General features: G+C 39.3%; 4 protein-coding genes across 4 annotated transcripts; 2 read left to right on the plus strand and 2 right to left on the minus strand.

Annotated features, from left to right (window-relative positions):
• The first annotated feature begins 455 nt into the window (after positions 1 to 455).
• LOC132956243 (tetraspanin-8-like) lies at positions 456 to 7,523 on the plus strand. The gene is made up of 9 exons (XM_061029562.1): positions 456 to 711; positions 1,640 to 1,705; positions 2,224 to 2,337; positions 2,434 to 2,508; positions 2,649 to 2,747; positions 4,015 to 4,101; positions 4,913 to 4,972; positions 5,156 to 5,239; positions 5,965 to 7,523. The coding sequence occupies exons 1-9, from the start codon at positions 631 to 633 to the stop codon at positions 6,067 to 6,069; spliced, it is 771 nt and encodes a 256-aa protein (XP_060885545.1). The 5' UTR covers positions 456 to 630; the 3' UTR covers positions 6,070 to 7,523.
• LOC132956242 (tetraspanin-8-like) lies at positions 6,703 to 18,686 on the minus strand. The gene is made up of 9 exons (XM_061029561.1): positions 17,749 to 18,686; positions 14,589 to 14,654; positions 13,819 to 13,935; positions 13,590 to 13,664; positions 13,058 to 13,153; positions 12,812 to 12,904; positions 10,761 to 10,829; positions 9,776 to 9,859; positions 6,703 to 8,824 (listed from the first exon to the last, which is right to left on the minus strand). Exons 1-9 carry the CDS (start codon positions 17,806 to 17,808, stop codon positions 8,690 to 8,692), a joined length of 795 nt encoding a protein of 264 aa, XP_060885544.1. The 5' UTR covers positions 17,809 to 18,686; the 3' UTR covers positions 6,703 to 8,689.
• A 119-nt stretch (positions 18,687 to 18,805) lies between these two features.
• LOC132956240 (tetraspanin-8-like) lies at positions 18,806 to 25,776 on the minus strand. Its single transcript, XM_061029560.1, has 9 exons — positions 25,624 to 25,776; positions 23,583 to 23,648; positions 23,017 to 23,133; positions 22,830 to 22,904; positions 22,436 to 22,531; positions 22,211 to 22,303; positions 21,447 to 21,515; positions 20,403 to 20,486; positions 18,806 to 19,279 (listed from the first exon to the last, which is right to left on the minus strand). The coding sequence occupies exons 1-9, from the start codon at positions 25,681 to 25,683 to the stop codon at positions 19,145 to 19,147; spliced, it is 795 nt and encodes a 264-aa protein (XP_060885543.1). The 5' UTR covers positions 25,684 to 25,776; the 3' UTR covers positions 18,806 to 19,144.
• A 6,019-nt stretch (positions 25,777 to 31,795) lies between these two features.
• pus7l (pseudouridine synthase 7 like) lies at positions 31,796 to 37,620 on the plus strand. Its single transcript, XM_061029944.1, has 10 exons — positions 31,796 to 31,994; positions 32,158 to 32,983; positions 33,107 to 33,266; positions 33,381 to 33,600; positions 34,039 to 34,137; positions 34,684 to 34,768; positions 35,481 to 35,646; positions 35,841 to 35,967; positions 36,852 to 36,905; positions 36,990 to 37,620. Exons 1-10 carry the CDS (start codon positions 31,941 to 31,943, stop codon positions 37,365 to 37,367), a joined length of 2,169 nt encoding a protein of 722 aa, XP_060885927.1. The 5' UTR covers positions 31,796 to 31,940; the 3' UTR covers positions 37,368 to 37,620.
• The last annotated feature ends 34,294 nt before the right edge of the window (positions 37,621 to 71,914 follow it).

Below are 71,914 nucleotides of genomic sequence, written 5' to 3' on the forward strand. Positions count from 1 at the left end.
ATTAAAAAAATTACAATATCCATCCTAACTGATGCTCAGTTATAAGCATTTGGATTTCAGTAGCCTAGATGAACTCCGGCTTTGTAGAAATGAGAAAGAATTTGTTGACAACAGCTTTGTATTGAGAGCTGTATGATGAATACAAGGTTGTTGTTTTTTTTTGAGGGAATTATTTCAGACTCAACACATTTAGATTTGACTGCTTTTCCACTCAGACGAAATGACATTAAAGCCTTTTGTTGGGATGCATTAAATGTATAATCCATCATAAATATGAAAAAAAAAATGCAATTGAATTTATAAAAATGGGCCTTTATCTGTCTATATGAGTTAATATAATCCTGCATTTAATTCTCAATCCCATTAATGCAACCCATACTCTTGAATGAATTATATGAATCACTGCCGTGCATCATCCCTGTGCGCTAACCCTTGTGATTCCGGCAATTCCGAGTGCCACTGAACGCGGCACGGAGCATCCTCATCCCGTACATCACAGTAGTGACGTCCTGTGCGGACAGATAGATGCACAGATAGATGCCCTCGCTGTAAGAATCGTAGCTCTACGGTCTTAATATTTTGCTGTATGTGAAAGATCGTGTTGGAGGTCGGCAGAGAAGCAGCAGCAGCATGCAGCGGAGCGCGGTGGTCGTGGTGGCGGACAAAACGAGCCTGAAAAGGCCGTTTATTTTCGCAAATGCTGTTCATATGGTAGGGGAATTTCTCTGCTTTTAAATTCAACTCATCCTAAGAGCTTTGTCATGTTTTTATCACGTCTTTATTTTGACCTAAATAATCAGTCAGTCAGTCTATTATTAACTCAAATAAGACTCGTGTTGTAGGTTATACGTCTGTCTCTCATACAAACATGCTGCAGCGAGTCCCCTCCCATCACAATATGCACTATGTGCCTACTGCAGTATATATTCTATCATAATGTTTCTAGGTTATAAACAAAGAGAATCATGAAAGAAAAGCAATGAGAGCGACTCTAAAAACAACACAAAAGTGAACACACTGAATATCATTATTATAAGGGATGACCATCATTTTTTTTTTTTTTTTTTTAAATCTTTCCTCATTAAAAAAAAAAATCTGCTTTTTCAATCAAGTCAAAAAAAAAATGTTCTTTTTTTTTTGCTTTCTTAGCTGTGAGTCTAGAGCCGTGTGCAGTAAAAGGTTTCGTTTTGGCTCTTATCACTGTCCTAAAAAAGGGTATTATTCCAGTTGTAGGCTAATCCGGGATAGCATTAGCCCTTAAATGAACCAAAGTGCTCCTCTAAGAGGACGAGTTCTGCAGGCAAAGCTCCAATTTCAACATCTTAAGTAGAAATCCCGACCCATTTCTATTTTGTGAGACTATTCTCTTTATTTAACCTGGACGTCTCATTTATAAAAACAACATAAACAGCACATAGGAAAATCACAACAATTTCAAACAGGCATTCAAATACCCAGTGGCCTTAAAAAAAAAAAAACACACATGCTTCTGTAATCACATTATTTATAGGACCTTACATTTAAGTGATGGTATCTTCTCCCTTAGTTGTCTCTATACCCTTAAAACACTTTGTCTTTGTTTCTGATCTTGCAGTTGTGTGCAAAATGTACCTTATTAATCATGTTCCTATCTCCAAAGGCGCTGTGTTTCTTCATGCTGACCATGACAGTAGCCTGGCACAGAGACCTCATCCAAACGGGCAAAGTAAGACTGACGACATACGCTCCTCTGACCCAAAGAAAAAACTTTCCGTAGTCGAGATTTAGTTGTTTATTTGAGGGCGTCGATAGCTCCCGTTTTGTGATGTTTTTAAAGCAGCAAAAAGAGTTGCTGAGGTAAACAAGAAACAACTGTGGAATTATTAATGCATGGCTGCCATCAATATTTCCTAAAAGCACCAACAGCAGCACTTCTCTGAAAGACCTGAGTTCAAGCCCTTATGTTGACAAGTATTTGCCAGTTACAGCGTCCTTGGGCAAGACATTGAGTTATCTTCAAGTGCCGTTGGGTACCACTCTGCGGCTGACCCTGACCCGCGGGATCCTTTGTAGCCGCGCTATCTCGGGAATGCATCTGTGGGAGCAAAAATCACATTCATATTAAGATGAAGTGGAAATGTCAGATTAATTGTTCTTAAAATGAATCTTTATTTCAGATGGGGTTTTTTTTTCTTCTTCCAGTGAACAGTCCCCTTTAATGCCAGTGTTTTTTTTCCTCCTCAGCTGGTGTCCAGTGCGTCTGTGGTGATCATGTACGTCATGGAGATCGGCTGCCTGCTGCTCTCAGTGCTCGGTGTGTTTGGAGCCTGTAAAGGAAAAAGATGGTGTCTCATACTGGTAAAAAAAAAAAAAACCTGCTTTCATTTTGTGTGTGTTACTGAATAGTATTTGTTGTAGTAAATTATGTTTTTTTTTTTTTTTTTATGTGTGCAGTATGCGGCAGGGATGGCAGCAGCAAGCCAAACAATAATTGTTAGAACAGCACTCAGTTACCAAGACGTTTACGAGGTATAGTACCCCAATGTCTTGCTTTATCAGTATGTCATGTAATCCTGTTGTACAACGTAACTTATGTCTGATTAGCTTTAACAACAGTATGTGTTTATATCACAAAGAATGTGCTCACTGTGTTCTCTGTCTCTGCACAGAAACGTGTGGCCCGTGAGGAGGCAAAGCTGCTCTCCATGATGCCACTGAGTGGAACCAGCAAAGCCAACAGGACGCTGCTGTATAGTATTCAAGAAGAAGTAAGCAGCTGTTTCTTTGTTTCATTATGTTATACAACAGTCTTTATGAAAAAAAAAAAAGGGTATGGATAGGGTAGGATGCTTTTGTTTGCCACATGCTTTGTGTTCATTTGTCCATCTATCTCGGCTTGTTTCTGAAATTAAACATCAGCACAGTTACAACATTCAGGGAGAATGAGTCTGTGCAACATCTATCTCTAGGGATCTCTTAATTCAACTCCTTTTCAATACAAAAAAAAACATCTTTTCCCTAAGTAGAGATCTGCTCTCTGCTCTGTAGGTTGTTCCTTTTTTCACTCTGATGTCAAAATATCTTGAAAAGAATATGAAAAAAATGGACTCTGTCTCGTGTTTCATGGTAAATCTTTTGTCTTTTCCTGTTTTAGGGATATGTGTGTTGTCACAGTTCCCACAATGCTTTAGGGAAAGACAACAGGAAGGATGATGTTGCCAGTATAAGCTTGATAAGCTTGGCCTCTACTTTGAGCCTTGATTTTTCTCTCCAGCCATTTGTTTACATTTTGGCACTTTAGCAACATTAGACGTGCCAAATTAGCCATTAGCCGTTCCTGTTTACAATATACCCGTGGACATAAAGGCAAATATCGCTGAATTTCATAGGAAGTGAACAAAAAATGAAAAATGTCACAATCCTCAAGCAAGTTTTGAGAGTTTTCTATGACGTCTGTATGAATTCCTCGTGGTGTATTTGGTGATATTCTCCGAGAAAGTGTAGGTCAAACTGAAGCTAAAAATAGTGGGATCACGTCTCAGATTTGACTGAGTTATGACTCAGAACATCCCCCTTGGGGAGGCCACGTCACCGTTTGAAAACCTCTGTAACACAACCCGCACTCTTAATGGTATCACAGCCACACAAGGTTGTCCCTGCTGGCTTTCCATACTTTGATGGTTCTTACTGTTTTTCGTTACTCGCAAAGAGTGATCTGCTGAGCTTGCCAATAAAGCAGCTTAGCAGCCCTTTTTGGGACTTTGGGACCAAAGAGTTTGGTGGAGTTTTGCAGTCTAAATTCACGCCTAACACAAAAAGAAACAAATGCACAATTAAATTGGAATGAAAACACCTGCAGTATAGTTAGACTTGGGGTGTGGCCTGGAAAGCAGGTGTGTCCTTCCTTGAAAAGGTAAGGATTAATCAATCATTGATGCAGATTTGTGTCTGTAGTATATATTGTTGTGTTTGTGTTTGTGTTGTTTTGGTTTGATGTTTTATTTGGCCTGTGTCTGTCTGTTTTGTCACCTCCAGTTTGAGTGCTGTGGTCTCATTGAAGGCTACAAAGACTGGGGCTCTTCCATCCCTCCCTCTTGTAACTGTCAATATCCGGGGAAATGCGTAAGTGTCTCCCTTTATATAAAAAGGAGAGAAGACAACTCATTCTGATTTCTGAAGCCACACATTTATCAGGGTTGATTTTATTGGAGAAAGCTCCACACACTGGGTTTTTCTGAAGTGCAAAGTGTCTATGTGGCTATGTAGATACTGTTTAAGCAACTCCATAAAAGCTCCAGTAGCATACCCAACCCAAAATTGGTAGAAATATATTTTGCTCATATAAATGAATATAGAAAATATATAGAATATTACAAATAAAATCATAATATATGATACAATGTTGATCGACACTGGGATAGTAAACAACAAAGTGTGAAAAGATCATCCAAAGAGTGTTTTAAAAGTTGAAAAAAGAAGATCTGGCATTACTGTTTGAACCCAATCAACAATGTCAGATCAACATGTTCTGGTTTGTCCCACCAAATTCAAAGCACCACATTACCGGGGAAACAAAGGAATAGAATTTCTGCAATGTGAAGGGCCAAATGAATGTCTCTTCAGTAACAGGTCAGCACCTCTAGGTGGAACCACAACCTTAATATTGTTAGTTATCTGGGAAGAGGCACTTCACACTTGTAAGTGTTGGTCCATTTGCATAAGACATGCAGAACATAACTTTGTGTTTTAAGAAGGGGTTAAGGGATAACATATTGCTATGTATCAACATTCAGAGTGTATATTCATATATTTAAATGGGCCCTAGAAGTTGTATTTTGATTTCATTAAATTGATGTTGATATATGTCTGTTACTTAGTAAACCGTTTTTTGTTTTAAACTCGTATCATAATGGGACGATTTGCTCCTCCCCAGATCCGACTACGGGGCAGTGCCACCCTCGGGGCTCCAAAGAACCAGTATGTTTATCAAGAGGTACATGAAATGAAGAGTTTTAAGAACAATACAGGTTTACTGGTCAAGTAAGATGTTTCTGTTTACTTTAAATATACTTTGATAGGTGTAGGCTTATCCGTCTTTGTTGAATTAACTTTATCTATTTCCATGTATCTTCTGTTTCCCACCATGATTAAATCAACCTGCTCTTCTTTTTTACAGCCTTGTCTTCCAATTTATGTTTCTGAACTGAAGCTCGCATTCTCATTGGCGATAGGTATACAATTTGGAAGTGCAGTATTTTGGGTAAGCACTCCCCCCGCTCCCCCCTGGCCCCCATATATTTATTTGTGATGTTGGACCTAATACAGCTATGCTTTTGAAAACCAGCTCCATCGTTAACTTGACTTGACTTTCCCCTGCAGGAACTTTCTACTGAGACTAGGAACCTTTGTTAGATTCTGCATTTCCATCGCAGGAACCAATGTCTAAATTTAGGTCTACAAATCACTGTTTGACTCAACAAAGTTGTCTGCTTTTAGGGGGAGTATTCCCCCAGGGTATAGGTACTTTTAGGTGGGGCTTGCAGTGTTGAACATTTTTCACTGGTTGACGGCTTGACGCATTTTGTTTCAGTCACCATTTAAAAAAAATTGCAGTCAAAAACAAATGAGATTGCTTTTTTTTATTGTGCTTGGACACAAAGAACATCGGTGAAGTTAATTTGGCAGCAGGAACTGTTCAGTTTCTACAAAAGTAGTTCCTGGAACTAAAAGTGGAAATGCAACTGTATAAAGCTTTTTATGATCAAATTCAGACTATGGTGTCTTAGCTGACACCAAATACATTGAATAATTCATCTAGTTGTCTTCTACTTATTTGTTACAAATTCATACTTCTTGTAATGAAGTTAACATCTTTCACAAGGACACTAGTAGATATTTGATCCTAAGTAAGCAAAAATCATGTGAAACCGAGCTGTAGGCCTTGATGAACACCAATCAGAGCTAACTCTTGTGCTTGTCTTTTAGGTGGTCTTACTCGTCATGAGCATCAAGCTGATGGGCCAGATTAGACGGAAACAGGAGTTCATGGCTCTCCTCCAATCAAACAGATATGTTCCTGGTGCCTTCTAGTCACCTCGTACGGTTTTTGATACACACTTCCAAGTTATAAGCAAAAAGACCTTATTTGAATTTGCACATATAAACTAATTATGCTGTACACCATAACCTGGCTAATTTGTGCTATAGCAACGTATGTTAATATTATCATTTTATAATACATTATTGCATGTAACTGATATTGAAAATTAATCTACATGCATAGATCCAATTAAAAAAAAGTCTTGTTTTGCCTTACTGCTGTAAAAAGCAATGCAATTTGAAAGAAATGTAATATTTAATAGTCATTACATTTTCACATGCTTTTGTCGAAAAAATGCATATAATCTTAAGAGAGCATTTAGAAAGATGTTTGTTTTCTTTGCTGGAACCTTTCCTGTATTTTGTCATTGGCAGTAAGTGTTGACTTATCGAGCTGATATTTTCCTCAATGAACCTTGAAGTGACAGATACTAATATAATGCATCTGCTGTCATAAAACTTTGAAATATGCATACATCTACACACCTTTATTTGCTCTTGTGCAGGGCTGCAGCTACATGTTTCCTTTAATGTTTTATGGTCAGTGTCTCCATGATTCACAAAAGTCTATATTTGATGCACACCACTAAAACTAACAAATATAAGTGGACCAACCTATTTTACACACATATATATATATATATTTAGATGCTTGTCGTAATCTAAAGCTCACTCGTTCATTTTTCCAGCATTAGAGCAACTAATAATCTTTGATATATAATCCAACTAATAACCCGTATGTAGCACCTTTCTTAAACAGTGTTTACAAAGTGTTTGATTGAAATGTAATAATTGATTTTATAATTGAGCGATGTATTTTCTTGGGTACATAATCAGGTCAGACAGAGGAGTGAGCCATGGCTCTCATTGGGACACCAGAATGTCTTGATGCCTTGTTAAGCACATTTGAACGTTAATCCTTCTGTTTTATTCTGTTTTTGAAGCACAGTTAATGAGTTAATTATGTTAAATGATGTCCAATGGGAGGAGAGAAGACTCTGTTTGGTTGCACATGCAGTAGACATGCAGTAAATCCTCAGTTCATGCTTCCAAAATGTGGTTTTTAATTTTATGGGATATGTCGGCCAGGCAGCTGCAGAAAGGTTTGAGAGGCTCTTTAAGGAAAGTAGGTCACCTATACTGATGCCAATCTCTCCGGAGAAGCCTTCATGCGACATCACTTCTCACATGACTTTCTGCATGGGCTGCCTGCGGTTCTAACATCTCTTTGATTAACATCCTGTCGAATGAATTTCATTTGAAACAGCAGATCCAATGTCTACCTGTGCACTTTAACCATAAATGCCTAAAATATGTTCAAATATGTGTTTGCAAAGTTGTTGGTGTTTTGATTTCTGTCACACTGTTTTTATTTTTATTTATGGGGATGAAGGTATATAATATTTTGTAAATAGCAGGAATAAAATATGTGATTCTTGTTCCTATGATGTCATGAAATCATTTCCATGAGTTAAAAAAAAGTAATTTAATTACATGTCATTTTAGAATCAGTTTAAAATCACTGGTTCTGTCTTTAACAGTGTTTTGAAAATAATTAATTATTAAATGGGGATATACATATAAAAAAATGTCCCCTCGAAGTGTAGTGGAGTAAAAATAAAGAGTGTAGATCAAATGGAAATACTCAAGTATAATGGTACTTGTACTTTACTTGAGTTAAAGGTCCCATATTATATTCATTTTCAACGAGTTTAATTAGTCTCAGAGGTCCCCAAAACAAGACTTTTCAGATTTTACATTTGTGATGATTCCAGGAAGGTTACACAGCTGACTAACTCATAAAACATACACACCACAACAAGTGATAAGGCAAGTGAGAAATGGCTGCTTTACACATTTCCATTTTCCCTTTAGGCACCCAAAAAAAGTGAACAAGAAAGTGTATCAAGTTGCACCTTCCCAGTAATCTGTATTCTTAACACTTCCAGTCATGAACAAAGGCACCCACTCCTCGTAATTGCCTGTCATGCCAAACAAATGTTACGCACCATTGACGTCCCCTTGTGCCAAATTGTACAAAAAAATATTCCCTTAAACACTGAAGTACTCCAGTAGCGTTATAGGAAACCAAAAAGTTCACAAAACGTTCAGCAAAAAATACTTCAAGAAATTCAAGAATCGCACAAAATTACAAAATAAAAGCACACATCTTATGAAAACCCGTACATATTCCAAAAGTAAATATTTTTGCAGTCATATCTTTATCAGAGCTTTATATTTTATAACTCACATCTCTTGAAAATGATTAACCTCCACTGTATAGAGGATCAAGTCTCCTATATCAAAGTGGGATTATACTACATAAGATAGTTTGAATGGGTTCAGTGGTGAACACAAATTATGTTACTCACACTGAAAACAGTTGAAGTGAATGTAGTATATAAGAGTCATGCAGATGTATTGTACATAATTTCCTAACTTTAAAAAAATCCACTTAAACCTTGAATAAAAAAACTTAAGAAAGTATTGTTTTACTTGTTAGTACACTAAGCATCTTAGTGTACTGCATATCCTTGTGCCGAGACCATGGTTACCATTTTTGTTATTTTCATGCAGAATATGGTAATTTGAAAAGCTGCCAAAAATGAACTCAGGTGTTGGCTGCAGCATCTGCGAGAATGATGTAGTTTCCTGCATTGGCCTCTGGACTGTAGACCACTGTAGGGGTGTCATCCTTCTGATCAAGCCGGCACAAGATCACGATGCACAGCACCACTGACAACAACTGCAAGACAGTGAAGAAGAAAAGGTTATTTATCACACATGTTGAGCTGATTCTTCCTCTGCCAATATATTCTGTCTTTCCTAAAAAAAATGCAGCTGTATTCAAAACAGAAGAAGGCAGAACAGACAGAGTCAATGGGACAAATGTTTTATATGTAGACATTTCTGTGAAAAAAATATGTAAAGATAAAACAGCAAGTTTGTGACAAACACAGTGCATCAGGGAAAAACTGAGACTAAGTTAGGGACCGTATTGAAATTAATAGGACACGAGAAAGGGTAAAAAAAAAAAAGAAAAGTGCCAGGGTGCTGTTTTGCTGAAGAAGGGTTTTGATTTATAACTTATATCAGGCTTCTCTTGATCACTATGCTGTCGCTTTGCCTGATGGGCATTGATGATTAGAGGTTTCTTTCTTTAGGTTATGCTGAGAGAGAATATTCAATTCAAACAGTCTGAAAATGCATTTTCTAGTTTCATACAAGCATCAAACACAAAAGGTGGGAAATAAAGACAAAATTTTGCAGTTCCGATCTGAGTTAATCGTCTCAAGGCCCCATGTTAAAATGCTCAATTTTACAGCAGATTTAAGCATGTTTGCACCATTTTGGTCTCTATAGCTTGTTTTTATTCATAAAAACTGTAGGGGGTTGAATTTTTATATTACTCACTCACACAAAATAAATCATATTAGGCTTCAGAGACTGTAGAGATTTGATAACCTTGTGTTTGGCTAACCTCTTGATCTTCTTAAACTCTCTGGTCCAAATAATGCTGTTTACATCTGGCTCTAAAGAAACCAACATGTCTGACAAAAAAGGAGCTTAGATACATTTGAGTGGGGAAAATTGGTAAATAAAAAGAGAAGAAGTACTACTCAAAGTATGAAGCTAGGTGGAAAGGTGGGTAGGTGGGCACAATCATTATTGACAAATGTAGACTGACTGTACATACCAAGAGTAATGTGATTCCCAGCATTACGCCAAAGCAAGAATACAATACAACCATTTGATGAGCGATCAGATGAGGAATGCACGGCTGAAACAGGAGAGTGGCTCAGTCAGCTTAATGTTTTATACAGCGTCTACACAAATATGTTCAGGCAAACTCAACAAGATTCAAGATGGACACTTTACACTGTATGTTTTATTGCTAAAACTCCACTCTGATCCTGTACTGCAAACCCCTCCATTTAAGCCCTGCCTAGAACAGGCTGTTTCTGTGTGTGTAGCTTTAAATGCAAATAAGTTGTGTTAGACCACGCCCCCTCTCTGGAAGTGCTTGTGGGTGGCTTTAGGTTTTCTTGCACCATGCCCTATTGTTTATGGTGAGAAGGCAGACTCAGAGGGCAGAACATACACCTAACTGCGGGAGTGTCAACCACCTGGGGGAGGGGTTACTGCCCTTTGTGATGCCCTTTGGGATACTCTCCAAACAGCCAGTTTGAGATCACATTTTCTGAATAGTAGAGAAGGCAAATGACAGAGAGGATGGACTTTCCTCATGATTTGTATGTAGGCTAGGGAAATAACAGATGAGTGATATCACTTCCCTATTCTATAGAGTTTATATTTCATGGAAATGCTTTGACTATCAATTTTAGTTCCTTGTCAGTTAACCGCTTGATGTCAGAAGCATCCAAATGAGGAACATAGAAAAATGCTGTAGTATGGAAAACAAGTTTCATACTTGATATTTGTTCCGATTTTGGATGTAAAGTTTGTCCATTTTCAACAAGAGGGTCTGTTACCCCTTATTTGTTCTGTACTAAATTACACATTCAATTCTGACGAAATTCAGCAACAGACATTCATTGCTGAGGTTTTCAGTTCACAGATTATATAAGCATAGATTTAGATGAGCTTATTCTTGCATTGCAGTTGTACCTCAGTTTTGATATGGCAGCTATTAAACTTCAGAATGATCATTTTGAATTTACCTCTTTGAAAATCATGACGGGCTGGACACCAGCAGACTGTAAATTAATGCTGTTCATAGGAAGTGCCACCTAGAAAAAAATCAAACAATGAAGGGTAACTGGTACTATTGCAACATTGGAGAAGGACAGCAGGCTCAGTTTTATTGGGATTCATCATGTACACAAGGATAAACGTCTTTTCCTTTTGATGTCAAACATGCATACACAAATAAGATTTGAATAATCTGAGCATCACAGGCTACAGAACATAATAAAGAAAGACGTGTGTTTCACAGGGAGCCACAAACCTCTCCAGCTTCTCTTCCTGTCATATCAGGTGAAATGTAGCTCTAGCGAAAGTCCAGACTATATTTTGCACGCTTGTTTTATTGTTTATTCTCATAACATGTCAAATCACTCCTCCACGCATGCTCACTCATTACTCCTCGTAATCATCACATCTATCCAATAGCACTGCTCCACTCCCTCATTGTTAGCCTATCACATTACTGCTGTCTTGTTTAAAAATGGCTCTCTCTTCCACTAGTTCATTCATGCCATCGTTACGAGCGACCCCCCACCTCCCCATCGCCACCAAGCCTTCGCAAGTTCATCCCCTCCTTCATCCCATCAGCCTCAGATCACAGTATCAGCCATCGTCCGGTCAACCCCAGTATTCGCAGTTTGCCTCAGATGACATCATTAACCATCTCCTCATCAACTCCAGTCTTCACAGTTCAATCAACTTCTTCATCGCAATCGACATCATCCGCTAACACCTTAGATGTTGTTGTCGCTCAGGGACTACATCTTCAATCACCCTGTCTCCCTGTAGAGTTCGAGCGCCAAAGATTCTATGTCACGTGTAAAAAAAAGTTCATCTTTGAATCATTTACTTGTCTCTCCTGATTGAACTGGTTTGAACTAAACATAATCTCACAGTAAAGGAGATGTAAACCAGTCACACTACAACAAAAGCACAAAAATTAAAGGCTTCTGTCTTTAGGGAAGAAATGACCTGTGATTCTTTTTGTCAAATGTAGTATGCTATCTACAGTAAGTGGTGCTAGAATCTTCACTGTTTCTTTCCAACACCATCAATTTTTTTTCAGATTTTCAATCTTGTATATTAAATGTTAAAGTTATCTATCTGTATGCTGAACCCCTGACTTTATCTGAAAAACCTGGCCAAAACATCTTTCAAGAGTCCAAACCAGATATCTTCAGTTTCTCAGGAAAACTGAATCAGGAATAAATCCCTGAGTTCAGTAGTCTGATCCCAACCTTAGAGAAAAATATTTAAAGCTACCATAATGATAAGAAATTTGAATGTTTCCTATATTTTCTGGCTTAGTTACTGCATAGTAGCATTCTTCTCAAGTAACAACCTCCGGTGATGAAAAATTAAGCAACGCTAAAAAAACTGCAGTTCCTCAATTGTCCACTTGAGGCTGGCTCCAAAAGTCAAACTATTCCCATTGGAGTTCATATGAAGCTGTTCATCTTAAAGCAGAAATGAACATGTCTAAAGTCTGGTTCAAGAAACGATTTTTATCTCTATGGCTCATTTCCTTATTTGTAAAAACTGTAGTGGGGATGATGATTTGTCTTTAATAATCTCCAGTTTTGATTGTATTAGGGTAAATAATTATGCATAATTCTGATTGTATAATGCATCGATTGCATGATTTGACTGACAGTTGGTGGCTTTGTAGCTGTTTGCCAGGAGGCTAGACTTCACTTTTGTTTAATCCTTTTATTGACCTTTAACCGTTAACTTTGTTTGTGCCATGTCTTGGTTTTTCATTATGCTAACTATAGATGACGAGCTACAGGGGCTAGATGGATGTGTTTTAGCAGCCAAGGTATTTATATGACTCCACCTCTTAGCAAAGGTTTGTTGGAGTCATTGTTTTTAAAATTGGGGCTACCATCATTGGGCTTCACAACACCTCGTCAAAAACCAATGGGTGATGACAATGATAAACAGTTTTACCAATGAATACTATATATCAATGGGACCTACTACAAAAAAAGCTTGGCGCAAAAATAGATTTTTTTTTCCCACTCACACATGGATTGATGGACCATTCAGTGCACAGGCAGGACTCTGTGATGTTGTTGCCCCAGTCAAGGTATCCCCGATCCAGTCCACAACACTGTAACTATAAAAAAATATATACATATATATGTATTTATTCAAACTATTACTGCATCTGAATTGAGGTACTCAAAACTGCTTCTGAAAGCCATAGTGCTCTACAACAATAATTTTCAACTGAATTAATGCATACACACACTAAGACAGGGCTACATACATGCTTCTCTATTCCATGGACGGCTTTTAGATCACCTTCTGTAGCGTTAGACAAGGGCAGCAAACTCAGGTAGCGCATCCTTAAATCTTCAGACAACTGCAAATAGAACAGAATTAAATACGTCTCGACAACTAACACGGAAGAGAGAGGGCAATGTTCATTTTGTTAGTTCAACAAATCAAAAACAACAGAAAGTTAAAAATGTAGTTCCTACAAAGTTCAAAAGGGCAATTGAACAGTATTTCAGATCTAAAATGCCTCAAGTTATAACAGTTATTGAAAATGTGAGAATCCTTGCACTTGGCTTATCATATGTACAGTATAGCAACTGTAACTGACAGACAAAGAAGGTCAGCATGAAATGTTCCTGCTTCCTGCTAGTTGAAATGATATCAACGGTAGAGCGGTAATGAGGCTTTAAGCTCCTGTCTGGTAGTTATGTATTACTTTTCAGTGTCTGTTTCTGTATGAGTTTGGTACAGGGTCTAAAAAGAGAAATGAAGAAAACCTTTCAAATTGAACTTTATGATACCTCAGGTTGCACAGCCAGTACTCCAATTTCACTAACAATCAGATACAGGCTGCAGAGGATCATTCCCACTGCAGACTGAAACACACACAGAGAAACACACACACACACACACACACACTTATGGGCATGAGCATTTACATTCACATTCACAGTACTGTATAGTTGTTCTACAACATTAATTATGAGGAACAGTTAAAGGTTTTGTTTTATTCCCTTCTTCTTCACCCACCACAATGAGCGCCCACTTCTTCTGCTTGCAGACGCCATACACACCGATGATACTCAAGAGCAGAGGAATGAGGGCATGAACGTACATGCCATAAAAGCCGGTTAGCATAGTCTCTATCTGTGGAGAAAACAAACACAGAAGCAGGTCAGATGGATTGGTAAACAGTGAAGAGTCCAATCCTCTTAGCTGGCATGAATGCACTATGCACAAAGTGGCTGAAATGTCATCTTTAAATCCTGCAGCTGATACTGACGTCCAGATTGGAGTATGTGTATGCGGAGGGGAGTTTAGCTTGACATAGATGGAGCAGTATTTGTCATGTTTTTTTTCAATGCAAACTTGCAACGATTGTTTCAGCCTTCATTTTTTGATATGGTTGGTCCAATTTGGACTTTAAATCCTTTATTTTTATTGTCCAGCTTCAAAACAGGCGATTGGAAATGCATGTGTATCAATGCATGTGTGCATTTAGAATTAAGCTAACTCAACAAGTATGAAGAAAAAAAAAAACACTGGTTAAATGTCCATACATTTTTGCAAGGTTAAACTTTTTCCAAAATGATAAATACTTCAAATCTGCGTCTGATTGGATGCCGGTTGCACAGATTTTGATTTACTTTCTTGTTTTGTGAATAGTCATCGAATGCATAGGCTATAAGTCATTCTAATCCTCAGGATCCCTTTAGTTTTGTGATATAATCCGTCAATATACAGATTCATAGGTGGATACTGACTGGGTTAGTATTCTTTAGAGTTAGTGCATGTGTTACCTCTTCATCCTTGCGGAGGTATATGTGGCTAAACAGAGTGATGGCTAACAGCAGGACGCCGATTATCTGCAACGACAGCAACACAATATTTTTTTAAGGGCTGCAAATACTGATCATTTTTATGAATCACAAATCTGTGGATTACTCAAGGTAAAAAAAACAACAAATTAAGATCAAAGCCTGAAGCCCAAAGCTAAGTCTTTACATTTTTTTACAAAGCAACAATCAAAACAATATGAAAGTGTCATAGCAAATGATTTATAACATCGCGTGTGCTTATCAGTTCTATTAAATCTGTCACTGTTGGGACAGCTCTGGCTGAGTCATGAAGAGGAGGTCTGCTGCTCTCACGGAACGTAAAGAAGGTAAAGCTATATGGTGCTTCTATGAACACGAGAGGGAGCCTCGCAGAACAACAGTGACAGTTATAACACACCTACAGGGACACACAAACAAGCCAAACCACATGTTGCATAATAAGGTTCCCATAAACGGCTCCGTGTGAAAATCAAAGTGAGGAAGAGGAGGAGTGTTACGTTCCCCAAGATGGCTAGGGGATGAGGGGAGTAACGATAAATTAAAACCCAGGGAAAAGAAATAGGAACTAAATATAAGCAAAGTTTAAAATGACTTATTAACAAACTAAATCAAAATGTGCAACACAGAACAAGCTTCTTCTAAAAAACACAAAACAAAAGAGAAGCCAATTCAAAACTAACACTCAAGATATGAACAATAAGGCCTTAATCGGAACACAACGCTTCCACAGAAGGCTCACACTAAATTTCTAGTCCAATACACACTCAGTCCAACGACCCACTGGCAACTGGCAGCCTCCTCTCCTGCTCTTTATAGTTTGCCCCTGATTAGTAATTAGCCACAGGTGATGCTGGGCACTCTGAGGCTGAGGAGCAACACCTGGGGAGCACACACAGGAGAGAGAGAAAACACAAACAAAACTAGGGCACGTAACAAGGAGGAAGACTGAAGGCTTAATTATAGGTGTACATGTTGATGCTTTTTTTTGCTTGTTTCATTTGGGCTTTCATGTCATCTGGTGATATAAGATCTTAAGATAAAAAAGGGGGAAAAAAATATAACTCCTCAGAAATGAGGCTGTTTGATAATTGATTCATCTCTGAAGATTTTTTTTAAGCTTTATTGTAGAATTCCAGTTACAAATATGAACATGTCGCCTTTCAGAAACAGCAATTCTAAACCATGACAAATTCATCTATCAATCCCACAAAAGGGATTTTTTCCGCCCATTATTTTCTGATATTTTATACTAAATATAGGGGAGAACGGGGCATGTTGTCACACTGGTTATATCTCTACCACCAGATGGCGCTGTCTAGAATTATAACCGTTGAATGTGCAACTTACAGTTCTGAAGTCATTCTGCTACTTACACTGAAATTTGAGGTGAGAACAATTTTGATATTTTTCCAACATTAAAGTAAAAAAACGTAATTGTACATTTTACGCCATAAACATTTGATTAGTAAGTATGCTCAATTGGGAATATTTTACACAGAATCGAGGAGAGAAAATGTTTATTTTGATACCTGAACCAAAGTCCTGCGCTAAAGCTAGCTTGCGGCATAGCTAGCAATAGCACACATGTCACTCTGGGGCAAGTTGTCTCAGTGATTTTGTCTCAGTATACATATATTACAACATTTTCCAACTGCAGAAGCCAACTTTTCTAGCTGTTAAAGTTAATCTTTGCTATGCAACATGTAAACAACAATGTGTGTGTTGATATAGGCTACGGCTTCACAAAGTATTATTAGTAGTAATTCAATTGTTATCAATGATGTGGCCACAAAACGGGAAAAATATACAGGAGGATGCTTAATAAGCATTTAATTTTAAAACTATTTATTGATGAAATGATTTTTTTGTATGTATATGCAAGCAGAAGGAAGAACATAAAGAAGGACAGAAGGGAAGCCTGCTAAAATGGTTTAAAATTATAAACAAAAGACCGACAATGGCAGTACACCAGCTGAAATAATATTAAGGGCAGTGAGGCAGGTAAAACGTGAAAATAAGTCAATAAGGAGTACTGCCAAAGACTTCAGCATTAATTACAGGACCCTCACACGCTACTGTCAAAAGATGACATCCGTAGAAATTGAGGGTCAGATGACCATGCCAACATCAGTGGTGGGCTATGTTCAGCCTAGGCAGAGGAGATCCAACTGGTTCATTTCATCATTAAGTCAGCTGGCATCTACTTCGAGCTGTCACCAAGAGAGGTCAACAAATTGGCTGTGGGTGCCAATTAAAAGTGCCACAACAAGCCACTGCTGAGTGGTTCACAACCTTTTTGAAGAGGCATCCAATGCTGTCATTGAGAAAGCCAGAGTCCACTAGTCTTGCCAGAGCAAGCAGTTTTAACCGTGTCAATGTTAATGTCTTCTTTGATAACGTAAGATGGAGATGAGATTTATTTTTGTGAAGTTTTATTTTATAGATCTTTACTTTTCTCAGGTTGAGATAATATACATTATTTGATTTAATGCTAATTTCATTTATATTTACAATTTGTACTTTACAAGAGTATCTGTTTGATATGATGCACTGTGCCTTTAAGGTTACCCATGGTTACGGTTGGAGGAGTGATATTGCTTTAAGACAAGTAAGGTGTCGCTGTTGTTGTTGTTGTTCAGTCTTGATATGTCATGCTCTGTTATGGACGGACATTAAAAGTATGAGACGCACAGCAGAAGTTGTCCCCGTGCTTTTACTTACCCACACCCGAAGATATATCTTTAATTAAGTATGTTTAGTGTGATAGTTAACGGCAAGACAACTGAGGATAATCAACATCATCCAAGAAGCGCCGTTACAATAATGTAGAATTAGTGCTACAGAGGCATCAGGACCAGCAGACATCTTGAACCAGACAGAGTATAGCTAGACGTGGATTCAAGCAATAATTAATTCCAGATGAATCAATAAAGCAAGATATCTTAAGTCGAACTAAATTGAGTTTAGAATCTGAACATCACTGTTTGTTTCCAATATGGGAGTTGGCATGAATGTGACCATAATAAAAGGCGAACACACCCATTAGTCCATCCATGTATCCATGTATCCTAGCCTATAATTGTTTACAATTTTAAAATGTAAAATTGAGTAGAACACTCACCGCGATCAGACTTGTCACGATAATGTAACTCCGCTTCAACCACACGCTCACTCTCCCCATGTTGTTTCAGAGGAGGTCGAGAGCAATGGATGCAATAATTGTCAAAGCTTTCCCTTCTCTTACATCCACATGCCACACGGAGAAAGAGACAGAGAGAGAAACCAGATCTGGAGAAAGAGAACCTTCCCGTCAGTGTTGTTTGGGAGGAGAAAGTCCCCAACACGTTTTCCAGTTTGAAGACTGTCGACCAACAATCCAAGTTAGAAATTAGAAGGGTGGGGCTGGAGACTTGGAGGATGGTGCAGGTGTCTCATTAATGTTTTAAAAGTGGATTTAAATAAAGTTTATAATGGAAAAAACAGCGAAGAAGACGTCCCTCATGTTAAAGTAGACTAGTTCCATGACTGTTGACATTAGGCTGCATGTTTTTATGACACCGTAACTTTCATTGTAATAACATACTCATTAAATGCAAAACATTTTCTTTTTATTTACTAACGAAATTATAATTTTTTATTGAAAAAATGCGGCAATCCCCTTCTATTTTAGGTGAAGCCTATATTTAATAATATGCATAAAATCCTTGTTCCTTATCTTTATCATGTCTAGCAAAATCAATACAAACATCACAAATATAAAAAGCCTACATTTGCATGTGTGATGTTGCCATAGAGCTTACACAGCTGATTAAGTCATATTAAAGGCTATATTCTCCTTTTATGTATGGGATGAGGTAGTGACCTGAAGTCAAGCTTCAGAAATGCTGTTTAAGGAGAGAGAGCGCTTTATGCATTTTGATTTTCTTCTTTGGCACCCCCCCCCCCCCCCCCAAAAAAAAATTGTAAAACAATTAGCCTATAATAAGTTGCATCTGAACAGAACACAAGAACATCCTCATAGTAGTGCCATGCAACACTAATATGATGTTCCACTGAAATCATATTAGCATCAAAAAATAAAATGGCCCAAAACACTGCAGTAACTTCTTCAAAAAACATGTAATTAAAAAGTTGGAAACAATACCAAAGAAAAGTCACAAAAGTACAAGACCACAGGAGGCAATCATACATTTTTATTAAAGCTTTTACACATTCAAATAGTAAACATTTGTCTGTATTAGTGCATACCTTTACCTCTTCTCCAAAGTACACATTCATTGGTGCGGAGAATAAAAGCAGGTGTCGTCAGAGATGACTGAAATCAAGGTTTCAATGCTTGAAAAACAAACAACCAATAGAAATTATGAAGACATAAAGTTCCACTCAGTTAACTTTGTTGAGGGAACTTGCTGTATCTGAGTATGCTCCACATTGTGTCCCAATCCCATCGTTTCCAATGGGTCCCAAAACCTTCATGGCAAAATTTGCTGACATGAAAAGCAGCCTGAAAATCAAACTCAGGTTGTGTCTGCAGCGTCTAAGAGAGTGATGTAGTTTCCTGACATTGCCTCTGGACTGTAGACCACTGTCTGGGTTTTCTCTTTCTGATTAAGCCGGCACAAGATCAGGATACACAGCACCACTGGCAATAGCTACAAAGACAATAAAGAAGACATGGTTATTTATTTCCAATGCATTTCATGGTGTTTCAGCAGTTGTTTATAGATTATTGAAGGGAGCTGGAGGGAGGGTGGCAGAAAAGCCAGATAAAAGCAGGGACAGAGGGTCAAAATCAGATAAATGACAGCTGCTGCAGAGCTGTCATTTATTTTATTAAGACTTGTGTCGAAATGTCTGCTGTGAAAGAGAGCTATTGCCGTATAGCTGGTGTCAAACAAGGTAAGATAGGATGCTTGGTTTAAATCCTAGCCAGTTCAAGACCAACACAGTCCATCAGGGCCAATCTGAGTGTGAGTTAGGGACCGTATTCAAGTGTGAGAAAAAGTGGGAGGGTTAAGTTTTTACTTCTGTCAGTCACAAATTTCTTAAAAAACATAAAAAAGATTTCTGTCTCATATCAGCCTTCATTTGAACCATGTACAGATGTCGCCTGTATCCACATTATTCATGTGTTATGTCTATATTGCTAAGAGAGATTGTTTACGTTACATTAAAAAAATAACCCAAAATTTGGAGACGGTTATAACAACCTACACTGCAAGAATCTTATTATGAGTGAAAAATGACAATAAACTAGTAAATTCTCCAGCTTTTCATTTAGCCATTGCTCAGAGACTGTATATCTTAGATAACCTTGTATATTGCTCACCCCTCGCTTCTCAAAGGCGCTACCTTCTAGTCCAAATATGGTCACATTTAGCTCCACAAAAAACAACCACGGCTGCTGCTTTTGAAAAAGGCAGTTGACAAACCAATGGGTGACATGACATCAAAGCAGCTATGTCCATTTTTAATACAGTCTGTGGTGTCATTTAGTCCCAACAAACTGTATACCACCTGAGAGGCAAAACCCAGGGTGAAAAATGTGTTGCTATGTCTGAGCTTAAACCCTAAACCTCAGTTTGGAATGAATGAATAAAGGTTAGCTGGAAAGATAAGAGCAAAGCAAATAGTAAGTAAATAAAACATCTGAGTGGCAAAAGAGCTGGAAAAGTACTGGTGGATAAATACCAGCCAGTGGAGGTATGTAGCTAGGTAGAAAGGTGGGTAGGTGGATACAATAATTATTGACTCATATAGACTGACTGTACATACCCAGAGTAATGCGATTCCCAGCGCCATGCCCAACAAATAATTCATTGCAACTGCATGATAAGCGATCAGATGTGGAAGGCACGACTGAAACAGGAGAGTGGATCGATCAGTGTAATGTTTTTTTTATAACATCATCATCATTACTGGCAGACTCAGGAGTCCATTAGAAAACAGATGGTCAAACAAGGTCAAAAGACAAACAGACAAATCACCACCAATATTATACAGCTGTACCAGTGTTTCCACAGGGATGACTGGTATCTCACAGAACTATGACTGGGATTTGTCAGCAGTTTCTCATAACAGCCTGGAAAGTGTTAACACCTTTCGTACAAAGTAGTTCACTTGCACTAGTCCATCAGGTTTTTTTTATAGTATCCTCATGGGGTCCTTATCCCTATCCCAACACACAATCAGTTTTCCAGCCGTTCAGTTGTTGAGATAGATCATCCATGTAAATATATTTGTAGATTAACAAAACAAGAGAGTTCAAAAGAGTTCAGGCAGATTCAATGAGATTCAGGGAGGAGTTACTCCACACTTAAAATTTCAAATCAGTAATAGAAAATAATCTCATGTGGTTGAACTGGTAACAGCATGTAAGCAAGTGATGAGGAGTTAAAGTATATTGTCCTGCATCAGAGGGGGAAATCACTTTTCTTTTCTAAAGAATGTTTTAGTGGAAATGCTTTCACAATCCAACTCGTCATTTGTTAACCATTTGATGTCAGAAGCATCCCAAAGAGACACTTCTCAAATTAAAGTCTTGAATCTTGAGGTTTTTTGATTGCATTCATTTAAAGTATAACGTTTGTCCATTTTCAACAAAAGGCATTTTTTATGGTTTTTTATCTATTTTATTCCCCTGAAATAAAGCATTTGAAATGTAGTACTGTGACTTGAATTCAGATACTGTATCTATGCAGAGATGTAGACAAGCGTATTCTTGCATTGCAGTTGAGATTCAGTTCTCAGAATGTCATTAATGATATGATCAATCAAAACCATAGAAATCAACATTTTCAATCGTTTATTTTCCATTACCTCTTTATAAATCCTTATGGGCTTGACAGTGCCTCTCAGCGTTAGACTGCCACTCCAAGGTGCTAACTCCTAGAAAACACCGGCATGAATCAACAAGATGAATGGTAATAGGTACTAGTGAACTAATAGAGGAGAACATCATTGAGGTCAGGCTGAGGCTACAGGAGTAATAAAATCCAAGAAGATTTTTAAAAAATGTGTTTTTTTTATGCTCTTGGCACAAGGCAAATTCCCCTAGGGGCATTAAAGATTTCGTTCATTCATCATGCACATGAGGAAAATCTTCACAGATTATTATTATTTTTTTTTTACAAGATTTGAACATTTCTGTTACTTTAAAAATTTCAGCCGGCTGTTGTGGTCAAGCATTGGAAGTTATGATGTAATTATTCAGAATTTGAATTCTTAATACCAAATGTGTTTTGATTTAATGGGACATTCAGGTGTTGTAAGATTGTATCTGGAAGTTAAAACCCATTCCATTCCCAGAAAGTCTTAGCCAAACATCTGTAACAGATTCCTCTTTAGATCCCCAGGAGGATTCAATCAGGGATAAATGACCCAAAACTCCTGTAGTCTGATCCTAACCTTAGTACAAGAACATTTCAAGCTAGCATGATGCTAGCTTAAAGGTTAAATGTTTACTATATGTACAAACTTAGTTACTTCGTGTTAGCATTTATACATATGCTATTGAAAATGTGTTTTACCAATGAGTGCTGTATGTCTAAGGGTCAAGCAAAGTTTGCTAATAGAGTACTCACACATGGACTAGTGGACTCTTCAGTGCACAGGCAGGAATTTGGAAACTGTTGGCCCCAGTCACGGTAGCCCTGACCTAGCCCACAACACTGATACTGAGAAGAAAGAAGTTTGATGGATAATTAGTAGACATGGAGTGAAACTGTAACATCATAAGAATCCTAATGCATCCTACATAAAGTGAATCACCATGAAGTGAACAGTAGTGCACAAACAGGGTTACCTACTTGCGTCTGGAATTCATTAATTGCGTTTGAAATACGATCATTTGCGTCAGACAATGGCACATAACTCTGGAATTTTGTTTCTACATGTTCAGCCATCTGCAGGAACAAAAGGACATAGAAAACTATCACAGTTGAACACATTTTTTTTTTGAAGGGTTGCATTTCTTTGTTGTTTATCATAAAGTGTTCGAAACAAACGCTGTTGCAGGTCTTCGTAGGTGACATTGGTCTTCATTTTAAATGATAATTACAGGAAGATTCAAGCAGCAAGCGTTATCCTGACTGAGTGCATGCCGTGACAGGAAATCTACCAGAACTAGAACAACTGCTTTGAGAGAGGACGTTTCAATTATGTTACTAACGATACTGCAGTGGCAAGTTAACTTTGAAATACCTCAGGGAGCTCGACCAGTGCTTGAATACCGCAAAAAGTCAGGAACAGGATGCCCACGATAAATCCCACCGCAAACTGAAACACACAAGTCAGCATTAGCAATCATATTCAGAGTTATTTGATAGTAGTTCTACTTTTATTAAGGGTAGTGCCACTTAAATAATAACTTCTCTAATTCTTGACCCACCACAATGAGCGCCCATTTCTTCTGTTTGCAGACGCCATACAAACCGATGATACTCAAGAGCAGAGGAATGAGGGAAACAGCGTACATGCCATGTAGGCCTGTTAGCATTTCTTCTATCTGCGGAGAAAACAAACACAGGAGCAGGTCAGAGGGATTGGCAAAAAGGGAAGAGTCCAATCCTCTGAGCTGGCATTCGTGCACTGTGCAAAAAATGTGCCTGATATGTCATTTTCTTATCGTCATGCACCTTTTTAATTGATGTCATTGGTTCAAAAAGTCAGCATAACATGCATGCAATTGAAATAAAGCTAATTTAACTCCACAAGTACAAAAACCATAGATATTGGTAAACAGCACTTTACGTTTGTATCCATTCATTTCATTGCCGCAGTATGAAAATCAGGCATCACACACTTGTAACTTACTTTCTTGAGTCGACCCAATAATTAAGACTAGAAAATTCAAATCCTTCAGATAAGATTCCTGTAGTGGTATGTCATGTAAAAGAAGCAGAATATAAACAGTCACAGTGTGAGACTGAGGTTTGATGTAGGTGCATGTGTTACCTCTTCATCCTTGTGGAGGGCTCCATGGCTAAACACAGTCAAGCCTAACAGCAGGGTGCTGATGATCTGCAACGACAGCAACACACTCAATTATTATCATTCAAAAGTTTCGGAGCGTAAACTGCCACTTATTTTCATTATTGAGATCCCACAAATATTCTACAATCAATCAATTCATTGTGACTAAACTGTGTATCACGACACATTTTGTGTCTTCTGTTGTGGAGTTTAGAGTTGAACCACAATACTTAACAGAAAAGCTGACAGCATGGAGTTTGTCCAACAGCTGATAGTGATCAAAAAATATTGGAATATTGTTTACACTGATACACTGCCTGAGATCCTCGGGCAGAGGTCTTTAATGTGTTACTGAGTCAACGCTAAAAACCAGGAGTGACATAATATTCAGAGTAAAAGCATCGAAGCTCTGACTCAAGCTGCCTGAAAAAAATCTGATCAGCAGAAAAATACTTTTTTTTTCCAGAGAACGTTTCCTAAATTTCTCTCTAACTGACTACCCTATTGTTGGTGACTCTTCGATTTTACGAGTTTCGTTGATTTTACCAGTTTATTTTTATCTGCCTTCCTTACTTTATATGATTTATTTATTTTTATTGTAAAGCACTTTGTAAGTGTATTATAATGTGTTTATAAGTGAATGTTTGCCATTAGAACAGATATTAGATCTGGGCCTATGGTTACTCAAACAAGCAGATCCCCTCCTTTATGAAGTGGAGGGGATGTGAGGACTTTTCCAAACAGCAGGTGGTAACTCACAGAAAGATCTAATAAAAACCAACAAGTGGAAGCAGACGAATATGAACAGCTAGCTCGATAAAGCTGATTTCTATTCCATGAAGTCCGGCACCACTTAATTCATCGATGACATTCTGGACCTCTGAACTGAATCAGGGTCAGTTATTGTTTACAAAGCCAGCAGGCAGATAAGCGTCAGAAGATAAGGTGGGACAGAGATATACTATTTACATGCTTGCGCAATAAAGAGGAGTTCGTGAAGGCTAATACTACATTGCCAATTCTTATTTTGATTTATAGCGTTTTCACTGATACAGGCCTAGTTTGATCAGCTTTGAATTTGTTCCATAGTTGCTCAGGATTCTTAAAACTAGAAGTGAGACATTCATTATTATTAAATAAAATGGCTAGTCTACTTGTGGTCACTACATGATGAACTATTAGCAAATTACTTGTTTTATTAGCCATTTAGTTATCTAGTATCTACCTCTAGTATAACCGCCTTCTGCTTTATTTGGTCTACATGCACTACATCACTTTATTCTGTCTTATTTCAGTTTTCATACAGCTCTGGTTACACTCTATTCCTGTTGTATCTTAATGCACCATTGCACTATTATCACTTTATTCATTCAGTGTTTATCTTTTCATACAGTTCTGTATATATTTAGTTCTGTTGTTCTTTATTCGCAATGCACCACTATCACTTCATCATTTGGTAGACTACTTGCCTTCTTGCACATAACTCTGTGTATATATATTTATTTCCTGTTTACTGCATATAGTTCTGTTCACATCTGTTTGTCTGATCACCACTTCTGTCTCTACTCTTTTTATTTTTTGTAGGCTATTTGAACTTTTGTTCTTTTGTATTTGAACTTTTGTATTTAAATTGACACTTCATACTTTTAGTTTAATGTTTTAGTCTACCTGCACTGTAGATCATTTACGGCTCTGTGTGCCTTTGAATTGCCCCCTGGGCACCAAAAAGTTGTATTTAATTGAATTTAGAAATAGGCCTATACTTCTATCATGTTGCTTATGATTTCCTGTTGACATCTTTTTTATTTTCCCTGTATCATTTCATCCAGAGCTTTTTCCCCACACGTTTGAACTTTCTGAAATAAGTAACCTTATTTCCTTATTTCAACAAGGTTCAGCTGCAGAGCCAAACCCAACAAAGAAAGCAAGATACGACTTTCCTTGATTTACGTTCACTGAGCGCGACGTGATCTGTGGAATTAAACAGCCTATCCGAAAAGACATCTCAAAGAAGAACACTCACCGCGATCAGACTTGACGTGATAACGTAACTCCTCTTCAGCCACACGTTCACTCGCCCCATCGCGAGTCACTGTGAGTGGCGCTCGGTGGTTCACAGCTTTTATACATGTTATACAATAACATGGATGAACCTGAAGAAAGAAACATTTGAGACCTCCCATTTGTGGGAAGTGGAACTGGGTGTGGGTGTGTGTGTGTGTGTGTGTGTGTGTGTGTGTGTGTGTGTGTTAAAAACATAACTGAATGTTATGTTTTGTTTTTTTTAATTTCATTTTTAACGACAACAGCACAAGAAACATGGCATCAGACCTTTTCAAATTCAAATTTGGGACACATATGTGGATTCCCACAGGAGTCTGATACAGGCCACATTATAAAAAAAAAGCAAAGTGAACAGCAAATCCCCCCAAAAATAATAATAATCAGAATAGAGCACTAAAGCTTGCAGTGTGAATGAAGCCTATAATAGGCATGCTCTAACACCGTTTTGATGGAGACATATGTTGCTAAAGCTAGCTGCCTGCTATACCTAGATGAATTGGTGCTAATTTAGTGGGGATGCTTTTGGTTTTATTTGAGTTTGTTTCAAGTTGCTCCAAACATGAGTATTGTGTTAAAGGTGAGGAGCAAGCATATAAATGGTAAATGAACTTGAGCTTGTATAGTGCTTTTCTAGTCTTCTGACTACTTAACACTAGAACAACCGGCATTCTATCACTACTAGAAAGGCCATAGCGGTCATTTTGAGTGTTTACAAATTATTTGCATATCATTTCAATAATTAATATCAAATATAACAATAAATGGATCTGTAATGTTGTGAAAGGTATAATAAACTTCAGGACACAAACATTAAATTCTAATGAATTTGAATAGTTTATCGACATCCACAGGAACAGCAGCCAGCGTTTTTTGCGAATGGGAATGATCTCTGTATCATTCTCAGGTTCAATCTCAGAGCCAGTGTCAGATGAAGTTTCGAGAGACCAGGAGACATCACTTTCCGTATCCGAACCTGCACCTCCATCAGACTCTGCCTCATCAAGGCTCTGGAGCATGGCTAAAGCCTCTGTGGCAGCAATCCTCCTCCTTCCTGACATTTCGTTCTATTCGGTTCTAAATCAGATCCTAATTTACTCTATTCTGCCTTTTCAATGTTGATTAATTCAAATGTATGTCTCCTATTCTTTCTATATGGTTTTAGGCGGGTAAGCTTTCTTTCCTCCTTGGCTCGAGCGTTACAAACAATAGTTGCTAGGCAACAGCGATGCGCACCTTCAAGTAGTGGTGGGCGATATAACGATTTCAGATCGTGAAGGATTTTAACTTGCTGACGATCTGCCAAAGCAGAGAGATCGTAGAACCGGGCTAATGTGTTTATTTTATCATTCTGCAGTTTATTCTCCGACACAGACTCGTCTCCTCCTTTTTTGCTCCGCAGCGGTGAAAACGAAACTTAAAAGTAAAGTCCGCAAAAACAACTCCATCTCGATTATATGCAACTGTTCTGATATTTTTCCAAACCGACACGCCGTGAGCAACAGTTAACTTATATATATATATATATAGTGTGCACAGTTAAGATTAGCCTACATCTCAGGTAGCGACACGGAGAGACGTTAACAGTCAGAGACAGACAGACAGAGCGGAGCTCAGACAGTCAGTGGCGATATTGGCTAACCCTAATGTTTAAAATGTTGCTGTTGGTGTTTTCTGCTCTCTCTCAGTTTTTAAAAGTTACTTATCAAGCTTCTCCACCCGAAGCTCACCTGCTGTGATAACTGAATTCATAGGGATTACACTAAACGACGTTACAAAGCAGCAGGGAGGTGAGAGTGAGTAACCATGGTGACTGTCTGTCTGTCAATCAACAATGTCCCGCCCCCTCTATGAATTAAACTCTTCTGTCAGTAAAACTTACTTTGATCATGTGTCACAGAATGAATGAACACATTCTGTATTATGTTTGATTATATATAAACAAAACTAAAGTTAGTCCAATGATGTCATAAAAACAACAAAGGCTGCAGAGCCGATATGAAGCTTCAGCTGTAGGAACTCTGCAGGGCTAAAATAGAACAGAAACACAAGAACTTGAAGTCTACATGTTTTTAAATGAATGCATCACTGCGTGAAAATGTTCCTGATGAACATAAAAAGAGGACACATAACTAAATCATAATTTCAAAGTGGTGAGGAAAACCTTCAAATTGTGCATAAATGTTGATCAAATTGAGGGAAAGACATTTCTGTTGCTAAAGATGTTCTGGGTGAGAGACCTCCAGACCTCCTACAAAGATGTTTTTCAAATAGATTAAACTTGTCAGTGCCGTTTTTGTGCATTTAAAAACATTATACAGGTAAATGAGTTTGGTTGAACTGTTCAGCAACTTACAAATTTGTCTAAAGAACAGTATGAAAAAAATCGTGATAAAATCGTGATTTTGCCCAAAAAAAATCGTGATATGATATTTTTCCCATATCGACCATCTCTACCTTCAAGAGCGGGAAAAAGTAACGAATACTGAAATGATACACTGGCTATAATGCATGCAGTCAATATGACCACTATGGATACTCAAAACTCTTTTGTGTTTTGTGTTTTTGATAAAATAACAATGCTAAAATAACAATGCTAAAAATAAAATACAGACACATTTAGGAAAAGTCATGGTCCTGTAGTTACATGGGTTTTATTTTAAGTAAGTTATTACATTGAAAAATTAAAAAACAGTCAAAATGACTGCCTTGGTCTTTCTAGTGTTAAAGTGCTTTTACACCGCAGGTCACTCCTATAGAGTGACTGGGCATGGCTGCTATGAAAAGTGACCATCAGATGTAACTAATTCTATTCATACACATATACACCGCCGACAAAGCAGCGGGAGGAATTTTTGGACTTATTGCTATTATGAATTGTTTACCTGTTTATACATCACACCTTATTTATAACATCATAGCATATTGAAAAATGTATATGCACATTTTTCCCATGATGTTGGGCAGACGTACTCTACATTCAAAACTATAAACGTCTTTATGGACAATAAGGACACAAAAGGACATGATGCATCGTTCTGTATTGAGCTGAGTTTATGCTGCTGACTTTATTTTATATGTGAGGAAAATGAGTAAAGAAAGAGGAGATGAGGAGAAGGCTTACAAATGAGAGAAGTCTTAAAAATGTAACCAAACAGAGAGAGGAAGAGACTGATTGGACAACGGATTTGAAAGAAAACTCCTTCCAACAGGAAGAGCTGTGTAGACTCAACTTGCTGTGTAGACCCCAATAAAGTCATTATTGTCTGCCATTGGAAGAACAATGGAACTTGTCTCGCTCTGCATTGCCTCTCCTCAGGGTTCCACCCACACATTCAAAGTATATCTAATATCTATCCATCCATCTCTGTTCTAATCAGGAAAGATTAGTAAATGATTCACAGATACATACATTTACTTTACATGTGTGATAGTGAATTATTGTCAGAAGATTGTGGCTTGAACTCTACAGGGAGATATGGTGATCGAAGAATGAATGCACAGAGGCAGGCTGTGGGCCAGAGGATGTTTGTGGGCGGAAAGAAGGAAAATGGCCAAAAACTTGTTGATTTACTGAAACTGCTCGGACCATGCCTGTTCTCTGGAATAAGTGTTGCACAACCACATTCAAAATCCAGAGAGATAATTGCAACATTTTGATGAATAGATGATTACAGTTGAATGTCATGAAAATGAAGTCCAGAGCGGTTATGAGAACTGAAATGAAACATCCAGCACTGACAGAAACCTTGTATTTCATAATAACACTCACAGAAGTACTGGCAATAAAACCTGAAAAAAAAAAACCTGTGATGGTGTTTAACTCCTTTCTTACACAACAACTTTTGCCTTTTTTTCAGTAGCTGTTTCTCAACTATTCTCCAACACACAATGCTGTATAAAAAAGGCATTATCCATGTGCAAAGGTAAGCTAAGATAAACTAGGCTAAAGCTGCTAAATCTCCATTCTTTACCCTGTAACACGAGTGTTATTAATCTTTTTATTTTACCCTCAGAAGATTCTCTCAACCTATTACGACGAGATATATGTATACGAGTCAAATTACATGCTGTAATGTTAGAGCCTCAGAATCTTTTAACGCATTTTATTTCTGAGATACACAAGCAGACATTTTTTGTGTTCTCCCTAACTCCCAGTGTTTATGAATTCTCTTTTTCCTCTGGGGCATGTTAGCAATACTGATGCTCCAGCTGTGTCAACTAATGGATTCATCATCTTCCATATTAAGTTCTTTGGCATCACTGTCACGGGACATTTCAGGACCTCAAACAAAGAACACCACACTCTGTAACATTTTGTTTTGTTTAGCAGGAAGTTATGAAAAATATTTTACTAAACGACCAAAAAATGATACAAGGATTTCAATAGAAAAGTGACCGCCGCCTCTGGTCTCACTCTGTCAGGAATCGTTCAGAACAAAAAGCGGATGATGCATTTTTTTCTCAAGAAGAGTTAAGAACAGCATACTGTAGCCCAATCCTCTGGTTATTTGGGGTGTGTTTTTCTTGGACAAATTTAATCGACATTCCTCATATGGTCATCTTTTCTTGTAGGAGTTCATGATCACTCAAATCTCAATTACTGTAAAGAAAAATGCTATATTATCAAAGGTCAAAAGATGAGGTTCAAGATAAGAAGAAAAAAGGTTATTCACCAAAAAGGTCAACGGTTATATTGACTTCCTTTAACTGATTTGGAATAAAAGTCTTGACATTAAAAATGTCAGGAAATGTGCACAGTTTAAAGCTATAACTTAATAATTGTGATTAGATGCTGACAAGATAACCGTCTGCGTTAGGATTGCACTGAAAGCTTGGCCCAAGAAAACACAGGGACAGCTGAGGCCAAGGCTGTTACGCATATAACTAACTGTGCAGGTTGATAAGATACAGAGCAAATATCAGCCTGCTTCTGAATATTGTGTCATAGTGAAAGTTAGACTTGTATCATTCCCAAGATGACAGTGTGTCCAGATAAAGAAAACCACTCTCCAGGAAAGTGATTTATGACATAAGACTCAGCCACAGGGCTAAAGTTAAAAACATGTGCTGCCAGTAAACCACACACCCACGGGGTTGGCCTACTTCTCAGGAAACGCTCTCGTTGTAGTAATTGTCGTATAACGACAATGCTTATACAAGCAGTTATAGATAAGGAAGAGGATCTTGCTTAGTAGTTGCTGATATAAGTCATTGTTAATGTCTTTACTTAAAACCCATTCACTATAGCCATAATTAAAATAGTGATTCTAAATAGAGCATATTTAATTAATACTGCAGATCAAGAGGGTAAATGAAAACTATAACAAAACAACACAGAGCCAAGATATTTCAGTGTATGGACAATCATACCATTTTTGACAACGTTATCTGTTGCAATTGTCACAAAATTTGACATCTTCACATTTCTTGTTTTTAGGCTCCCTTGATTTAAAGCTCAACAGCATTTTAATGGACCTAGCTATTAAACTTGTCTTATTATATGCTAATTATTATCATTGTGGAAAATAAACAATTTATATTATTATCTTCCAATAAAGCTGTGTAATAAGGCAAGGTAAGCAAAGTGTGATAAACCATGTATTTACACAATATTAGGATTTTCAACATCATTTTCATATTTTGTATTTCTAGGCTTTCCCTTTTTGTAGTGTTGGCGAAGTAGACCGTTCTACAAATGAAGGACATAACCCCGTTTCCTATTGAGGCTATCTAATATAAATAATGTTTAATTCATACTGTATACCAGGGGTGGGCAACTGGCGGCCCGGGGGCCACATGCGGCCCCTCATCAACCCTCAACGTGGCCCTCAGGTTAATTTTTTACACATCAATTAATTGGAAACATGAAGAAAACATGATGAAATCTGCCATGAAATCATGAAAACCAGAAATATGTCCATCATAATATTTGATCACTGGTATATGTTGAGTTAATTTGAGACATAATTGACTGTAATCGTTTAATTTGGCAGTGAGAATTAAATGAATGTGGCCCTTGCTGTCACCAAAGTTGCCCATCCCAGCTGTATACAGTCTCTGGTCGAATGAGGTTTTTCGAAATAGTAACGGCCCCTTTAAGAAAAGTCACATGATGGTCACATGATGCGGAAGTGGAGTGAATTGTTTCAGCGTTGTTGTGTTTACATCAACAGCTTCTCGTTTGCGTGCCGCATGCGAGCATAGAGAATAAATGAGTGGAGATAAAGACAAACGTTATTGTTATTCCTTCAGATTTAAATTCTTAATCCCACTCGAATGCTTCAAAGTGAGTTACTTTCTTTGTTACGGCGGGTACCGCGCGAAGACGAGGTAGGATTTATTGTTTAATACAAAATTCCTGAACAAACACGCTGCTTGTTTAGCTGTATAACCTGGCAATAAGCAGAAATAAGACGCATTTCATCTTTTCAAACCTTTCGAATCTACTTTAAGTTGTGCTTCGATTCAAACATTTATTTCACGTCCTTTTCAGAAACAGCATTTGGTGAAAACTCTGCAGTGTTTGGATGAAGTGACCATGAAGCAGGACAGTGGTGCTGCAAACGTCCCTGCATGCTTCATATCAACCCATGAAGGGTTCCTGGGAAGCATCAAAAACTTAATCAAAGACTTTGTGGTGACAGAGATTGACATCAGTGGACAGTGTGTTAACATAGAAACACAGCCGCCAGCCTGTGCCTCCTCTCACAAATACAATGAAACCAGTGCAAAGCGCTGGGAAAACAAACACTCAGTCTCACAGGACAATGACGATGATGCTGATTATGGTGCAGATGTCACCATTCCCAGTCCGTGCAGCTTTGATCTAAGTGTGATTTTAGGTCAGGCGGTCAGTGAAGAGCTCGAGCAGTTTGTGTTGACTCTCAAAGATGAAAACACAACCAAACAAGAGCTGTCTCTGGGATACTTCTCCGACAAACACCACAGAGCCAACGTCCACCGGGCGGTCAGACACCGCTTCCCTTTCCTCATGACCGTCACCATCCAGCCGGAGATCAGGGTGAGGGAAGACCCGGACTACAGGGAGCTCTCCCAGCTCGTCACCGAAGACGAAGCGGAGGACTTCTTCAGGTTCATCGACGCCAAAGTGAGGGGCTCGTCTTACACGTTTGGACCTGATGACAACAAGGAGCACAGGACGACGGTGCACCACTTCCTGAGCAGAAGGTTCGGGAAGCTGGTGGAGGCGAAGAGCTTCAACGACCAGGGGACTACAGCGATCACCGTCAGGCTGAGAGAGCAAGGGAGGCCGAAGAAGAGGACAACTGAGGACCGAAAGGAAGAGGAGGTTTATACTGGTATGAAGTAGAATTGACTTATAAATAAATCTAAGCACACACAAGATGCTGCAGTTGAAGAGAAATATTTCAGATAAGGAATACTTCAAATTGCTCTGATGTCTTTGTGTGTGTCTCCTCCAGCTTTCACTCTGTGTAAGGAGAACCTGGAAACTCTGGAGGCTATAAGCTACATGGCTGCAGCTCTTGGGGTCCTGCCGTCAGATTTCACCTACGCCGGGATCAAAGACAAGAGAGCCATCACGTACCAGTCCATGGTGGTCAAAAAGGTCTCGCCTCAACGGTACTTCTTGTTTTCTTTCTGATTGATTTGGGAACCTTTTTTTTTTTTTCTTCCCCTATTCCAAAATCCGGAGACATCCTAACATGCGTATTTATTTCACTGACCCATCACTAGGTTAAAAGAGAAGGCGGCAGAGTTCGAGAAGAGAGGCATGCGTCTGTCCCAGATCATCTCGGTCGGCGAGCCTCTCAGGCTCGGGCGGCTGCAGGGGAACCACTTTGACCTGGTGGTCCGAGACCTGAGAGCGCACGGGGCCAGCGACACGCACTCCTCTGGTGCAAACACACACACTCGCCTGGCAGCCCTGATAAAAGAAGCGGTGGAGAACGTGAAGGTATTTATATTCTTTTGACCCTTGCGACATGAAACATTGAACACTTGTTTACTTTCATTGTCACATGCGTGCCTTTACTCGAGAGCTGAAATATAAAACAGTTTTGTCTTTTCCAACATCACAACTGAAGGTTTTTTGCACCAGCACAATAAGTATTCTACAAGGTTTTATTCATGTTAACAAAAATGCTATCCTTTTTTCTCTTCATTTCTGTCTTTCAGAAGTGAAAAGTCCACTTACAGTATTCAGCCTTTAAGCCCACTGTGGGGTGTCAGTAGCGTGTGGTTGATTTTCTGTACCAGTGAAGAACATTAACAACTCATCAGTTGGATCTTTAAATTGTGGATGCTTGCTGTTTCTGTGTCACTGCTGCTCAGTCTTACCTGACGTATGTAAGTGATGAAACAAGTCACTCATGTTCTCTTTTGTTCTTTGCAGGCCAGAGGTTTTGTCAACTACTACGGTCCACAGAGGTTTGGGGCCGTGCAGAGTGTTCAGTCTGACTGTGTAGGGCTGGCTTTACTCAAAGAGGACATGGTAAGTCTAGTAGACAGCCATTATGTACATGATGACCATGACGTTCACGCGGTGTGAATTTCTGGATCCGATGTCGATATTAGGGAGAGAAAAAATCAGATACAGATAAGTTGTCCGATACCTTTCTTAGATCTATCTTGGATCTGTAGAGATAGATATAGAGATACACATGTATTGTGTTGATCCCTAAAATGCAGTTATCCAACACTTGTGGAAAAGATAAATAATGAAGACAAGATTGTAAAGTAACTGCACATGTACGTTTATATGCGCTCGACACTATGCAGGGTGATAATGCTTGTTGTAATCCTTATAGCGCCCTCTGCTGGTGAAAGAGAACTGCTATTGAAATGCAATGATACTAAAATGAAATGCTGTTTGACTGGTGAATAAAGCTCGTAATATCAGCGCATATCTGCGATAAATGTAGCTGATACCGATAGTCACAGATGTGCTAATATCGGCCGACATTATCGGCTGGCTGATTTATCGGTAAGGCTCTCGTGTGGTGCTGTTGGATAATGTTGAATGTATGTTATGTGTTAGGTCGGGGCTGTTCGTCTGTTCTTCACTCCTGAGGAAGGCGGGGATGATCCTCAGAGTCAGGCTAAGAGACACTTCCTGCAAACAGGTGAGAGCGACTGACTGTTTCACACTGACTGTTTCTTATTTCCCCTCGAAATGATCAACGATGATATAAGATGAAAGCTGATTACCAGGACCTGTGAGTTAAAGAGCCCATATTCTGCCCTTTTTGGGGTTGGTATATTTAATCTATGTACCTACTTTTGTACGTTCACAATAGTTAAGTCTGAAAAAAGTGTCTGTTTTCATGTACTGCTCCTCCTTGCTCCCTCTACGCTCTGAGTCTGTCAGCTGCACTCTGTTGAGCCCACACTGTTAGACCCCACGTGGGCCAAGTCTGCTCTGATTGGTCTGCCGATCCGCTCTGTCGTTATTGGTCAGTTGCTCAGCACGCGTCTCGGAAATTTCAACGAGCCAATGGACTTAGATCAGTGATCTCACACTGACAATTCGGCAAGTCGGACTGACAAATTTTTTTCGAGGGGGGCTAGAACCGAGCATTACATGCAGCTAATGCTACAGCTAACAGGAGGACGTAGGAGAAGCCGCGTTTCCGCGGACTTTGAATTTTTGCACATAGATGTGACTAAACATGCACAGGACACTTGGAAAACACACTAAAGAGCATATAAAACCAGAAAAAGCATAATATGGGACCTTTAAGGTGTCCAGTTCTGACAGCAATTGCTCAAATGAAATCATTTCCTTTACTCTGAATCTGTGTACCCCTCTCTTTTCTTTGCGCTTCTCTGTACCAGGTAACGCTAAGGAGTGTTTGGCATTGATGCCCTTATCAAAGGCCAGGGAGCGACTGATGCTCCGTGCCCTGAACCGCTACGGTACAGGTCCAGATGGTTGTGCCCAGGCTTGGCTCAGCCTGCCCCACAGCACCAGAGTCTTCTACCCACACGCCTACTGCAGCAGGTCAGCACAAATGCACACTGACGCTTTATGATAATGGCTATGCAATATTCAACAAACTCACCAAGTTTGAACCAAACCATAATGTACTTCTGACTTGATTTCAAGATGCTTCATTTGGAAATGGTTCCTTGTTGAACGCTTTACTTTAAATAACAGAGATTGCTGTGCTCATCTTTTGTGTTTGTGTTTGTCAGAGTGTGGAACGAGGCGGTGGCACACAGGCTAACCACTCTGGGCCACAGTGTCAGGAGAGGAGACCTGGTGTGGTTCCAGCAAGGACAAAAGAAGCTGGAGGACACAGGAGAAACCAGCTCCCCTCAGGTAAGAGAGGCCAAAGTTGTTGTTGCTCTGTTTGTCTCAATCGTCTCTTTCCGTGTCTTCCTCTTTCTCCGTCAACACAGTCACTACCAATGGTTTTCACCAATACGTCGGTTTCTGCTCTAGGTTTCCGCCAGTGGAAACATTTTTTTGACACTGGTGCCAAATGTTTCAGAGTGTTTGCTCATGGTGGATTCATTTTGGGTTTGACTAAATATCATAACACGGCTGTGGCTCAGTTGGTAGAGTAGGTGCGTCCTTGGGCAAGACACCTAACCCTGAATTGCTCCTGCTGCTTCCTATGAATGGGATTAGTTACTTCTGATAGACACTTCAGTGTTTCCCCTAGGTTTACAGCGTTGGGGGGGGTTGGGGGGGGTTGGGGGGGGGGGCAAGCTGACATGCCGACACGGCGACACGACGACACAAACACTTGAAGGAATCTTGGTGTTCATTTGAGTAGTCAGAAGACTAGAAAACCTCAAATTCCATTTACCATTCACTTTCCTTAACTCTCAGTTTAAACTCTTTATATAAACTGTGAATATTGGGGTGCTGAATGCAGTGGTGGGGGAAAGGAGGACAACAGATCTTAGACTCTATTATGTGATGTGTTGGTTTCTGTTCTGGATCATATGTAAACTGTTTGGAAGTGATGTGCTAAGATGAAGTCTATTTATTTGTTTTGTTTGTATAAGTGTATTGTGTTGTCAGGGCTGTGTTACCTCTTGAAGTGTTATGATTAGGGGGATGGTTCATGCCATTGGTGCTGTTGTTTGACATTTGATTAATAAAATATTCATTCATTCCTTAATTGTAACTCCAACTTCTTATTATTTATATATTGGGCTTATTTCTCTAACATCCTGTCATTTTTGTTTTTGCAGATCCATGTGGTGACAGATCAAGAGGAGCAAGAGGGAGTTTACACACTGGGACAGGTATGTAGTCCAAAAGTCTTTGAGACACGGTAATAAAATGTGGCTGTCTTTTGCTTTTCTCACACTAGTTTCTTTTTCTGTAAGGTGTTGCTTCCGATGCCAGGAAACACTGTCAAGTATCCAGAAAACTCCATGGGGTCCTGGTTCCAGGAGAGACTGGCCAGCGACGGACTGGGCGACTGTCGCTTCAGAGTCGGTAGCCTCAAGCTGAATCTGCCTGGATGCTACCGCCCCCTGCTGGCCTGCCCGCGAAACCTCCGCTACAAGCTGAATCGACCAGGCTGTGAGGAAGGAGGAGTCGGAGGAGAAGTTTCAGGAGGTAGCAGGAGAAATGACGGGCAGCGCAATGGTACACCAGTAGAAGGGAAGGAGGACTCGCTCACTCTGACCTTAAACTTTGACCTTGACTCATCCTGCTACGCGACTATCTGCCTCCGAGAGATCATGAAGTGTGACCCCTAGAGGTCGAGGGACATTGTTACTGCTGTATTTCTACAAACTATTATTCTTAGTGGTAAATACCTTTTTTGTAATCCAATATTGTGACATATTATCAGTCTGTTTTTTTTTTTTTTGGTTTGTTGTTAAAATAATGAGCAAAGGAACTAAAAAAAAGAATAATGAGCAATTAATGAATGTGAACAAATCTAAGTGTAACACCGCGTGAACAACATTTGTGTTTTGTGCCCTGAATTAAAAGGATTTCACCCAACATAATTTTTCTTTCAATGAAGTTAATAGATATCAGTGTCCTCTACTTCCAATCCTTTTTACATTATTTTGAAAAACAGGAGCCTTCTTCACAAAGCCTCCTAGATAGTAAGAGTTGCTCCTAGTGACAAATTTCTAAGAAAAATCGTAGAATCATGACGTTATCATCCTTAAAGTAAGAGTGAACTAGATCCTTGTAAAAATGGAAGTTATTCACAAAGCTTCTTAGCCCTTAAGAGAGCTTCTCAAACTGAGGAAGAAATCAGAGAAATGTTCTCCAAACTACAGGATGAATTTTTTTATTGAATCATAATTGGGCCGAACAGACAGAAATTATTTATGCAGACATTTCAATCTATCTATGATCTATGAGTGCAAAGTGTAGTGTCCCAGTGCAGTGAGGGGTTCTCTCCCTCCACACCGCTGTATGGAACTGTGCCAGTTTTACCGGCACTCTAATTACGGGGAGGTGCCATGCGCACCGTTATATACAGGTGTAGCCATACCTGAGTCTCTTCTCTCTCCATCCGTTTCCCCTCGTGGTGGAGGATCCCTGTGGCGTGGCGGGGCCCTTTGTTTGGTGTGGTAAGCCATTCATGCGGTGTGGTTAGGCTGTTTTTGCTGCATAATAATTTAAACAAGAGTTCCACATGTAAGTATTGTACTGCCCACTAGATGGAGACAACATACAATGATTGCCTACATTGCAAGGATTGCAGAGCCTCCACTTCAATACTTTGAACTTCTGGAGCTTAAACTTGATTGAGGGGGAAGTTTGTTTTGCAGCCAGCTAAAAACATTACACATATAGAACACATAAAAACACACGTCATCAATACCTGTACATCAAGGTCAACAGGATGCCTGGACTCTTTCTAAACATGCATGTCATTAAAACCACTGTCAGTCATCAGTATGACTGTCAAACTATCATCTACAGAATCACTAGAAGTAAGGGGTTTGTTAGCCTGAATAAATACAATAAAATGATCCTGTTGTATGTTGCTGTTGGTCATTTAAATGTCTTCTGCTTAAACTTGGATAGTTGAGTATTTAGTCTTCTTTAATATATATATATATATATATATATATATATATATTTTGTGTATTTCTTTATGAATTTGTATGTGTGTGCATGTGTGTGTGTGTGTGTGTGTGTGTGCAGATGGGAGACACTGGGGTAGGTTTTGAACTATGGCATTTCTGTGCAAAAAAAAACAATATAGAAAGTTTGGATAAAAAAAAAACAACTTGCATACAGTAGTTGTATGAATGTGAAGTAGAATGTTCAATATCTTTGCTATTTTACATGATTAGCCTCGGCCTTATAGCATGACATTGAGTTCCATATCTCGTAGAAAACAGCACCTGTTCCACATGACCGAAAGGCAAATTACTTTGTCACTATCTTAATCTAAATCTTAATCCAGCGTGCCAGTTCATGCAATCCACATGTGAAAAAATGTCCTCCATCAGCAGTAGCAGCAGATCTTATATATAAACACAATGAAGCAGAGAAATGTCATGATCGATTCCCAACCTGTATTCAAATTGAGCTACCATTGTCTGTAAGTGAATGATACATTTGGATGATAATAATCAAATACAGCAGCACATTAAATCCCCCTCATAAATAATTGAGAGCAGATATACCTCTGGGATATTTTTAATACCTGTTACTATAAGAAATATGAAATATGGACTGTCTATGTGCGTGTTTTGGTTGGAGGTTGGTTCTAACACGCAGCCTGTCACGGCACTGTGTGATAAACTACCTGCCTGTGAGCTAAACTCTCTGCCAAAGACACACATTAGCAGTAATGAGTTTCTTCACCGCTTCACCAAGAGTTTGGTTACAAAATGACACACTATCCATCGTTGGGAAGAGTGCATTATTGAAATCCTCGCCGTAGCATTTGTAGATTTAATCCTATACTGTGTGTTGACAGTTTTAATGCTTCGTGCCTCAGGTGTCAAACTTAATCCTGGCAGATGAATTCTTCTTTTGTTTTTTTTACACTCAGAACAGGAGTCGTGTGCAGGGTGAATCCTACTCCACCCCAGGGTGTCAAAAAGGCTGAATAGTTGAGTTTAGAACTCTCTATAGTGTCATTACATAACCTTCTCTGTATAGATGTGCATACAAAATCAAGATCGAGTTAAGCTTCCTGCGTCACTTCTATGTAGCTTGTACCTACACAGACGCCTACAGTACATAAGCCTGATTTGTACCTTTTCAAAAATGTGACAACGTGTTGAAATGACACAGACTGTAAGCCCTGTGATTTTCCGCTATAGCTAGCATCATATTTCCTGCATTTACATCATTACATGTATTGCAGACCTTTTCAAAAGGCTTAATCGGAGGAGTTTTGCAGAGCTACGCAGACGCACCAACGCACATGTATGTAGTGCTCACAGCAGCGTAGGACACTGTGGCTTAGCTATGACGTAGGTTTGACTCAGGAGTATAAATCAGGCTTGAGGCTAGCTTTGTCCGCCCATTTCCGGTCATTATGCTAAGCTAATTGACCACTTTCTTACCATAACCACATTTCCATAAAACATCAAATTATTAAAGGTCCTTCATCGTTTTCATTGTTAGACAGTTCCCATGTAAAAAAAAAAAACTCCCAAACATTGTTCTTTGATCACTTGACTTAACAAATCTGCATTAATTTAAACCTAAAAATGTCCCATCTACTTCTATGGTGGTCGAAATCTAAATTTACAAAGTAAAGCCAATGTTGCATCTGAGTCTCACAACCCTGCACAAGTTTTACACACCCATAAGTAGTTTAAAATTCCTCCAGCTGTACACGTTACCTGTGTGCATTGCATTGTGGGTAAACCTAGCTAAACCAATGCTGTTCAATACAATACTCCTGTAAAAAAAATCCTGCCTTAATCTAAAGTAATGAAACGTTTAGCATATGTTTATACTTTCATCGAGATGTTTTAAAATCTATTTTCCACCACAGTAAGGGTGGACTAAATAACAAACACTAGCTGTAACTTTATCCTGCAAAACATTATTATTTTTTTTTTTAAGATTTATTTTTGGGCTTTTTGTGCCTTTTGATGGCGAGATAGGACAGTGGATAGAGTCGGAAATCATGGAGAGAGAGAGTAGGGAACGACATGCGAGAAAGGAGCCGCAGGTGGAATTCGAACCTGAGCCGCCCGCTTGGAGGACCACTGCCCCACCAGCGCCCCAAATCCTGCAAAACATTTGAATGGAAACACAAACCGCAACCTGCAAAGTGGTCGTATACTTTCCTCTTTCTGCAAAAAACTAAAAAATGTACCCGTTTACTTGCCATTTCTGGCTTATGAAAAGCAAAGGAATTAATGTAAGACCAATTTAATATACTATTTCAGTACACTTTCAAGAGCATTGGCCAGTATAATTGCTCTAATTCAACATTATAGAGATAAAAGAACAGGGTTATATGTTACATGATTCATCTACGCATGCAGGAGTAGATGAGTGACCTCCCCATCCTCGGGCTGAATCCAATTTCATCCGTCTGTAGATAAATGTTGACCCACTTCAGCAGCAAAGATGACAATGTTACTACACGTCTCATAGCTGGAAAAAAAAGCAGAGCAAAGACTCGAGAGGAAAGTCAGAGTTTATGAAAGACATTTACCATGGACGCAGAGTAATGTAGTGCTTCTCCTAATAAAGAGAGATGGAGGAAGAGGAAGAAGCCAGAGGTTATGAAAGACATTAACAATGGAACAAGGGAGCATATAGCTTTCTCTGGCCAAGTGCCATTGTTTTATTCCCCCAGCCCTTTAAGGTCCTGAAAACACATTTTTTCAATCAGCTTCTCAATATGAGCTACAGAGGGAAATATTCTGCTAAAGTTTGGGTGTTTCACATAAGAATGTTACTTCTTTTTTTTGTTCTTTCACTACTTTTAAAGTAAGGAGGGCTCTGTTAAAAAAATCTGGTGTCATGTACTTTACCACAAACACAACAGAAATACCAGTAGATTCTTACATTTGCAAGCACAGTGGGTTGAAGTTGACCAAATAGTGCCCACAACCAGAGGCGTGTCCAGACTTTTTTGCCTGGGGTGGCCCAACTTATGCACTGACTTTTGCAGGGGTGGCCTGAAGTGTGATGTATTAACCCTTTCTAACTTCACCAATCATATCTAGTTTATTTATAATTTAAAGAACAAACAAAAGAAAATATGCTACATTGATATGAAAACTTCTAACAGCCCTCTGCAAAAAAAACCCTCATAGTTGGTTTTAACATAAGTCCTGCCTGTGAGAGGGCACATAGCCAATCACAGCTTAGGATCTTTGGGGTGGCAAATCAGATTTCTAATGGGACCCATGCCACCCATGGCTCCCCCACTGCTATTTAAAAGATTTTGAAGGTGAAACTCTTTGAAAAACATTGTTTAAGTGTCAATTTTTCAAGAGTTGCTCTGAAAACTTGATCTTTGTATATTTACTTCTCATATTGAACGCTATAAAGACAATGGAAACCAAGCTGTGAGAGGGCATTACGTTATTGATTTATGTAGAAGAAAATACACTTGTGTAAAAAAAGACTCTAAAAAATGATGATTATTTGACTTGTTCAATTTAATACTGTACATTTTAAAGCTTGTCGCTCCTACTTTAACTTCAGTAAAGACACCCTGAGGACATCATTCTGTGTGTGTAGGTAAGTTTATGTCATATTTTTGACACCATTCAACTTACATAACTTTAACTTTAAATCAAATAATAAAAAATATAGTTTTTATTTAATTTGCTCCAATGTGCAAATCAGCTGTATGGTAAATGTGTTAATACTGTGAATCTGAGAGGCTGTTTGCATTCATCACAGTGGCAACTTCTTCTTGTAAATAACAGACATCACACATTCACGAGTTCTCCTCACATTTACGTCAAGCACTAACCACTACGCTACTGTTTCATGCATTTTAACAATGTTGTGTTAAATTGGCACTGATGAATACGCCAAGTGATTATCTTTTATTTTCCCATCAATTTAGGTTTTGATGTTACACAATGAAGCAATCCATAATTCACGTCAAGAGCATTAAAGGTAAAGTAACAAGCCTGTTTTGAAGATGAATACATATATTTGTATTAAAATGTAATTGATCAAAGTAGAAATGAAGTATTTGTACTAGTTACTTCCCTCTGCAGAGTAATATAAGTGCAGATAACAACAGCTAGCTGCACATGTAATTGGAAGGAGCTAAGGAAGGAAAAGATTGAGGAAAGAAATAAAGGAAATGAAAAAAAAAGCAGAGAGACTGATTCACTTATAACCGTCATTTGCTGCTGTGTACATCGATATGTTCAGGTTTGATCAGCCTCTTCAGAGCTCATGGTAATGAAAACACTTCAAACGACACACAGCTCCTCGTTCATGATTAGACATATAAACATCCCAGCGACCTTTGACCTCTCTGTCCTCCAGACAGTTGATTGGCAGGCTTGATTTCACTGTGTTTTTCCTACAGCAGATGCTGATATGAGACCGTTCATGTGGGAATTTCTTGAAAAACGAACATGCACGTGTGTTTGTGAGCATGTCTGTGCCTGTGCAAGGAAAAGCCAAAAAAAAAAAAAAAAGTGTTTTTTCTGGGCCCCTGTCAGCCCTGTTTCTGCAGGATCCACGGCCAAGTGTAGCCCAGACGTGACAGTGTGTGTACACAGAAAAAGGTGGCTGAGCACGGTGAGGACAGGTTGAAGGGAAGCATGGAGAACTAATCCCACTGTTTGGAACTTCTTTTCACAGAGTGAATGCAAATATCTTCTGTTTAGTCATTATTATCTTCAGAGCACCTACTCCTACATTGCAGATTTTTACTCAAGCTTTTATTTTCAAATGGCTTTTTGAATGAATTCTGGTACTGTGATTGCAATAATTGATGCTTAAAATGTGCAAAAAGTTTGAAACAAGTACATTTGTAAATACACTGTCGCTGCATACAGTAGACTTATGCACGCTCCCTTGGCAACATATTATGCATTCTTGGAAAGACTTTGAATCTAAATCTTGAATTATGGCTGGACACATGAGCCATGTACAGGACTTTACCTCTGACCTTTTCATTCAGGGACAGCATCATTCCAAAACAAAAACCAGCAGACCTCTGAGCTGCCCAGAGGCTGCTCTGTCACCCACTTAGTGCGCCCGAGTCCATGTCCCACATTGTGAGAGGCCTGCATGTGTCAGATCCCCTGACCTAATAACTGCAGCTGAGCTATTGACTAGTGGAAAAATAAAACAAACAATGCTGTGTCAAATGAGATTGATTAACAGATAAAGTTATGCTGTAGTGCTTTCTACATAATGTAAAGCAGTGTTATCTATAGAGCAAATAGGAAGCATTTACAGTTGAATGAGATGTATTGATGGTGATATCCATTCAGTCAAATTGAGGGATTGGAGTTTCTGAATTAATATTTAACGTTTTAAAAAAAGCAGCAGATGTTTAAAGCGACTGATGCCAGCGTCAGAAAACAGCAGTTGCACTTGAACGCCCCGAGGAGAGAGTGTGTCTAACTGTGTGAAAAACAGGCTGTGATCTCAGATAACCTTCCCTGGAAATTTCATGATCGAGGATAAGACACCAAAACTTGAAAAGTTCAAGTCCTGTGCTTGAGCCAAATAACATTTAAGAATATCCTAAAATGTTGTATCTGTAATTATGATATAAAACACTCAGAATGAACATGGCTGTCGACTTTTGGATCCAAACTATTTTGTCCAGTCAGTGGGAAAGCTTAATTTCCTGCCCTGTTTGTGACCCAACGAACAACCAGACTTTGAACACGCTCAGGCACAACACTGGGGGGACTCGTGGTAAACTGCCTGCACATGAGCCTGTAATTGGTTTCTCGCTATAGCTGGGACATTTTTCTCACACTGTAAAAGGGAAGAAAATAAAACTGTTAAACCTCTGACAGGGTACAGTGAGCACTCTGTGCCAGAGTGGAGGAATCTGTCAACTGGCTGCAAAGCACAGGGAAGTGGAGGAAAGCTCATTATTTTTAATAGCTTCTCTGCACCAGTTAAGAAAGAGAGAGACAGACAGGGAGAGAGAGAGAGAGAGAGAGAGAGAGAGAGACCATGTCACAACAAGAGCAACAATATAACCACTGTGAATCCAAGCATGCACATCAATGCTGCAATCATTTCTAACTGACACACTTTAAAGCATGCTATAAACACTAAATGAATCATATTTAAGACTTCTTGCAAGTAATTGTTTCAATGTTGAGTTAAAGGAAAGGTCTGGCTAAAGCACAGCGGCCGGTTAACAGGATCGACACAACTTTAATTCCTCTACATTTAGAGTCAGGAAACGATTTGCTAATTTAGCTTAATTGATTGAAACAGCGGGAAAAACCTAGCAGTTATCTGTGTAAAGTTAATTTAATCTGTAAACTAGCTGTGGCTTTTATGACTTACGTCCTATTAGTCCTTAGCCAAGACCAGTAACTTCCTGATGTGTTCTCTGGTTGCCTAGCAATCCCATGGATTCAGGAAGTCACTGCACCTGGTCCAATGAACTTTAAGTAGCCTGTAGATAGATCTTTTTGTGTGCGTCTGGTTTTGCTTATTGTATGTAGTGTGTATGAATTTGTGCCTTACCACGTCTGTATCTCTGTTAGCTGTTAGCTATAGCTAGCATGAACACCAGAGGAGAGTTCCGTGTTGGTGTAGGAGCTTAGCATCCGATTCACCAATTCTGCTCTGTCCTTTTTTTCCAATCCATTGTCATTTACCTCTCCTCAGAAAGGGGTTTTAAGTTGATTAATAAAGCCCTGGGGTACCTTTTTTTCTGTTCTTTTGCTGTAATATTTTTTCGCTCACAGTGACACTTTTCTCCTCAAATTTCACGACCACAGCGAATGTAAATATAATCCCCCCCGTCAACATGGTTCTTATTGACATCGTTTACAAGGTTAAGTTATGTTGTGTTTGGACACACCGTTTCTTTATGCACATCTTTGATCAGAGTTAGCTTAACTTAGCATAAAGACTTGATCGCCGATGCAGAAGTGCTGACATGGCTACTTCATTATTTTAGCTAATAAGAGTTTTTGGTTTGCAGCCATGAATTTTGTAAGGAAAGAAAAAAGCTAGTTTCAAACTATCCTTTACCTTCAAGTAACACCTACACTAAAACATGCAGGCATTAAGTGAACCCCCCCCCGGAAGTGAAGTGGCCTGTATCCCTTCCTCTCCATCAACCTTTCTCTTTTCCATCAGTCAGTGGTCCTGCTGGTTTTAAACGTCCTATAATTACTTTGTTGGCGAAATCCCAGCTGTGTGTGTGTTTGTGTATTTGCAAACTGCGTCTGTGTGTATGTGTTCATAGACTGATAGGAATGTAAATGGGAGGCAGGCCGCTTTGGAGCAGCTGCACTGGTGCGTCCGTCGGGTTTGGTGCCCGAGGAGGAGAGAGAGAGAGAGATAGAGAGAGAGAGAGAGCGAGCAAGCTGTCCTCATGGTGATTGATGGAGCAGCTTCCTGTCCTGGTTGAGGTTATTGAAGAGCACTGAGGGACCATCGTTATTTCGTGATGCTCCTAAATATTCCACTCCACAACATCCACCCACCCGCTCTCCCTAATTTTTTCACTTTCCCAGTCCTTCACCCTCCTCTTGACAAAGCCCACTGCCCCGTTTCCCCCCATCTTCCTCTTGTTTATCTATATGGCACATATTGCACTGTACATACACTGCCAGCTGATATCTCCAGACACCATATTATCTGCACAATATCTCACAACCAGCCATGTTTAGACCATTACATAATATGTGGTGGAAAGTAAAAGCCCCATTTATCACATATGTAGGCAAACAGAGAAATTATAGCAGGATAAAATTGGATATGGCACACACTTAATATCATTATTCTCCCTCTCTGTATACACAAACAGTCAGGCGTCAGGCCTATGGACCATACATCTCTCCTGTGTTTGTCCACTCCCTTTTTTTTTACTCAAGTTTTATTCTCTGTTCTTTTTCTCTTTTCTTCTTGCATATTTAAAAAAAAAATCTAATGCTCCATATCTACACTGCCACAAACGCTTGAAGAAATACAGAAACACTTATCAGCATTCTTAGTTAGGAGATTGAAACCATGTGCCTTTATGCTAAATATGAAGATATGGCCAGAAGGCTGTTAACTTCACTATGGATAAAGCATGAAAGAAGGATGTTACATAGGGGTATATATATATTTAACAGAGCAGAGAGAGGACGTCAGCACATTGCTTATAACCTTATTCAACTGCATTACCTCAGGTATCATTCCACTGAATGACACAATGTATTATTAAAAGCCAACCTTCTATCTCCCCCTCTTAGAACCAAGCACCGAACCTGGGGGGACAGAGCCTTCTCCATAGCTGCCCCCCTCCCTCTGGAACTCACTCCCCACACACATTCAACACTGCACCGACCCTCCTACTTTCAAATCACTTATCAAAACTCACCTCTTTAAAAAAGCTTTTAATGTATGATTGTGATGTATTTTCTGTAGTTCACCTTTATGTTGTTATCTTTATTATTGTTATCTTTATGATTTGTTTTATAATACTGCGATGTCCGTTAGTCTGTCCTTCTGTGCTATTCTTTATGTTTTAACCATTGTAAAGTGTCTTTGAGTTTTGAAGAAAGCGCTTATAAATAAAATGCATTATTATTATTATTATTATCATTATTATCATATTTAATTTTAAAAAACAAACATGGCAACAGAAAGTCAGCAACCACTTTGAAGACGCTTTAACTTCCCCTGGTAGTCACCTTCGCTGAACAGCTTTATCGATGTTTATTGTGGTCTGTCCAGTTGCTTTATCAAAACTCTCTCACCTCAGCCTAATCTACTTCTGACTTTCTTTTCTTAACCTGTTTACATGTGTGCGTTGCTTTATATGCTAAAGGAAAGGTTGGTAATCCTCAGGGTTGAGTGGTTACAAGTAACGGTGGCAGTGGTCGTTTGAGATGAGCTTTATTTTCCATCCTCTGGTAGACGTGCACTGTACCTCATGGAGGCATTTGATTGGTACTTTCAAATCGGACCTCACGGTAGTGATAGGTTGGAGTTTTCACTCACATAAGGTGACTTATTGATTTGTTGTCAGTGTGTAAAGACCATTTTAACAGTTATACACATAGTAGACACTGGATAAAATCACAAACTCTACCTTAATTCCTCCTATTTTAAAGGTACTAATGCACATTCAAGTGGATAAAGAGGTAGCTGTGCTGAATTTGCCAACTTACCCCATGTGAGTTCACTTGAGTGGTGTCAGATTAGAGCAAAAATATTTATGGTTGCAGTGTTTGTTCTTTTTTGGTTCTGTTTTGCAGCAAGTACATTCAATCTCATATATCTGAATTTTAAAGAAGCACATGAATTGACCAAAGGGATGGGTGTTTGTAAGCACTTATGCTTGCAACCAGTAAATGCCTAAATTGCATGATTATGTAACATATTTTTTGAAAAAATGTAATCTACACATAAAAGACCACAAGTGTTTTTTGTTAACGTGTGCAGACTGTTACTGAGCGTTACTTGGTTGCTCTGTGAACCGCAAGGACACTAACCGCTGGTCAGAGTAGAGACAGAGAGAGAGAGAGAGAGAGAGAGAGAGAGAGAGAGAGAGGACAAAAAAAAACAAACGGGTTGAGAAGCAAGAACACAAAGTACAGAGTTTGCAACAGCTCATTGTCTAATTAAATTTAGTATGAGGGGAATTTGCCAAGAATAGAGCCATTGTTTGGGGGCATCTGGAAAAACCTGACATGCATCTGTGTGTGTGGTTCTTTTAAAAATCTGTTGTTCAGCAGAGGAAATGGATTTGGTTCAATAAGGAGAAGAAAAATAGAGGAAGAGAAGAATCTTTCATCATAAGTGAACATGAAACCACTGAATTGGTGGAATTCTGTTGAGTAGAAACAACTGAGTATAACAGATGAGATGTTACGCGGTTTAGGCCACACAGGGAGGGACAGATATGAACATTGCTTTTTGTAGATGTTCAAAATGATAAAACATAACCACTCTAATTCACAATCATACCATGACTGATCTAAAACACCCTTTCCCTCCATCGCTGAACTCTCTTATCAAGCTTGTTGCTATGATTTGAGTAAATACAGAGGCTCAATGGACCGCCATGGCCTCTTTTGTTTTTCTCTGACATGGTTCTTTGGAGCAGCACAAAGCCTGCATGTCTCACTGATCTCCTATGGGAGTTCAACACATTCAGAGAGAGACATGAGAACATCCGTCACAGCCAATTTATCCCAAATGGATTCATCAACAAAGTCAACCTGTCAAAAGAAGTCTCATTTGAGGGCGAGAAGAGGACGTTGTGTCCTCTGTAGACTGGATGTTTGAGACCTAAAGAAGGTTAATTTATTTAGCCTGGTAAATAATCATGATAGCTGCTGATAAGAAAAGCTTTTGCTCGTTAAATAGTTAACTTAAGGATGACTATCGGTCTGGCTAAGTAGGTGAGCTGGTGGGTTTTGCTAACCAGTGTCCGGAGAGCACCTGATTTTTGTATCTAAATTATTTTTATTTTCCAGTAGTAGTAGTGTGTTTGCAGGCCTTGGTTGTACACAGATAAACTGTCCATGTGGGGAGTCGAATACACAGACAAGTATTTCAGCCCCCCTCTCTCTTAATAGAGCAGCTAATAATACCCATTAAGATGTTGTTTCTCAAAACCATTTCCATTTTTGCTTTTCAAATTTTTGGTCGAACTGTAAACAATGTCATCGAATAGAAACAAAAGTCTTGGCCAAAAGTCCTTCATCGCCAACTGCTGGATTCACCATGTCTTGTTTCTCCAATACCATTTAGTTTCTTAATTGCTGTATAAAAAAGCCAGATACTGTATGTCTTAAGGAATGTGTTTTTCAGATGTTTGATAGGTTCAACAAAATGGTCCAGACAGAATCTCTAGAAAACTTCTGCTGGAACAAAATAATATTTTGTATGAAATCCCTCGAGAATTAACCACCCTGGTGCCTGTGCTGATCCCTAAACATGCAGCATCACAATTAGGTCAAACTTATTTTTTTTATATAGCAACACATTTCAATTTCCAATGATCCATTATGGCTCTGGGTTCTCTTGTACAAGAGCCACTCTCGAGGTTGACTTATGTGATTAGTGAATTGTCTAAATAAGTATTTGGATGGATTGCCATGATATTTGGTACAGCTGCTTTCCTTCAGGATGAATTATTTTTTAACTTCATGACCCTCTCAAATATCATAAAGTGTTTTCATCAGGTCAGATTAATTTTATTTCGTTTTAATGACACCTTGTCTGGCAACATTTCTACATGTTGCTCATTAGAATGCTAACACCTAAAAACCAAGATGGTCACAGTGAGAAGTATGACAACAAAAACATCAGCAAGTCATCAGCGTAACATTGTATCAGTGAAAGTGTTAAACCTGCTGTCATTGGCTTTTGACTGTAAGGACTGCTGAGTCTATGTCCATGCTTTGTGAAAAAATATATGTAGCATGAAGCTATAACTGCTGAATAATCTAAGAAATTAATCTGGCTATTATTGCAGATCATTGTCCATCCTTTGTAGAAAATGTGATTTTCTATCTTTCACACATGCCATGCATTTAATATCTGAATGTTTATTTAGGTTTACAAAACACTTACAATGGACCAGGGTGTGAAATTCAGCCTTTTCCCAAAGCACTGATCAATTGTAGGACTATAAATGCCGTTTGCATGGCAGTGGAAAAAGCTACTCATATTTTGTGAGCCTGGCCAGGCTTTCAGGAATGACTCAGGACTGCAGCTCAGATATGTTGTGAAGTCTGAGTGATTTATTGAAATAAGGGCTGGGTGGATGTAGACCTATTTGATTTCCTTCAGGAATCATCTCCTTTATGCAAGTTTTCTTTAACGCACCATCTGTCAGAGCAGATTGGGGTCAGATTTGCGGTAAAAAATATTCAGGATTTGCAGGACATACAAGTAGATTCTGACATGAATGCATTTGAACATCTGTGAGGGGACAAACTTTATGACACATTTTTTTGACTTCACACTTGGGCTATTGCATCAACCTTTCTTGTTGCTCCTCTGGGAGCAAAGGCAGAGGAAGAGAGGGAGGGAAATTACCCTACTTGGGTATATTTAGACTCAATGGTTAAAGAAACATTATCTAAACGATAATGCTGATAAGGGTTGGAAAAAGCAAACAGTGTGCTTATGGGCAATTACGTAACTGGACTCTTTAATTCTGCTCCCCAGCTAAGAGCTGAATTGGGATTAGTGGTGCTGATGGCCTCTTAGGGACCAAAAAAAATCAAGAAAAAAGGTGGTTTCACCGAACTTCCTCTCCGATTCCCTTCATAAACATAGTTTTTGTCAAAACTGTGAAGTTAACTTTTCCCTTCAATTCCTATTTTCAACTCTAGTTACTCACATTTTTCCTAGCACGAGATTTTCATTGTTTTCATTCGCTCTGTATTTGTCTTTTCTATTTTTGCCTCACCCCTCTGCTCAGCAAGTGACTTAATAGACTTTGAACGGCTTTTTCAGGAAAGCCAGACCTCTGTGGTTTGGAGAGCATGTGATGGTCAGGCAGGCTGGGTTTGAGGTGTTGTCACACGGCTGTGTTATGGGACTAACAAAGTGGAAATTATGACTCCACAAAGACATCCAAGACAAAATGTTTGACTTAATCACGAGTCCACAAAGGGGCTCAGATGTCAAATGACCAAACTCAAACAGATGTAGTCCTTTTCATGTGGATATCGTGTATCAAGTGATCCGGCAATACAGTCAGGAAAAATTTGATTTGAAAGTAAACTCTCCTGTGGTTTTACTTTATACGTTATCCATCTGCTTTGCCTGGCAGCACAACTAATACTTAAAGCTGCACAGCTTATTCTGTTAATTTAAAATGTTATTTATTTTCATGGATTAAATATTGTGCAATTTTATAGGTTTTATAAATTATGATGACCTACATATATTTATGATGTGGGTTTTTTTGCCCATAGTTTTTGTATTACTGCCACTGTTGATTACTCCCAAAATTCTCATAAGGGTTTCCTCTTTTAGCAATTAGTCTTTAAAACCCAGTGAGTGCTTCTCCCCAGTACTAAACACCAGGCTGACAAAGTGTTGCTTTTTGAATGACAACATAGTGGAACAGCTAAGAAGCAAGCTATTTCTCTCTGAAGTTGGTGCAGACCAAAACAGAGCCAAAATAAAAATGAAACCAAAGATTCTCCTGGTTGCCATGAAGGTATCTTCACTTTAGTGTTAAAGGAGTTTTGGACCTTCTAGATGTGTATGCACTTGTTTCCTAAAAGTTTTTCATTTCAACTTCATCAATTTGGTACATTTTAATCTACATGTTTTATGCCAGTACGTAATTTCTTAAGGTTACACATGCAAAGTTACGTTATTGTCACTAACACTTTGATAGACCCTCTCTAATGACAAACACACTATATAATAAGACTGTGCATGAAGCACACTACACCTACATATTGGAAAAAACTAATAATGAGGCCTGCTGATTTCGACTAAAGGAAATCCCCAAATTAAAGAAACACCTACATAGGTGTCTTAATAGAGTGCTGGGTCATTATAAACTGCCAAAACTGCTTGAGTTTACTTTGGCCTCGATTCAGTATGAAGTGTGTGACAGTAATTGGAATGATCCCAGTGCTGTTCGTTCAGGTTGAGGTCTGGGACAGCCATGAGGGTGTTTCCATTGCAGCTGAAAAGGCAGGTTGCAGTACCTGAGCAGCTGCTACTTCTATTGAAAGAATTTTAATTGACACACAGTCCAAGTTCCTAAGTCTGCTGGGCAGCTTTAGTGAGGCTTGCAAAAAAAAACAAGACCCATCTCTGCTCTAAAGCTAGGAACTACTTTGTATGATAAAGCAGAAATGCACTGTAAAATATCACTTTGTTAGCTTCAAATCTGTGTTGATCAGAGAAGGACACGCCCCATCCTGCCCCACGCTGCATTGCCTTCACTGTCCTCACAGGTCCTGCTTGAGGTATGATATCAAATGACACATTCCCACACTCCCAGTCAAGCGTGGGAGGTTTGTACGGGTGGGAGTAATCTGCCCTCACACACGTGCCTCGTCGCCTCTGCCAGAACTGGCCCACTGAAGAAACATACTCTTGTGATCCACATTGAGATGACCTTGTGCATGTTCACTCTGTAGGAGTGCACAGCAAGGAAAAAGTGCAAGAGATGAAAAGTATGCACTCATACGTGGAGGTAAGATAAACTCAGGCTGTCGGCCGGATTAAGATGATTATCAGATTCTTGGGAGAATAAGGCTGAAGGGTTTCTAGAAAAACGTAAAAAAGATTTACGTAATACAAATGGGATGTCAGGACAATAATGTAGACAAAAGTGTAAATCAGGCAGTGCATAAAAAACAGCTTTCTTACAAGATTTGGACAAGACCATCACCAACTCTCCCATTACATGTGAAGCTATTAGAGGGCTGTAATCTTAGCTTCAAATAAAGACTACAAACAAAACTTTACTAACTATTGGTAGTAAAAGAAAACCACTTATGCCCTAAAAGGTGGAACTATTCCTTTCAAGAAAAGAACCCTCAGACATTTAGACGGTGTAAGCAGTCCTTGACATTCCTGGGAACAAGGTCAGAGCTGCCTGTATTTTCTCAGGAATCTTTCAACATCTGCAGTTGCTCTATCACTCAGTGGTGGCCAGCGTCACCGACCATCCTGCCTGTACATTTTGAACGATCATTTTATAATGTCTTTCTTCTATAATTTTGTGACGTGCGAAATGCGTTCTTTTCATGTTTTATCTTTTTTCCTCTGCAAAGCACTTTGCTCTACCTAAGTTGGGTTCAAATGTGCAACATGAATAAAGTTGAGTCCACTGGACGAGTGTGCTGGGGCATCATGTTGAAGGAAAATTATGCTTACAGGCTCAACAGGCTCTTTGGGAAAGCTGATCCTGGAACTAGAGATTCAAGTGAAAGTGTCTGAGAGGAGGATGCTCAGTATCTTGGAAAACACTTCTCACCCCCTCCATCATACACTGGAGTCTTAAAAACATGCAATCTAGGTTTCTTTATTACCACTCATTATCACTGTTATTTGTTGTTGCTGCTTTTTCTACCCTTTACTTACTTGTATTAATGCTTTATAGGGCATAATTTCTTTGCATTCAGCTCTTAAACACTTGATCAATGATATTTCTCTTGTAATTAATGCAACTCTCTTTGACTGTCATAGATTTTCCTCTAGGATAGATAGTTATATCAAACCTTAGTTAACCCAGACAATGAACCTTCCATGACTGACAACACGTCCAATCACACTGCTGAAATGGGTGTGATCTTTACGCTCTCACTGTGACCTTTTTTGTGTGGATATCCTACCTGTGCTTTAACAACACACCCATGGGACTCATATTCCACAGGTCGAAAAAGTTAAAGGGTGAGAAAGGAGCGTGAAAGCACTGTCACGTGAACCTCCAGACAAATGACCGTTTTACAGTTGGAAAGAATGACTTCACACATGCCTTTAAGGGACGATTTTAAAGGTTTTTACTCTCAAGGAAAAAGAGAACGAGGACTTGCACTAAATCTGCAACTAATCCATTTCCCACAAGCATCGGGCTCTCTGCAGCTCAGTATCACCGGTTTACAACACCACATCCACATGTTGAGCGCTGGCTGGTGAGTAAACAAACATGTGTTTGTGATGTTTATTGTTTCTGGCTTGAGGTTTTACATCGGAGAGTATGGTTTCATCATGAAAAAGTACTGTTGAACAGCCCTTCAGAGCACAGTGCTGATTAAGGACAGATCTGCTGGTAACAAAAGGAAAGATTCACGTAAAAAAAAAGGGGAAACCGTTGTCAAAATGCCACAAAGGCCTTTGGTTTTATAGGATTTCCATGTTACTGATACTGTAGCACTGTGATTGTATTATATATGTACCTTAGGCTTTGAATCTGTCTTGCGAAACTAGCTTGTATGAATCATTCTGCTTTATAATAAGGAGATTTAAGGCCATGGAAAACAATTTCCATATTTTTGGTCATCAGACCATTTTTAATCCAAAGGGACCACTTCCCTGATTGAAAACCTCCACCCTTGAAGCAGTTGGATGGTGGTCTTTGGTTTTCAATGGCCTCCTCTCCATTGGGAAGAACCATTTTTTTAAAAAATATCATTGCACTGGAAAACATATAAAGTGATCTCAAACTGTCAAATATCAGATTTTCAGTTAGAATTTAAGGAAAACTGTAACAATTTTATTTTTTAAAGAGGTGGTCCGTGTCACTGGGTGGCAGGTTATTAGTGTCACAGGCCATCACCTTCACCCTGGATTAAATCTCCATAAAGGAGCTGAGTAATATCCCAGACTAAACCCCATAAGACAGGAATGGCGTCTAAATTAGCGTGTGATAGTGCCTTAATGCCTTTTCCTTTTTTTTTTTCCTTTCCACTTTTTTTTTTTTTGGCCATGTGAGCCAATACAAACTGGATCAGGTTAATAGTTCCGTCACTAATGGATGTTATTGTTGAGTAATAGGAGAATTTCCTGCCAAGCTCCGTCATGTGTTACAGAATTGGGATGGGTAAGGCTTAATGCCTGGAACCTTCCTTACACTGCAAAAAACATATGTATATACTATATATTTTTTAAACTGTTGGGAGTTCTCATAGGATTTGATAAAAACCAAAGCAGGTTGGTTAGGCTAGGCCAATTCAGGGCCATTAAACAAGCTGTTAACAAAATCTATATATTGTGTTATCAATTATTGCTAATTGTTGTTTAAACAGACCCATTGTAAAATGAGCATTCTTTTTTTATTTGCCTCCTGACCAATATCAGTCCGCTTTTCAATCTAAGCTCTGATTTGGTCTCCACCACCTAATGAGGTACCTTTCAAGCTTTTTAGGCTCCACGATATTAGCAGCTAGTCGCTAACTCAAACTACCTGCAGTGTGGCGCAAGCATGTAGCAAAAGAACAACTTAAACTTTTTTTGGTGATGAAAATAATTGCCATTGACAGCAGATGAAGTGATTTAGAAACTACAAAGCTATAAGCACAACATGAGGGCTGTTAGCATCTCATAGCACAGTTAGCATCTCGAACTGAAAAGTTCTGTGATAATTCTATAAGTTTGTCAGTACAAGTGGCAGGTTTATGTATGCATTTCATCATTTTACCTATTCCTAAAATATTAACTATAGCAGATTTAATTCAGAAAGACTACGTGTTGAAATGTGTTCAAGACCCTCTCAGAGTGCTGGTTTAGCTTAGCTTGTTTTCTCATCAGCAATAGAAATGGACTTAATAAAAATCAGTTGGAAGAGTAATACAATATGATGTTTTTACAGTGTATCCTGACTGCAGGATTTCCAGACTGAGGCCAAAACAAAGCTTTATCTTGAGATCCGACTCCTGGCTCAAGGCTTCTGAGCGTGTCTGCTTTAGACAAAACGCAGCTTAATCCCAACACAAGATATCCCCCTTCTGACAAGGGTGACACCTACACTTGGGGATGATATATATGTTGACACACGAGATGAGGCTCAACTTATTATCTGCGTTTTTCAGATATCAAGTAAAGGTCTGACATCTTTGTTACAATTGAAAATGTGTACATTGACATTACTGCAGGGAAAGTCATATTGTTTATCACCAACACATACAAAACTCCTGCTGGTGTGTCAACCTAAAAAAAAAAGTAACTTAAAAAAAAATCCAGTCCTGCTAAGAAAATGGTTAAAAAAGGACAGTAAGTACAGTGAAACATTTTCTTGCTGTAAAAAAAAACTAATCAAATAACTAATTTTGATTATAATTAATTTATAAAGTGAGGAATCTTTTCTTTGAGTGACCCTTTGGACAAAGCGGTAGCCTTTTTCTCTCTGCTCATTATGTTGTGTACATTTTTCAGTAGTATTTTTTTAAACCCCAAATCCCTCCCTGATTTATTTTCAGACTTAAGTGCATCACTCAACAAGAGTCTTTGCCTTTGAAGATTGAAAAAAAGGTTGTTTCTGTAGTGGACTTAATCTGAAACCGTCCCCATAAAAGCGATTTTTAGGCATTAAAAATAACTTTCTAGAAGTAGTTAATCCGGGGCGCTGGTGGAATAGCAGTTAGTCAGAGCCCCCCATGTACAGAGGCTGCAGACCAGGTTCAAATCCGACCTTTCCCGCATGTTTCCCCACTCTCTCTCTCTCCCTTATTTCTGACTCCAGCCAGTGTCCTGTCTCTCAATAAAGGCATAAAAAGCCCAAAAATAAATCTAAAAATAAAAAGAACTAGTCAATCTTAACGTTTATGGTCTTGTTTACGTTTGTACCTCGTAAACAGGTACTGTTCTTGGTTTCAGTTTGTTGTATAACCAGTTTAGAACTCCTCACGGGAGCTTTAACAGATCTAATTGACAACACTTTGTGGTTTGCTGAGCTCATATGAAAGAAGCCTTGCTCTGCAACAACCCTGTCACAGATCAACCGGAGAAAGGAAGAGCATGTCACAACAGATCAACCAGTTGTTAAACGGCAGAGTCACATGCTCATGGCAACAATGTGTTTTCTCTCTATACTCAGACGCCTTTGGCAGTCGACAGCCATGTGGGTTCCCGGCTAACTCTGCCTCTACCCTGCAATTTACCGAGGAAAACTGGGGTGGTTTTCTCCACGCAGGGGTCAAACACAAATGCAAGGGGCATCAGTTGAATGCTGTGTGCAGGTTCAGGGGGAGTTCAAGGGAAGCAGGGCATCATTTTCACAATTAGCTGTGCTGTTAGTTCTGAGGCCCTTCGCTGTGATTGAGGCTTTCGGTTTGGAGTGCAGTTTTAAGCTCAATTAAGACCGAACGAGAGCTGGTTTGACCAGTTCCTGTTGTCTAATTTATCGTTTCTTTATATCAAACTATGCCTCAGGAGGTTGGTGTGCTTGCATGTCAAAAGAGCAGAAACACACAAAAAATAAATAAAGCTACAAAATGAGTTGAAGCGGGATAAGCTGCTGTGAGCTAAAAGGTGCAAAAGTGTAGAAAGGAAGAAAGTCAGGTGAGCCGATAAAGCCGTTTGTAATAACTAAAATAGATTAGTTTTGTGTGAACAAGGCTAAAGAGAGCACTCATGTCTGGTGCTGGTGTTTGTCCAGTGTTTTTAAATCAATGGGGCTAACTTTAGCCGCAGCGTTGTTAGCTTGTTTTTGACTGTATGTGGACTCTTTCCTCTGTGAAGTTAATGTGAGATGCTAACTTTAGCATGTTAACATGATAGACTTAAATTGTGAACATTAGTAATATTGTTTATTGCCCTAAAACAGAAATCGAGTTGATAAAAATGCTAATGTCTTTATTTGACTACAGCTAATGGATTCCAGTATAGCATTTTTTTGCCAATTAAATCTACTTCCTTTAATCCAAATAGACAATTTATTGTCCTGCATACAACCAAAGCATGCTAAAACCTCATTGGACAATACTTCTCTTACTGCAAACCGAAATCAAGTGTTTCCAAATCGAAACATCTTGTCTTTCCTCAACAGATTCCACATTCATATACTGTATTGTTTTTTTTTTTTAAACAAAAATTACTATGTTGATGTTAGCATTTAGCGCAATAGCGTAGCCTCAGACATTGGTCGCATGCCTGTAGACTTTATGGCAATTGAATTCCAGATGGGAAAATGCACTAAAAGACTTTGAGAGTCACCCAAAGGTGTCCTCTTGTCGTCTTTATTTCTTTATTGGTGGCAGGGTGAAAAGGACAAATAGGACAAGAAGAGGAGGAGTAAAAAAGGTGCCTCTCTGTCTGTCTGTCAGATGTTTTATTCATTTTGTATCTTAGAGCCAGATGGAAGAGGTTGGTTACGCAGCAGGTCATATAAATTCTTGAGAAGAAGGTTTGGGCTGGGCATGGAGGGAAGCAAATCAAGGGGTTATTAAAGAGACTTCAGCATGGGAAGAGTTTAATACTCTGCTACTCAGACAGCAAAGGAGACAAAGAAAGTTAAAGACAGACGGGTGGAGCTGTTGCAAAAATCATTGCTTCAGCTGAAGCTTAACATGAAGTGACGGATCCCTCTCTCTTCTTCTGTAAACGTTTGCCCAAATAATTATCAGAAGAGGAGGTTAGTAAAGTGCTTAATAAATGAGGGGCAGAAGGTTTCAGGGTGCTCAGACAGGATGGGGAGGTTACAGCAACTAGGAGAGCAAAGGGCAGGCAGGGGAGACGGCTGAGAAAGGGGAGACGGAAAAGAGGGGAGAATAAGAGGAGAAGGAGGAGGAGGGGAGAAGTATCTGGGACAGATTATACTTGGAAGGCAATCAATCTTCCTCGACGACTGCAGGGGGGCAAAAGCACACACACAAGCATGCACAAAAACACACAGATCACCCCTCTTAACCTCGTCCATCTCTCTTTTTTTGAATCTCTTCTTCCAGCCTCTCCCTGAACGATTACTCTCTCTCCCTCTCCCTCTCTGTATACACTTGAAGTTTGAAGTCAATTGCAGATAATAGTGTTGTTTCTCAAGGTGTGCTTTTGAACCTGGGGTCCCCTCAGACATATGGCTGCAATTTTCGAAAAATATAGGGGGAACGGGTGACACAAGAGAGGGTTTTGGGGGAACATGAGGGTGCATTTAGCTGTGCAGAGAATTGCAGGGTCCACGTGAGCGCTGGAAAATACAGACAGTCTGATCTGCAGATGGTTGAATCAAAGTCCTGCATTTTGTCAACAGCTCTGGCCTCGATAAACTGTGACATCCTGGCTGGAGACGACAAGGATTCTCCGCACATTTGTAACTCAGCACAAACACAGCACTGTTTTGTTTCATCACTGTAGTTATTTCACATCTGTCTGCTTGTTGTTGGAATCACTTCATTCTGGATTTAAGGTGAAACATGTGACAGAGAGATGGACGCTCTTACAGTGTTATTCCGCTCCATAATAGGCCACATATCAGAGACCATCTGGGACTAAATTAAGTCCATCTACTTAGTATGGATACCATCATGACAGGCCATGTAGCAAAAATCAATCAGCAGAAGGGTAAGACGTGGTCGGACACGCTGATAAAATATGCTGAGAGAGGGGGAAAATTATTTAATTAGCTTGACATGTCTGACGCTGGAACGAATATTCTCAAGGTGATTGGGGCTAATAGAAAATTAGATTTGTTTTGTATTTGATTTGATGATTAGGCACTAAGGAAAATCCGATATTTGGGATTATGCTAATTTGACATACCCATTAATTTGTACTGACATGAGAGCAATCTAAAAATGTTGAATCCTTTGTTCATAAAGATTGGGTTGAAGTGCTTTAAGTTAGAAAAAAGAAGGTTAACAAACATATTTCTGATTCACACACAAGTTATCATTGTATATGTATGTAATAGAAATCCGGAATAAAAAAAAACAGAATATTAACCTAAACAAAAAAAACACATAATATAGCAGGTACATCACATGCACTGAGATTGCATTGGTGAACACTACAGTCTACAGTATGTATGTGGTGGTAGCAGTATAAACGTGTAAACATCATCACCCACTACCTGTTCCCTCCAATACATTTTCCTGAATATTTCCTGCTTCATTCTCACATCAGCGCCCTCGAATTCACGTGGGAAATTTACTGGCAGGAAAAAAGATTGGGTAAAAACGGAGCGAAAAATGTGAATGTTTGCGTTCACACATGCAGCTCACTCTTAAAACTTTGTGTTTGGTTTGTTTTTGTGCAAGTATGACAACACCATACGTTTAAGGGCTTTCTTTGTATACTGTGGGACTTACCATTATGTGTTTGCCTATAGAGAAAATACACAAAAACTGCAGGTTTAGACACAGGTTATCATTCCCTTAAAGGTCCCATATTATGCTTTTTCTGGTTTTATATGCTCTTTAGTGTGTTTTCCAAGTGTCCTGTGCATGTTTAGGCACATCTATGTGCAAAAATTCAAAGTCTGTGTAAACGCGGCTTCTCCTACGTCCTCCTGTTAGCTGTAGCATTAGCTGCATGTAACGCTCGGTTCTAGCCCCCCTCAATAAAAATGTGTCAGTCCGACGTCATTGTCAGTGTGAGATCACTGATCTAAGCCCATTGGTTCGTTGTGGCAAGCCCAGCAGCTCATGTTGCACGCCCGTTAACTTCTGTAGCACGCCCACGATATGCTGCAGCCTGCGGTAGCACAGTAGTGCTAAGGTGCTAATGTTTATGCTCCCCTCGGACGGAGCCAGTGGCTGCATTCCCAATATGGTAAAAGAGGCGGGACATTTCCGAGAAGCGTGCGGAGCAACTGACCAATAACGACAGAGCGGATCGGCAGACCAATCAGAGCAGACTTGGCCCACGTGGAGTCTAACAGTGTGGGCTCAACAGAGTGCAGCAGACGGACTCAGAGCGTAGAGGGAGCAAGGAGGAGCAGTACATGAAAACAGACACTTTTTTCGGACTTTAGCTATTGTGAACGTACAAAAGTAGGTACATAGATTAAATATACCAACCCCAAAAAGGGCAGAATATGGGCTCTTTAATCTTAGAAATCCTCTCATATGTCTTCTATGAAAGATGTATCATAGAAGACCACCAAAGAGAAGGATGGTCTTTCATTACAAATGCATTAATGGAACCAGTTTACCGTAAAGCTTCATTTGAATCTTGGTATTCAGGCTGAATAGAAATTTCAGACATTCACTCTGAAAATATTCCCCTCCTTGAAGAATGAACTCAGTGTTAAATGCTCCCAAACTGTTATCAATTAAAGCCATGGGTTTCCAATTAAAACCTGAAACCCAGGAATAAATCTCTCTTTTTTTTTTTTTGCTGAGTCAGAGTAATAGATTCCAAAAGTGGTAGGGAGCACATACGCAGAAAGAAGGAAGACACATTTTTCTGTGTTCCCCTAAAAAGACGGATGTTCTTTCAGAAACGTGAGTGTTGATGACACATATAGTGGAGGAAGGTAAAGGAGTTTTTTGGGAGGACGAAAAGGAGCAGGGTTGTTTTTCACAGAGAGGGCCTGTCCTTGACTTTATGCATGTTTCCAGCTGTGAGATCATCGGGAGCATCTATCTTCTTTTTTTCTTTTTTTTTTTTTTTCCTCATCCTATCTTCCTGTGCTGAAGACGACACACACATGTGGACACACAGACACAGATGCAATCATTCTGTCTGTTCAGCTGCCAAGACTAAGTGCCCGAAATCTGCAAGATCTCTATCAAATTTGCAGACCTACGGAGGGCGATATCCCAGTCTGACTGCATGTGCATGTACCCTATACACGTGTGTGTGTGTGTGTGTGTGTGTGTGTGTGTGTGTGTGTGTGTGTGTGTGTGTGTAAAGCTTCAGTCCTTGTACAATCGAGTCGGACCTCTGCCACAACATTTGTTAGCATTTCTTTGTACTCAGCCTGAAGACAAACATCTCTCTGCAGATCACATAACATGCTCCCTCTCTCTTTAAAACACACACACACACACTGCGGTCTCCTGTCCCTGATTGATAAGATGTCTGCTGAGAGGGTCTATCTGATCATTTCAACATGCTTGTGTTGACTGTGGCTTTTCTCGGCTTAACTCTTTCTTCTGTTCTTCCTCTTCTGTTTCACTTTCCTCCTTTTGTTTGCTCTGCATCATCTTTACTGTCTTAGTGGAACTTTTCTGCCCTTTCTATCAGTTCTGAAGTAGAAGCACTCTACATAGAGATCATTTCCTATTCCACTGTTGTCATGGGGAAAAATGTAGTCCTTTTTCTGATATACTCTCACTTCTCAGGCTGGCTGAAAGGTCAGTAATCTAAGAGTTGAAGCTAACTGACTATACAGGAGCATCAAGCCCCCATCAAGATATGCTCACTCTAGACAGAAAAAAGAGAAATGATGAGCACAAATTGAGGTGATGACACATCCATGTCAGTAAAAAATGTCTCTGAATTAACACTTTTCAATGTAGCTGCACAGACATAAATGAAACCTTGAGCTAACAGACACTGATGATAAATGTGAAATCAATTAAATGCTAAAAACATTCTCTTTAAAATATACTATGACGAAGACATGCATTTAATGTGTATGTAATAAATACTTTGTTTTAAAAAAAACCTCATTGCACCTTTATAGCTTCCAGTAACATTTGGAAAACCACATCTCTGCTGCCCCTAGTGGTGGTGGGAAATACTGTCCAGTTTTCTAAATCAAAACCTACCATTGGATTCATTCAAAACATGATATAGCATAAGATTCTGAAAAACGCTGACCTTAAAGACAGTATTAACTATATATTTAGTGTGTGTGATGCCATGAGAATGATTAAGAGTGAAGTGTGTCACCTCTTCACCCTCTCCGTGTGTCTTTCTGTTTTCTCGTCAGTCATCTTTTTCACTGTAAGCCTCGGCATGACGCTCCTTATTTGTCTGACCTCTCTCTCTCTGTCACTATAGTTATAAACCGCTGCCACTCATTATTTTTTTTCTCCAACCCGGCTTGAAGAAACTTCAGATGGAGGGGGGAGACCGGTTTTGGCTCGTCTGTCTGTCAGTGTCTTTCCTGGGCAGCTGTTGGGGGTTTTTCTTTTAAGTGGGAGTCAGTCTTGGCGAGGCCGTGAATCATATGTTGCTGCCTTGAAAGATGTCAGAGGAATGCCCCAAGGCTATTTCAGCCCCCCCCTCCCCCTCTCGCCCCACACACACCTTTCACTATCTTACCAACTCCTTGTCTTATTTTCTCTTTCCTTTTCTCTTCTTCTTTCATTCCTGAAACCAAAGAATGACAAGACCTTAAATGTGACTTTCTCTTCCTCCTTCATCAATCATTTCACGATGACACTCAGACTGAAAGATCCTCCCCCTGAAAGAGGACAGAGTGTGTGAATATTTCTTTGCGTGCATATCTCTGCCTGCAGTTTTATTTTCCCCCTTTGATCCAGGTGAATAAAAAATATTTATTTTTAATGCATTCATCTGCCATGAAAAGAGGCACTGATTTTCTCTGTCATGGGCTGACACAAAAAATGACAGGTGTTGTTAAAGGAGATCATAACTCTCTCTCTCAGCGTTTGACATAACTAAAGGAATTATTGTAAAATGGTAAATGGACTTGGACCAGTCACACACTGATGGCAGGGGCTGCTGTGTAAAGTGTCAATCAGAAGAAGCAGCAAGAGCAATTTGGAGTTAAGTGTCTTGCCCAAGGAGACACTGCGGACATGTTGCTGAAGGAGCTGGGGATCGAACCCCCAACCTTCCAGTTTTGAGAGACGGCCAACTCTACTCACTGAGCCACAGCCGCCCCCGTACCTTGGTCACAAGGTGGGGATTTAGTGATTTTGTTTTTTTCCCTAATTCTATCTTTTGTTTTCTGAAGACGACACACACACACACACACACACACACACACACACACACACACACACACACACACACACACACACACACAACAATGAAACACTATTCTATCTGTTCCAAGTGCCCCAAATCTACAAGATCTCCATCACATAGGCCTACAGAGAGAAATCGAGGAACAGAGCAGGAACACAAAATCACAAGTGTAACAGTCTGACATTCATCAAATATAAACACACCTGAAAAAAGAAAAGTAAATAAAAACAGTCTTTTATCTGGTATCATCAAGACATGTCTTGTCTTTGGTAATGTCATTTATTTATAACCACTTTTTGACACAACTAAAGTTTTGATTTTATCCCCAGCAACAAACAAGCATTGATCCACAATTTACCCAAATGGTTTACAGATTTTAGGGCAATCCATCCATTGGTTGTTGGAGTATTTCTCTTGGAATAAAACCACACCTTAAGTGGTGATGGATCAAATTGAAGGATGAATCCTGACTTTAATAATCCTCTATGGGGCCATGAAAGTTTGGAATAATTTCACCTATGTGGATTAAGTAGTTTGGGGCTTGATCCCTACTGTAGCTTCTGCGCTCATATGTAGAAGTGTCTTTGGGCAAGACACTGAACTCCAAATTGCTTCATCGTCAGAGTGTGAATGTGGTGTGAATGGATTAGTTAATACTGATGGAAACTTGACATCGCAGCCTCTGCCCTCAGTGTGTGGAATACAATGTGGTGTAAAATGCTCTTGGAGTAGTCAGAAGACTAAAAAAGTACTACACAAGTCCATTTATCATTTGGTATAGGCCAGAGTGTGTTGCCTAATTCATAGCAGGGGGTGGCCAAAATCATTAGGATCCCTTCTCAGGGGACAATGAATATCCAAACATTTTTGTTGCATTCTATCTTACTATCGACTTGATTGCCATCGCTAAGGAGAATAGAATGCAAATGCCGTCTCCTTCCAACTACATCCTCTGAGTTTGAGTCCATTAGGCAACAATGGAAATGGTGCATCACAGATGATGCCCCATGGCTTACAGGAATTTGTCTGATGTGAAAAACATCAAGTAATCTGTCTGCCGTGGAAAAAGAGATGAGCAATTAGGGAATATGTAATGCAATATCAGACAAAGCCATAAAGGCAGCATTGAATGAGCGAACCATTTGACACTGCCTCATCTAAATGTCATGGTGGCTTCAGCCGCACTTTGTCATTCTCTGTAGTTTGTTGCCGTCCCTCTAAATTCATTTCCTGTCCTTTAATTCTTTCCCCATGTCCTTTTGTCTTTTTCCCCTCTCTTCTCTTTCTACTTTTACTTTCTTTCATTTAGCTTTCTCCATAGACATTAGTCTTTTTTATTCTCTTGTATCTGTTATTATCCTTCCATCGTCGTTCTATGATCCTTCTGTCCACTCCCATATTATTACAGTGCTTCTTGAAATTACATTAACCCCACTGCATGAGGCTATATGTGCCCCATCTGATGGGAGCTGAAATCCTAAAAAAGCATTATGACATTTCCTCTGGATGAATCCAAGATCAACACAAGTCCATGACTGGACGATGATCAGCTCAAACTGGGAGGCCTTGGTCCCACTCCAACCAAGGAGAGAACATCTGAAATACCCTTCATGTGCATGTTTCAGTCAAACATTTCAGGATTATACTGCCAAAAATTTTGAAAACATAACAAAGATCGTTGTTCAAAAATCGATCTAGGGGAACATTTCTGCTGAAGACGTATTTATTTGTGGTCAAACTCCATCTGGTCCTGAAACTCCATCAGTCTTTGTCTCTCATTAGGTACACAGACTGACCTGTGACCCCTGTCTGCTGACCTGCCAAAGGGGTTGTGTGTCTGGGGTGTAACAGTGAGCCAACACGCACACTCAGAGTGAGATAGTCATCATCTGAAGTGCCTTGAGGAGGGATTGGTGACCCTGGGAATCTGCTGTGAAAAACCTTCAAAATTTTCCACGTCTCTACTATTTTATATTGAGGAAAGATAGTTTCTAAAGTGTGTATGTGCGGGTATGTGCCTGGTGTCCCTGCACCTCAAGGTCCGATAATCCACTTGTCAACTGACCGTAAAACCTCCAGAGTGTGTGGTCGCCGTGACGGCTGCTGCGACTGCGTGTGTGATGTGTGACATTCCTGCCATACCAGACGATCACGCAGACCAGGGGAGAGAGAGAGAGGAGAGAGAGTGAGAAGCAACAGGAGAAAGACAGAAGAGAAAGAGAGAGATCAACCTACTCTCTAACTTGAAACTTGAAAGTGAGCAGCATGGTCCCAGCCAAAGCAAATGAAAAGTAATTGCAACATGAGTGTTAATAGGCATGAGTGTTAAAAGAGATCCAAGGAGGTGGGAGGAAATATAACAGATACAGATGGAGATTACACCCACTCTGAACTACTCCAAAAAAAACTGCTGACACTCTTTATTTTCTATATCAGATGATAAACTAATCACTCTGTGAGCATCTTTTCTTTTCTAAATGCAGGGCCAGCAATTTCAGATTAATTGATCCTGAATACAGCTTTGAAAAGCCCATTTGTTTAAGGTGTGTGACATGGACACATTTAGAGGGAGGGATAATGGGGAACAGAATATAATATCCAACAAAAATGGATTTATTTATGCAAAGAATGACTTTTTTATACTGACAACTTTTTACCCCAAGACTTATATGCACTGGCAAACTCAATTAGTTTAATTTTCAGTCTTTTTAAAGATCATTTTTGGTCTCAAACATCGACCACACAAAAACCAGAACATATCTCATTGGTTTCTGCAGACGTGTTTTGAAGCCCAAAGAAGATGGTCACCATTTTGGAAATGCTACCTTATCTTTACATTTGATCAATCTAGAAACAGGCAAAGAGGTGGAGCTGAGGTGGGTCTTAAACCTTCTGGCAAACGGCCACAGCGTGCCCACCTGTCAGTCAACTCAATCCCGCCCCAATGCAAATGTCTGCAAAACTCTCACACTCAACATCATGAAAAAAATTCACACCCTCCACAGGTTTAACCAAAAAAAAAAGCCTTTTAGACCAAAACATTTTTTTCAATCAGGCTGTAAACATGTTTACTTCTGCTGTAAAAATCAGCATTTTAAAATGGGACCTAATGGAGATTCCTTGTGGACAAACTGCACTTAAGCATTGGTTTCAACACCGGAGGTTGAGCTGCTTGGTCTCCACCATGTCCAGATGGAAATATGTGCTTATTAAGCAGCTAAGTGTTTTCCACTTTGTTCATCAGATAGTTGGTCACCATGTCTCTCTGCTTGTTGTCAGGCTGCTATACAGTGGAGTTTATAGAGCTGCTTGTTGCTGTAAACCACATCCTGCAGGCTCTGTGGGTATGCCCAATCCCATAAACAATCAAACATATGTGATCTATTTTTAATGCAAAAACAATGTTCATAGCTGCATTTAATGATCCAATCTACAGCTTGTTTGCCAGCCAAGGATTTAAGAACCAGACCTTTTCTTCCATTTTTACAAGATTTTTTAATTAAGCACCATTAGCTCACTATTTAATGCCACCAATCAAACTTTTCTGTGGCTCTTTCTTTCTCCAAGTTTCAGCCAAACTCCTCCGTTCTTTTCCCAAATCCTCATTTGCTCATTAAAGCCTGCAGGATATTCATTGCTGCATCTGTAAACAATTACTCGCTCGGCTGTCTTAGAATGGACAAATGAATGTCATTCTGTCTGATAGTCGCAGGAGAAAAACAGAGAAAACGTCTCAAAACACCCAAAGAAGCACTTTTAGTCATATGACGCCTGTTGAGTAACTTAAACCAGAGATGCACTCACACATACACACAGTGGTCAGATTTATGACATCCTCCACCATAACAGAGACAAATGGTGGTGCATAGTTGTGTGAATGGGAGGATGAATGGTGAAGCTATAAAACAACACACAGGGAAGGTGCAGCTGACATTCTATGTCTTACCCGATCCTGCTACGTGCCTACAGCCATGTTACATGAATCAGATGGTGTTTTTCTGTTGTACCACTATCACCCTGTACGAGCATGCAATGTTTACTGTCCATTTTACTGCCTCATTGCTTCACTCTAAGTTCCCCTGTGCACCATGGTCTTACTTGAAAAAGTTGTTTTAGAAAATAAAACCAGTTTAAATAAAAAAGAAAAACCTCTTTTGTAGCTAAACGATACATGTAAGTTTTGTAGTTTAACCTCTATACAAGCAACTGTAGGTCTGATCTTATTATTTCCAGCTCTACTATCATCATCCATGAGTGTCATCCTCATCCTTCCTTCTCTGTAACATATATCTCTTTATTGATTTAAAGTACTCTCCCATATCCAGCTCACTTTTACAGCCCTGTCTTATAAAAACCACATCCTCCTCCCATTGGACAGCAACCCTCTCTTAAATCAAAGCAATAAAGAGTACCCTGTGTAGGCTGCTTTAATTTTCCACTTTACCTCTTTACATGCTCTTTTCTTTATCCACTCTATCCCATGCTATTCTCTTCCTCTTTTTTAAAAATAATAATTTTGCAAAACAGCTTTAAGTTTCTGGGCAGAACTTAAGCGCTCACTGCCCACTGACAGGAAGAAATACTGCTCTCCTAAGTGTTTGGCAATGAGGCTTTCCACACTTACTCACAAAAGCAGCAGGAGGTCTGCGCCGAGGCAAAAAAGCATTTTCACATCTCTTTCTTGCGAGCCATGAGTCTTGAGAAAACACATACATGTTGGTCACCCAACTGTGTTCTTATTCACTTATGTGTTACAATAGAAACTGGTGTGGAGCCAGGATCCTGTGGTGAGATCAACCCCTGAGACTACTATGGGAATTCTCTATACAGTGCTATAACTTGACCTCGTTTCTCAAAGAAAAGTCAGCCACCTTGGTTGATCTTTTCACTCTAAATTCTAAAACGATGTCAGTAGGATATATCCTGCTCTCCTTATAGATTTGAAGTAGCCATACAACAACAATAGAGACTACACTTCCCACTGGCATCTCTTGAATACTGAAAAGGGGGCGCCTGCTGGACCCAAGGCCAACCTAACACTCATGGCAACACCATCATCAAGTCAGCAGAAGACCAAACACTTCCTTTTGATGAATGACCGGGGAATCTCAGCTAATGTGTGAATGATTAACAAGATTATGAGTTGAAGAAAAAGATTGGAACATCAGATCATATCACTCATCCACAGCCTATCTCATTTGCAAAAGTCTTGGTTTCCTATTAAGTTGGATCTTGTTTTTGTGTCCATTTCATTTATTTTTCATTTTAGTGTTTTAATTTCAGTGTTTCTAGGCTTGAATTCTGTTACGTAAGACCAGTATTAATTAAATACTCAGTTTCAGTCAGCCTATGTGTAACGCAGTTACAATTGTGAATAATTCTTTATGTTCCTGCAATATTAAAACAGGCTAAACGCCTTCTTGATTTCCTTGCAGAACATTGCTAGCATTATCAAATATTCTAGTGAAGACTATTCATTGAATAGGTGAATAGATAAATCTGCTCTGTGATTTTCTTTTCAATAGTTAAAAAAAAAGATTGAAACTACTTCCACACATCTTCACAAAGTATGGTATCAGGCTAGCAAGAATAAACAAGCATTTAGCCCCTGGATATAACTATTGACTTTTGTTTGCCAATTAGCCTATTCCCTACAGCAGATTTCTGTTGAATGCTAAAGCAGACAATATACAGTATAAGATATTCATTAAATAACTACATAACTAACTGGTAGGCGTACTTTTGAATTTGGAAGGTGCCTGTTAGCTGTTCTCCTGGTTTCATGCTTTATGCTAGCCTAGGCTAATCGCCTTCTGGCTCCTAAACCTAGCACACATCTGAGTGGTATCAATTTAATTACACTCTAAGCATGAAATCAAATAAACACAAGATCTGTATGTCAAAGACAACCAGCTGCTGAATGTTGTAGGCCAAGTTATTTTTAGCTTAAATTAGCTTAATGCACTTTTAGCATTTCACTAACTTTTTTGTCAGCATGTCAGTTTTACACTAAAACTAGTCACCAAAACACAAAGTATGCAAGGGAGTGCAAGACGGGTTCCTCAACCTGTTCATATTTTGTAGGCTGTTTAATACACAGAGTGACGCGAAAGGTTGAACATTCGTGTAGGGCAACCTCCTCAGGCATTTCTGAGTCAGTGGTGATTGATTTACTGTCCACTGTTGTGAGGAAAATGCCTGCCAGAGATGGTATCAGTCCTACCTGCAGACTTCCAGCCCATTCCAGGCCATTATGCCTCTGCCTCTCACTCTTTGGTTCTCCCGGTTTCTCTTGATATTAATCAACATTGTTGTCCCACTGATATCTTTTTGACTCCCCCTGTCTGACTGAGTGTTAACAAACCAGACCAGACATTTCTCACTCGGCACATTATTCAGACGACTGCTGGGTCATGCTGGTCTCCTGCCCACGGCTACATTTCACCTCTTGGGAATGACTGATGAGCTCTTGAATGTAATTGCAATCCTACACCGAGGTAATATTTCCCACTTAGCTCCACTTCTCGGACGTTTCAAAATATATTACATTTGGCACGTCTGACCTTTTTAGACAATTTTGGCAACATATTCAATGACGCATACAAATCGCAACTTATAATTCACATTTAGGGAGTTTGGTTTCTGTTGATATGTAGGCCTACATTTGTAGCAGGACTTACTTTCTTCAGATCCACCACTTTGATAAGACTCCATACCTGGCTAAGACTGGCGAGTCAGTAATTAACAAGAACGAGTGTCGCTGGACATCTATCACCAAATCACAGAGATAATGGCTATATTAGCTGCATCCCAGAGACAGAGTGAGGAGACATGGTGCTGCATTTGTCTGGAATGCGGCCCGCTCCCAGATAAGAAGACAGCCTGGACCGGCTACAAAGAGAGCTAAGGCTAAGCACTGCTCATTACTTTGTCTTCCTCCCCCCCCCCCCCACCCTCTTTCCCACACAGCACTGCTCATTTTAACATCCCATTTTTCACATCCTACACTTCAGATTCAGTTGCCTTTCTCCTGACCTTTTCTCCACTTTTACCCCAATCATTTGTCTTGCTGTTTAGCTGAAAAGGAGCTAGGAAATGCCCTGTGACACTCTGATTTACAGTGTAAATCCAAGTGTTCCCAGTGTAAATCTAAGCGTACCAAGTGTAGCATGTAGGAGTAGTCCTGCATAATTTATACCTTTGCGTCAGCAGACACAATATTGGCTGACCCCACCGTGACATTCTGTAATGCAAAGGTATAACAACTAATGGCTGCTCACCCGCTCATAATCACTCATTGAATAATTGACTACTGTATATTCATAGAGCATCCATTCTCCTGTTATCAACCAAAGGATAGGAGTATTATTATTTATAGTAGCCTATCTGATTAATCTAAATCATATAATGGCTTCTTGGTTGACAAGAGACTGATGAAACAATTGAAAGTTAGATATGAAAGGTAAATCTGGGCATTTTTCCAGTTAAAACAATATATTTCAAAGCCTATTAAGCTAAGGTCAGACAACATTAGCATTCAGCGCCTTATAACTTCCTGTATACCACTTGTATTACCTAGGAAGTGACTGAAAGCAAATATTATTATTTAGTAGTGTTTGGTATATAGTAGTGTTAAAATTATAAAACGCATACATTCCTGAAATACAGTAATATTAGCAAGTAATTGCTTTTAGCTCATGTGGCGTTAGTGAAGAAATGACTGTTAGCTACTCTTTACAGTTGTCTAAAAAAAGCTAACAGGTTATCACATATGTTGTTTTACTTTATATAAAGCATTTTTCATTTTCTCATTCATCTGACAGCATTTAATGAACAACTATAGTCAAATATCCTGTCTAGTATGATATCA

The sequence above is a fragment of the Labrus mixtus genome, chromosome 22 (genome assembly GCF_963584025.1).
Source record: "Labrus mixtus chromosome 22, fLabMix1.1, whole genome shotgun sequence".
Lineage (NCBI taxonomy): Eukaryota > Metazoa > Chordata > Actinopteri > Labriformes > Labridae > Labrus > Labrus mixtus.

Excerpts from the sequence above, each read along its gene's own strand:
- LOC132956240 (XM_061029560.1), bottom strand. The coding sequence starts at position 25,683 with ATGGGGCGAGTGAACGTGTGGCTGAAGAGGAGTTACGTTATCACGTCA. Across the intron at positions 22,905-23,016 it reads AGAAATGGGCGCTCATTGTG|TTTGCGGTGGGATTTATCGT; the intron begins GTGGGTCAAGAA and ends TGTGTGTTTCAG. Across the intron at positions 22,304-22,435 it reads TTAATGAATTCCAGACGCAA|TATCAGTGTTGTGGGCTAGG; the intron begins GTAGGTAACCCT and ends CTTTCTTCTCAG.
- LOC132956243 (XM_061029562.1), top strand. The coding sequence starts at position 631 with ATGCAGCGGAGCGCGGTGGTCGTGGTGGCGGACAAAACGAGCCTGAAA. Across the intron at positions 712-1,639 it reads TCGCAAATGCTGTTCATATG|GCGCTGTGTTTCTTCATGCT; the intron begins GTAGGGGAATTT and ends CTATCTCCAAAG. Across the intron at positions 1,706-2,223 it reads ACCTCATCCAAACGGGCAAA|CTGGTGTCCAGTGCGTCTGT; the intron begins GTAAGACTGACG and ends TTTCCTCCTCAG.
- pus7l (XM_061029944.1), top strand. The coding sequence starts at position 31,941 with ATGCTTCAAAGTGAGTTACTTTCTTTGTTACGGCGGGTACCGCGCGAA. Across the intron at positions 33,267-33,380 it reads AAAAAGGTCTCGCCTCAACG|GTTAAAAGAGAAGGCGGCAG; the intron begins GTACTTCTTGTT and ends ACCCATCACTAG. Across the intron at positions 35,647-35,840 it reads CCACACGCCTACTGCAGCAG|AGTGTGGAACGAGGCGGTGG; the intron begins GTCAGCACAAAT and ends TGTGTTTGTCAG.
- LOC132956242 (XM_061029561.1), bottom strand. The coding sequence starts at position 17,808 with ATGGGGAGAGTGAGCGTGTGGTTGAAGCGGAGTTACATTATCGTGACA. Across the intron at positions 13,936-14,588 it reads ACCTCCGCAAGGATGAAGAG|ATAGAGACTATGCTAACCGG; the intron begins GTAACACATGCA and ends TTTTCTCCACAG. Across the intron at positions 10,830-12,811 it reads AATGGTCCATCAATCCATGT|GTGGCACTTCCTATGAACAG; the intron begins GTGAGTGGGAAA and ends ATTTTTTTCTAG.